The sequence below is a fragment of the Cherax quadricarinatus genome, chromosome 4 (assembly GCF_038502225.1).
Source record: "Cherax quadricarinatus isolate ZL_2023a chromosome 4, ASM3850222v1, whole genome shotgun sequence".
Taxonomy (NCBI): domain Eukaryota; kingdom Metazoa; phylum Arthropoda; class Malacostraca; order Decapoda; family Parastacidae; genus Cherax; species Cherax quadricarinatus.
In genome coordinates this window covers 70167458-70235639 of record NC_091295.1, presented here as the reverse complement: position 1 = coordinate 70235639, position 68182 = coordinate 70167458, and the positions used below count along the sequence as shown (strand labels likewise).

The 68182-nt window shown below is 40.4% G+C and overlaps 1 protein-coding gene and 1 pseudogene across 1 annotated transcript; one reads left to right on the top strand and one right to left on the bottom strand.

Moving 5' to 3' along the window:
* Positions 1-9175: 9175 nt before the first annotated feature.
* LOC138854416 (uncharacterized) lies at positions 9176-52605 on the top strand. The gene is made up of 6 exons (XM_070097513.1): positions 9176-9571; positions 10477-10586; positions 15111-15181; positions 21134-21224; positions 21886-22010; positions 46596-52605. The coding sequence occupies exon 6, from the start codon at positions 47381-47383 to the stop codon at positions 51350-51352; it is 3972 nt and encodes a 1323-aa protein (XP_069953614.1). The 5' UTR covers positions 9176-9571; positions 10477-10586; positions 15111-15181; positions 21134-21224; positions 21886-22010; positions 46596-47380; the 3' UTR covers positions 51353-52605.
* Positions 24691-26951, bottom strand: LOC138854417 (ATP synthase subunit a-like; annotated as a pseudogene).
* Positions 52606-68182: the final 15577 nt, after the last annotated feature.

Genomic DNA, 68182 nt, shown 5'->3' with positions numbered 1-68182 from the left:
CAAGGTATTTTTTTATGAGTGGGTTCGAACCCCACTCAAGGTATTTTTTTATGAGTGGGTTCGAACCCCACTCAAGGTATTTTTTTATGAGTGGGTTCGAACCCCACTCAAGGTATTTTTTTATGAGTGGGTTCGAACCCCACTCAAGGTATTTTTTTATGTGTGGGTTCGAACCCCACTCAAGGTATTTTTTTATGCGGGTCATTGCAAGATTGAGACCCGTGCCAGGACTACGGTCTTGGCCAACATTATACATACATACATATTGTTTGTAATGGCTTGATAACGCTCCTGAAGAGCGAAACGTTGCCACAATAAATGTCACATTAGTTGCACTTGTGTCCTTTTACTTTACATATTGTCGGTAATTCTACCAACTTTATTACAATAATAATGTGACTGACTGTGGGTTCGAACCCCACTCGTTTTTTTTTTTACTGACTGTGGGTTCGAACCCCCTTTTTTTTTTTTTTTCTGACTGTAGCGCTGTATAGCCCTTGTGGCTTAGCGCTTCTTTTTTATTATAATAATAATAATATGACTGACTGTGGGTTCGAACCCCACTCGTTTTTTTTTTTACTGACTGTGGGTTCGAACCCCACTCGTTTTATTTTTTTTGTACTGACTGTGGGTTCGAACCCCTCTTTTTTTTTTAGACTGTGGGTTCGAACCCCACTCGTTTCGAACCCCACTCAAGGTATTTTTTTATGAGTGGGTTCGAACCCCACTCAAGGTATTTTTTATGAGTGGGTTCGAACCCCACTCAAGGTATTTTTTTATGAGTGGGTTCGAACCCCACTCAAGGTATTTTTTTGATGAGTGGGTTCGAACCCCACTCAAGGTATTTTTTTATGAGTGGGTTCGAACCCCACTCAAGGTATTTTTTTATGAGTGGGTTCGAACCCCACTCAAGGTATTTTTTTATGACTTGGTTCGAACCCCACTCAAGGTATTTTTTTATGACTTGGTTCGAACCCCACTCAAGGTATTTTTTTATGACTTGGTTCGAATGACTTGGTTCGAACCCCACTCAAGGTATTTTTTATGACTTGGTTCGAACCCCACTCAAGGTATTTTTTTATGACTTGGTTCGAACCCCACTCAAGGTATTTTTTATGACTTGGTTCGAACCCCACTCAAGGTATTTTTTTATGACTTGGGTGCTTAGCAGGTACTCAGAAGGTACTCAGTAGGTGCTCTGCTCAGTAGGTGCTCAGCAGGTACTCAGAAGGTACTCAGTAGGTACTCAGTAGGTGCTCAGCAGGTACTCAGAAGGTACTCAGTAGGGACTCAGTAGGTGCTCAGCAGGTACTCAGAAGGTACTCAGTAGGGACTCAGTAGGTGCTCAGCAGGTACTCAGAAGGTACTCAGTAGGGACTCAGTAGGTGCTCAGCAGGTACTCAGAAGGTACTCAGTAGGGACTCAGTAGGTGCTCAGCAGGTACTCAGAAGGTACTCAGTAGGGACTCAGTAGGTGCTCAGCAGGTACCCAGTAGGTGCTCTGCTCAGTAGGTGCTCAGCAGGTACTCAGTAGGGACTCAGTAGGTGCTCAGCAGGTACTCAGAAGGTACTCAGTAGGGACTCAGTAGGTGCTCAGCAGGTACTCAGAAGGTACTCAGTAGGGACTCAGTAGGTGCTCAGCAGGTACTCAGAAGGTACTCAGTAGGGACTCAGTAGGTGCTCAGCAGGTACTCAGAAGGTACTCAGTAGGGACTCAGTAGGTGCTCAGCAGGTACTCAGAAGGTACTCAGTAGGGACTCAGTAGGTGCTCAGCAGGTACTCAGAAGGTACTCAGTAGGGACTCAGTAGGTGCTCAGCAGGTACTCAGAAGGTACTCAGTAGGGACTCAGTAGGTGCTCAGCAGGTACTCAGAAGGTACTCAGTAGGGACTCAGTAGGTGCTCAGCAGGTACTCAGAAGGTACTCAGTAGGGACTCAGTAGGTGCTCAGCAGGTACTCAGAAGGTACTCAGTAGGGACTCAGTAGGTGCTCAGCAGGTACTCAGAAGGTACTCAGTAGGGACTCAGTAGGTACTCAGCAGGTACTCAGAAGGTACTCAGTAGGGACTCAGTAGGTGCTCAGCAGGTACTCAGAAGGTACTCAGTAGGGACTCAGTAGGTGCTCAGCAGGTACTCAGAAGGTACTCAGTAGGGACTCAGTAGGTGCTCAGCAGGTACTCAGAAGGTACTCAGTAGGGACTCAGTAGGTGCTCAGCAGGTACTCAGAAGGTACTCAGTAGGGACTCAGTAGGTGCTCAGCAGGTACTCAGAAGGTACTCAGTAGGGACTCAGTAGGTGCTCAGCAGGTACTCAGAAGGTACTCAGTAGGGACTCAGTAGGTGCTCAGCAGGTACTCAGAAGGTACTCAGTAGGGACTCAGTAGGTGCTCAGCAGGTACTCAGAAGGTACTCAGTAAGTGCTCAGTAGGTACTCAGTAGGCACTCAGTAGGTGCTCAGCAGGTACTCAGAAGGTACTCAGTAGGGACTCAGTAGGTGCTCAGCAGGTACTCAGAAGGTACTCAGTAGGGACTCAGTAGGTGCTCAGCAGGTACTCAGAAGGTACTCAGTAGGGACTCAGTAGGTGCTCAGCAGGTACTCAGAAGGTACTCAGTAGGGACTCAGTAGGTGCTCAGCAGGTACTCAGAAGGTACTCAGTAGGGACTCAGTAGGTGCTCAGCAGGTACTCAGAAGGTACTCAGTAGGGACTCAGTAGGTGCTCAGCAGGTACTCAGAAGGTACTCAGTAGGGACTCAGTAGGTGCTCAGCAGGTACTCAGAAGGTACTCAGTAGGGACTCAGTAGGTGCTCAGCAGGTACTCAGAAGGTACTCAGTAGGGACTCAGTAGGTGCTCAGCAGGTACTCAGAAGGTACTCAGTAGGTACTCAATAAGAGATAAGATTTCGTTAGTATTTTTAAGCTATGTTATTGATGTTTAATTATTGTTGGTTCCAATATGTTGTCACTAGAATTTATTTTTAGCAGTAATATATGGTATAAAGTTAATTTTTGATGTGTGTTTATTTTACTAGTGTTAATATTTATTGTAGTAATTATTGTGAGTTGAAATAAGATTTATAGAGGCGAGTTAAACTGCTTTTGTACTTTTGTGAAGAACTTGTATTGAAACTCTGATGGTAAATTATTATGTAAACAAACTTTATAACCCATAACCCGGCCGGGTTTTAAACCCGCGGTCAGAGAGTCTCACAACTCCAGACCGTCGTCTTAGCCACTAGACCAGCTAGCTTAAACCCGCGGTCAGAGAGTCTCACAACTCCAGACCGTCGTGTTAGCCACTAGACCAGCTAGCTTAAACCCGCGGTCAGAGAGTCTCACAACTCCAGACCGTCGTGTTAGCCACTAGACCAGCTAGCTTAAACCCGCGGTCAGAGAGTCTCACAACTCCAGACCGTCGTGTTAGCCACTAGACCAGCTAGCTTAAACCCGCGGTCAGAGAGACTCACAACTCCAGACCGTCGTGTTAGCCACTAGACCAGCTAGCTTAAACCCGCGGTCAGAGAGTCTCACAACTCCAGACCGTCGTGTTAGCCACTAGACCAGCTAGCTTAAACCCGCGGTCAGAGAGTCTCACAACTCCAGACCGTCGTGTTAGCCACTAGACCAGCTAGCTTAAACCCGCGGTCAGAGAGTCTCACAACTCCAGACCGTCGTGTTAGCCACTAGACCAGCTAGCTTAAACCCGCGGTCAGAGAGTCTCACAACTCCAGACCGTCGTGTTAGCCACTAGACCAGCTAGCTTAAACCCGCGGTCAGAGAGACTCACAACTCCAGACCGTCGTGTTAGCCACTAGACCAGCTAGCTTAAACCCGCGGTCAGAGAGTCTCACAACTCCAGACCGTCGTGTTAGCCACTAGACCAGCTAGCTTAAACCCGCGGTCAGAGAGTCTCACAACTCCAGACCGTCGTGTTAGCCACTAGACCAGCTAGCTTAAACCCGCGGTCAGAGAGACTCACAACTCCAGACCGTCGTGTTAGCCACTAGACCAGCTAGCTTAAACCCGCGGTCAGAGAGACTCACAACTCCAGACCGTCGTGTTAGCCACTAGACCAGCTAGCTTAAACCCGCGGTCAGAGAGTCTCACAACTCCAGACCGTCGTGTTAGCCACTAGACCAGCTAGCTTAAACCCGCGGTCAGAGAGACTCACAACTCCAGACCGTCGTGTTAGCCACTAGACCAGCTAGCTTAAACCCGCGGTCAGAGAGTCTCACAACTCCAGACCGTCGTGTTAGCCACTAGACCAGCTAGCTTAAACCCGCGGTCAGAGAGTCTCACAACTCCAGACCGTCGTGTTAGCCACTAGACCAGCTAGCTTAAACCCGCGGTCAGAGAGTCTCACAACTCCAGACCGTCGTGTTAGCCACTAGACCAGCTAGCTTAAACCCGCGGTCAGAGAGTCTCACAACTCCAGACCGTCGTGTTAGCCACTAGACCAGCTAGCTTAAACCCGCGGTCAGAGAGGGCATCCTGGGTGTTAGTGGACTGGTGTGAGTGGTATCCTGGGTGTTAGTGGACTGGTGTGGGTGGCATCCTGGGTGTTAGTTGACTGGTGTGGGTGGCATCCTGGGTGTTAGTGGACTGGTGTGGGTGGCATCCTGGGTGTTAGTGAACTTGTGTGGGTGGCATCCTGGGTTAGTGGACTGGTGTGGGTGGTATCCTGGGTGTTAGTGGACTGGTGTGGGTGGCATCCTGGGTGTTAGTGGACTGGTGTGGGTGGCATCCTGGGTGTCAGTGGACTGGTGTGGGTGGCATCCTGGGTGTTAGTGGACTGGTGTGGGTGGCATCCTGGGTGTTAGTGGACTGGTGTGGGTGGCATCCTGGGTGTTAGTGGACTGGTGTGAGTGGCATCCTGGGTGTTAGTGGACTGGTGTGGGTGGCATCCTGGGTGTTAGTGGACTGGTGTGGGTGGCATCCTGGGTGTTAGTGGACTGGTGTGAGTGGCATCCTGGGTGTTAGTGGACTGGTGTGGGTGGCATCCTGGGTGTTAGTGGACTGGTGTGGGTGCCATCCTGGGTGTTAGTGGACTGGTGTGGGTGGCATCCTGGGTGTCAGTGGACTGGTGTGGGTGGCATCCTGGGTGTTAGTGGACTGGTGTGGGTGGCATCCTGGGGGACAAGATTGAGGACCACAATGGAAATAAGACAGACAGTCCTCGATGACCCACTGACTTTCTTGGGTTATCCTGAGTGGCTAACCCTCCGGGGTTAAAAATCTGAAGAAAATCTTATCTAATACATAGTAGCATATGTATAAAAATGTAGGATAACCCAAAAAAGTCGGACAGAGTAACTTACTTCCATTGGGGTCCTTTTATTATTATAACACAAATAATACCTGTATATTGTGTGATTAAAGTTAATTGTATAAATAGTGATGATTTAAGGTTTAAATAATTGTTTATGTATGACCCATATAACTACCTTATACCAGTCTATTTTAACCTAACTTGTGTTAAATAATTGTTGATGTATGACCCATATAACTACCTTATACCAGTCTATTTTAACCTAACTTGTGTTAAATAATTGTTTATGTATGACCCATATAACTACCTTATACCAGTCTATTTTAACCTAACTTGTGTTAAATAATTGTTGATGTATGACCCATATAACTACCTTATACCAGTCTATTTTAACCTAACTTGTGTTAAATAATTGTTTATGTATGACCCATATAACTACCTTATACCAGTCTATTTTAACCTAACTTGTGTTAAATAATTGTTGATGTATGACCCATATAACTACCTTATACCAGTCTATTTTAACCTAACTTGTGTTAAATAATTGTTGATGTATGACCCATATAACTACCTTATACCAGTCTATTTTAACCTAACTTGTGTTAAATAATTGTTGATGTATGACCCATATAACTACCTTATACCAGTCTATTTTAACCTAACTCTTGTTAAATAATTGTTGATGTATGACCCATATAACTACCTTATACCAGTCTATTTTAACCTAACTTGTGTTAAATAATTGTTTATGTATGACCCATATAACTACCTTATACCAGTCTATTTTAACCTAACTTGTGTTAAATAATTGTTGATGTATGACCCATATAACTACCTTATACCAGTCTATTTTAACCTAACTTGTGTTAAATAATTGTTTATGTATGACCCATATAACTACCTTATACCAGTCTATTTTAACCTAACTTGTGTTAAATAGTTGTTGATGTATGACCCATATAACTACCTTATACCAGTCTATTTTAACCTAACTTGTGTTAAATAATTGTTTATGTATGACCCATATAACTACCTTATACCAGTCTATTTTAACCTAACTTGTGTTAAATAATTGTTGATGTATGACCCATATAACTACCTTATACCAGTCTATTTTAACCTAACTTGTGTTAAATAATTGTTGATGTATGACCCATATAACTACCTTATACAGTGGACCCCCGCATAGCGAACTTAATCCGTGCAAGAGGGCTGGTCGTTATGCGAAATGTTCGCTATGCGAATTAATTTTCCCCATAAGAAATAATGGAAATAAAATTAATCCGTGCAAGACACCCAAAAGTATGAAAAAAAATTTTTTTTACCACAAAAAAATGTTAATTTTAGTACACACAAACTGAAAAAGGCATGCACAATTACATGACACTTACTTTTATTGAAGATCTGGTGATGATTGATGGGATGGGAGGAGGGGAGAGAGAGTGTTAGTGTTTAGAAGGGGAATCCCCTTCCATTAGGACTTGAGGTAGCAAGTCCTTTTCTGGGGTTACTTCCCTTCTTCTTTTAATGCCACTAGGACCAGCTTCAGAGTCACTGGACTTCTTTCGCACAACATATCTGTCCATAGTGGCCTGTACCTCTCGTTCCTTTATGATTTGTCTAAAGTGGTTCACAACAGTGTCATTGTAACAGTCACCAGCACGGCTTGCAATAGCTGTGTGAGGGTGATTTTCATCAAAAAAGGTTTGCACTTCAAGCCATTTTGCACACATTTCCTTAATCTTTGAAGTAGGCAATTCCTTCAATTTCTCTCTCCCCTCCTTTGAACCAGTTTCCTCAGGTCTGGCCTCTTGCTCTTGAAGTTGATCTATCAGCTCATCAGTGGTTAGTTCTTCATTGTCCTCCTCCACCAACTCTTCCACATCCTCCCCACTAACCTCCAACCCCAAGGACTTCCCCAATTCCACAATTGATTCCTCAACTGGTATACTACTCCTCTCAGGGTTAGCCTCAAACCCTTCAAAATCCCTTTTGTCTACACATTCTGGCCACAGTTTCTTCCAAGCAGAGTTCAAGGTTCTCTTAGTCACTCCCTCCCAAGCCTTACCTATAAGGTTTACACAACTGAGGATATTAAAGTGATCCTTCCAAAACTCTTTTAGAGTCAATCCAGTGTCTGTGGTCACTTCAAAGCACTTTTGAAACAGAGCTTTTGTGTACAGTTTCTTGAAGTTGGAAATGACCTGCTGGTCCATGGGCTGCAGGAGAGGAGTGGTATTAGGAGGCAAAAACTTCACCTTAATGAAGCTCATGTCCCCATAAAGTTGCTCTGCCACGTCTGTAGGATGACCAGGGGCATTGTCTAACACCAGGAGGCACTTAAGGTCTAATTTCTTTTCAGTTAGGTAATCTTTCACATTGGGGGCAAATGCATGGTGTAACCAGTTATAGAAAAATTCCCTAGTGACCCATGCCTTACTGTTTGCCCTCCACAGCACACACAAATTATCCTTGAGGACATTCTTTTGCCTGAACGCTCTGGGAGTTTCAGAGTGATACACTAATAAAGGCTTAACTTTGCAATCACCACTAGCATTGGCACACATCAACAAAGTAAGCCTGTCTTTCATAGGCTTATGTCCTGGGAGTGCCTTTTCCTCCTGAGTAATGTAGGTCCTGCTTGGCATTTTCTTCCAGAACAGGCCTGTTTCATCACAATTAAACACTTGTTCAGGTTCCAGTCCTTCAGTTTCTATGTACTCCTTGAATTCATGCACATATTTTTCAGCCGCTTTGTGGTCCGAACTGGCAGCCTCACCATGCCGTATCACACTATGTATGCCACTACGCTTCTTAAATCTCTCAAACCAACCTTTGCTGGCCTTAAATTCACTCACATCATCACTAGTTGCAGGCATTTTTTTAATTAAATCGTCATGCAACTTCCTAGCCTTTTCACATATGATCGCTTGAGAGACGCTATCTCCTGCTAGCTGTTTTTCATTTATCCACACCAATAAGAGTCTCTCAACATCTTCCATCACTTGCGATCTTTGTTTCGAAAACACAGTTAAACCTTTGGCAACAACAGCTTCCTTGATTGCCGTTTTCTTGCCCACAATAGAAGCGATGGTTGATTTTGGTTTCTTGTACAACCTGACCAGGTCGGTGATACGTACTCCACTTTCATACTTATCAATGATCTCTTTCTTCATTTCAATGGGTATTCTTACCCTTTGAGGTGTAGGGTTGGCACTAGAAGCTTTCTTGGGGCCCATGGTCACTTATTTTCCACAAACAGCACCGAAAACACTGTAATAATACGAAATATTCCGAGTGTATGCTTGAATGTTACCGCGGAGGCTGGCTGGTAAACAATGGGACGGGCGGCACATGTGAGGCTGGCTGAGGGCGCACATTGGACGCGTCTCGGACGAAGGTCGCTGAGCGGGTTTTTGTCCACTATGCGGGGCAAAATTTTAGCGAACAAAGCGTTCGCTATGCGGATTGTTCGCTATGCAAGGCGTTCGCTATGCGGGGGTCCACTGTACCAGTCTATTTTAACCTAACTTGTGTTAAATAATTGTTGATGTATGACCCATATAACTACCTTATACCAGTCTATTTTAACCTAACTTGTGTTAAATAATTGTTGATGTATGACCCATATAACTACCTTATACCAGTCTATTTTAACCTAACTTGTGTTAAATAATTGTTTATGTATGACCCATATAACTACCTTATACCAGTCTATTTTAACCTAACTTGTGTTAAATAATTGTTTATGTATGACCCATATAACTACCTTATACCAGTCTATTTTAACCTAACTTGTGTTAAATAATTGTTGATGTATGACCCATATAACTACCTTATACCAGTCTATTTTAACCTAACTTGTGTTAAATAATTGTTTATGTATGACCCATATGACTACCTTATACCAGTCTATTTTAACCTAACTCTTGTTAAATAATTGTTGATGTATGACCCATATAACTACCTTATACCAGTCTATTTTAACCTAACTCTTGTTAAATAATTGTTGATGTATGACCCATATAACTACCTTATACCAGTCTATTGTAACCTGACTCGTGTTAAATCTGTTTTCCTCTTAATATTTTACTAGATTTTTGTTAATTACTGGGAGCGCTTGAGGTTCCTGAACCTGTACTCCCTGGAACGCAGGCGGGAGAGATACATGATTATATACACCTGGAAAATCCTAGAGGGACTAGTACCGAACTTGCACACGAAAATCACTCACTACGAAAGCAAAAGACTTGGCAGACGATGCAACATCCCCCCAATGAAAAGCAGGGGTGTCACTAGCACGTTAAGGTGGTTAATACTCTGGCATTTCTTAAACCTCTGAAGCCAGTCTTTACAATACTTACGCTTCTTTTCAACCTTTAGTTTTGAGTGAAACATCTTAAGTTTTTCCATGAATAGTTTGTGAATTTTACAACTAGACATTATTTTCATTATTGAAGTTTTAAGAAGTTGCTTGGTATCCACCTCTCACTCTTTGTATACTGTGACATTTTCAAATGGATAATTAGATAAAAAAAAATTGTTTTAGCCAAACACTCTTGGGAATTATTAAAGATTTATATAAAAAATCCTACACTTTACATTGAAAATAAAGTTGGTGAATCATGTTAAATGTGCAAAAATTCCTCTCGAAGAAAATGGCAAGAAGAGTAGGGAAGACTGTTCAATTAGTGATTTTCACTATCACAAGCCTACTTGCAGTATACACCATAGTATATTACAATTTTTTTTTAATACCATGCTGTTATTTCATATGGAAAAAAAAATGCAGTATATTCAGAAACCAGTATTTAGATATCCCCAAAAGGGCATACCTGTAGTGATTGTTGAATTTTGTTTTCTTTGGAGATTTCCATGCAATAACTTGAGATTGCTTCTTCAAGAGGAAGTTTCAGATTATTTTGTGCTTTGTAGGTGACATGTTTATTTACCAGGATGAATAAATGTGTAGCATAAGTTGTTACATGCACACAAAAGCCCATAGTTGTGTAAACATTTCAGGCAGATTTAAAATTATACAATAATAAATTATAGACAATAATCCAGCACCATGGCAGCTGTAATGGAAGAAAACACAATAATTTGAGAATTAAATTAGGAATATTCTTATGTATATCAACATTGATAGCAGTAATGCAAGCTGCTGTGAAGAATACCCAAGACCTTAGAGAAATTTTCATTGAATTTCACAGAATAAAGAACCGTGTGAGAGCAGTGATGAAAATGCAAGCTATCAGATCAACCAGGATGTGATGGATATGTGGGGCAGCAGGCCTCCAGCACCAACAGCCTGGTTGACCAGGCAAGTACCAGTTTCAAGAGTTTATCTACTCAGAGAGTAGATAAACTCTTGAAACTCTTCAAAGGTAAAGGTATAAGGTATATCAACCACAAAATACATCTACTCCTTCAACCTCATGCACTTTTAAGCCCTTTTCTCACTGAAGAAATAGATTATTATATAACAGTAACTATAACAGTGATAATGAGGAAAGTGAAGGTGAATATGACAAGCTATGGTGTCAGTTCTAGTGATAATGAGGAAAGTGAAGGTGAATATGACAAGCTATGGTGTCAGTTCTAGTGATAATGGGATAAAATATTGTAGGGATATAAACAAGGTCTGGTCATGAACCAGGTCGCAGGGGCACTGACCCTCCAGGTACATGTACGTGTATGTGCAAACTCTTAGATTAATGAATACTGTATTTTCTGTGTACAGCCTTTCCTCACTTACCGACGTACGCATTTACTGACAGCTCGGAGTTACGATGGGCTGTCAGATGAGTCCTTATTGTATACTGTGTGGAAAAGGAAAAACAAGAGAAAAATGGAAGAAGTGCAAAACAAGTTCATTTTAAAGGGGTTAGATGTGTGTTTACAGTCTCGGTGTATCGTGGCAGCTTAAGAAGTGATTAAACTCAGTGAACAAGGTATGTCGATGGTAATCATAATAATAATAATCACTCTGGAGTGTTTTAACCCTTAAACTGTCCAAACTTAGATCTACATTCATACACATAGCGTTCTGAACGTAGATATACATTCGATTTTACATTCTTATGTAAATAAAATGTAGATCTACGTTCGGAGCGCTGTACGTATGAATGTAGATCTACGTTCGGAGCGCTGTACGTATGAATGTAGATCTACGTTCGGAGCGTTGTACGTATGAATGTAGATCTACGTTCGGAGCGCTGTACGTATGAATGTAGATCTACATTTGGACAGTTTAAGGGTTAAATATCAGCTACCAAACCTATATAAAATATGTATGACATTTAAAGCACTCCAGAATGATTATTATTTATTATTTTTATGATTATTATTAATTATTATTACCAATGACATACCTTGTTGACTGAGTTTAATCAATCAGGTGTTTCCACGAGTCTGTATTTTATGCCATACGAGAACTTGATGTGGCGTCTTAGCATCAAGCATCTCAATCTCCTTCCTACAGTCACTCAGTACACTAGCTTTCACTGTCTAGAAAACTACATATTTCATCTATAAATTTGTACTTTATTATACACCCCATAGTACAAGATAGACATGCAGCAGCACTTGGAAGAGGAAAATAGAAGTGCAAAAGAAGTTCACAGTAAAGGGGTTAACTGGTGTGTTTGTCTTTGTTTACATTCTTGGTGCCTCTCGTGGCAGCTTAATTAAGAAATGATTAAACTCAGTGAACAAGGTATGTCGATGGAGGGATATGTTGTGTATCTTTATACGTATATGCTTCTAAACTGTTGTGTTCTGAGCACCTCTGCAAAAACAGTGATAATGTGTGAGTGTTGTGAAAGTGTTGAATGATGATGAAAGTATTTTCTTTTTGGGGATTTTCTTTCTTTTTTTTGGGTCACCCTGCCTCGGTGGGAGATGGCCGACTTGTTGAAAAAAAAAAAAAAATTGCTCTGGAGTGGTTTAAACCTCAGCTACTAAACCTGTACAAAATACGTATGACAAACTGCTCCAGAGTAATTATCATTATTTTTATTATTATTATTTTATTATTATTATTATTATTATTATTATTATTATTATTATTATTATTATTATTACCATCGACATACTGACAAACTAACGTTATATGGAGAGGTATTGAAGGGTGGGTGGAGCTATTAGAGAAGGAGGAAGGTGTGACATAAGAACATAAGAACGAAGGAACACTGCAGAAGGCCTACTGGCCCATGTGAGGCAGGTCCAAGTCTCCTACCGGCTTAAGCCAATGCACCCAACCTAGTCAGGTCAGGTCACATTGACTTAAGGGAGGAACACGGCAACCGACCTGGTAGCACAAGCTATCAATAATTCATGGCTCATCATGGTGTGGAGATGTGACTCACGGCACTATAAAGTATTGTATAATTATACTATTACTATCAATAAAGGTTATCTACCTATCATATTTATTCCAGAATAATATTAGGTATAACATGATTAATGTAGAAGCATGATAAAGATGCTCAAATTAATAAAAATTGACATTATATAGAGAGGTGTTGAAGGGTGGGCAAAGGTATTTGAGAGAGGGAGAAGGCACTAGCAGTCCTGTCAGTAACTCATGGTTCACTATGATGTACTGAGGTGTGAGCTCACTTCACTATAAAATATTGTGTAATTATACAATTACTACTATCAATAAAGGTCATCTACCTATCACATTTATTCAAGAATAATATTAGGTTTATTTTATTTTTTTTATTATCACACTGGCCGATTCCCACCAAGGCAGGGTGGCCCGAAAAAGAAAAACTTTCACCATCATTCACTCCATCACTGTCTTGCCAGAGGGGTGCTTTACACTACAGTTTTTAAACTGCAACATTAACACCCCTCCTTCAGAGTGCAGACACTGTACTTCCCATCTCCAGGACTCAAGTCCGGCCTGCCGGTTTCCCTGAACCCCTTCATAAATGTTACTTTGCTCACACTCCAACAGCACGTCAAGTATTAAAAACCATTTGTCTCCATTCACTCCTATCAAACACGCTCATGCATGCCTGCTGGAAGTCCAAGCCCCTCGCACACAAAACCTCCTTTACCCCCTCCCTCCAACCTTTCCTAGGCCGACCCCTACCCCGCCTTCCTTCCACTACAGACTGATACACTCTTGAAGTCATTCTGTTTCACTCCATTCTCTCTACATGTCCGAACCACCTCAACAACCCTTCCTCAGCCCTCTGGACAACAGTTTTGGTAATCCCGCACCTCCTCCTAACTTCCAAACTACGAATTCTCTGCATTATATTCACACCACACATTGCCCTCAGACATGACATCTCCACTGCCTCCAGCCTTCTCCTTGCTGCAACATTCATCACCCATGCTTCACACCCATATAAGAGCGTTGGTAAAACTATACTCTCATACATTCCCTTCTTTGCCTCCAAGGACAAAGTTCTTTGTCTCCACAGACTCCTAAGTGCACCACTCACCCTTTTCCCCTCATCAATTCTATGATTCACCTCATCTTTCATTGACCCATCCGCTGACACGTCCACTCCCAAATATCTGAATACATTCACCTCCTCCATACTCACTCCCTCCAATCTGATATCCAATCTTTCATCACCTAATCCTTTTGTTATCCTCATAACCTTACTCTTTCCTGTATTCACTTTTAATTTTCTTCTTTTGCATACCCTACCAAATTCATCCACCAATCTCTGCAACTTCTCTTCAGAATCTCCCAAGAGCACAGTGTCATCAGCAAAGAGCAACTGTGACAACTTCCACTTTGTGTGTGATTCTTTATCTTTTAACTCCACGCCTCTTGCCAAGACCCTTGCATTTACTTCTCTTATAACCCCATCTATAAATATATTAAACAACCAAGGTGACATCACACATCCTTGTCTAAGGCCTACTTTTACTGGGAAATAATTTCCCTCTTTCCTACATACTCTAACTTGAGCCTCACTATCCTCGTAAAAACTCTTCACTGCTTTCAGTAACCTACCTCCTACACCATACACCTGCAACATCTGCCACATTGCCCCCTTATCCACCCTGTCATATGCCTTTTCCAAATCCATAAATGCCACAAAGACCTCTTTAGCCTTATCTAAATACTGTTCACTTACATGTTTCACTGTAAACACCTGGTCCACACACCCCCTACCTTTCCTAAAGCCTCCTTGTTCATCTGCTATTCTATTCTCCGTCTTACTCTTAATTCTTTCAATAATATTAGGTATAACATAAATAATGTAGAAGCATGATGAAGACACCCAAATTAATAAAAACTGACATTATATAGAGTGGTATTGAAGGGTGGAGAGCAGGGAGGGATAAAAAAAAAGTGGCCACGACCATTACAGAAAATGTTACATACTATATGCCTGAAGGGTAACTATAGAAGATCACTCTTATTCTATGCAAAGACTGAAAAAAGTGCAATTTTCTCCAAAAAAATTTTCCTAAGTAATCAGCTATGCACGCGTTTCCTGGAATATCCCAGAAGTAAGTCATTGACTTATTTCATGTTGTATTACCATTAATAATAAACAGATTGAAAGGAATTTCTCAGCAAACATTAAACTGAATGTTTTAATTTTGGGTGGTGACACTTTTGAAGTGGGTGATTCCTCAGTTAGCGATGAATTTATTTACCGATGGGTTTCTTAGGTCGCTAACTCTGTCGTTAAGTGAGGAGAGGCTGTATTTTGTGCATTCACATAATTTCATTTTCTGTGTATATTAATGTGTGTATTAATCAAAGACTAAACCAAAAGTATTTTTAATCCTTCAGTGTACACCCTTGGAACATATGCCTCTTCAGCTGATAGTGTTGCTATGAATTCAATTCTCTGTTCTGTAGGATTCTGCACGGAGATTCCAGAGTACCAGATGGATGCTGCATGTGGATTGGCAGGATCTGGACCTGCTTATGTAAGTATTATGAAGCTATGCACAGTGCCTTGGTATAATTATTGTTTAAATGTAATACAACCTCTCCTCACTTAACGATGGAGTTCCGTTCCTAAGACCACTTCGGTAAACGAATTTGTCACTAAGTGAGGAGTATACTATAATGGGAGTGAGTCTGTGTGAACCATATTTGATATTGTTTTAATGTCACATTTGCACCATTTATATCATTTCTGGTATATTTTATATGTTTATACAGTAGTGTACTGTACGTATATTGTAATAAACCGAATAGAGGAAATCAGATATTCATACTGGTCAGAGTGCCCGTCGTAAGTCCGAGTCGTTGGTAAATGAGTACTATGTCACTAAGTGAAGAGAGGCTGTTCAGTAAAGCATCACTACTTGCAAAAATACACTCCTGAGCACTTGTGATTAGATGGTAATCCACAAAAATGAAGTTTATATCCAGTATTTATTTTAAAATAAATGACTATAAATATTTTCCATGTGGAAGTGGAACAGTATTCTTCCTCTGTAAGCTATGTGTGTCATACGAGGTGACTAAAATGCCGGGAGCAAGGGACTAGTAACCCCTTCTCCTGTATACATGACTAAAGTAAAAAAAAAGAGACTTGTTTTTCTTTTTGGGTCACCCTGCCTGGGTGGGATATGGCTGGTTTGTTGAAAGAAGAACTACAAATATTGGGTACAAAGTACATGTACTATTGTTACTACAGTATATTTGTAATGTGGTAAAGATGTTCCTTTGATAAGAGTGCAGACTTTTGGAGACTGTATTATTTTTTTTTTTTTTTTCAACCGGGTCATCTCCAAAGAAGAAGAAACACTTTCACCATTGATGACATGCATAACCTGGAGAGGAAGGATTCTGTATGGAAGAATTCTGTATTATCTTTTTTTTTTTTTTTTTTTTTTAATAAACCAGCCGTATCCCACCAAGGCGGGATGGCCCAAAAAGAAAAACGAAAGTTTCACTTTTTAACCCTTTGAGGGTTTCGGACGTACTAGTACGTCTTACGCGCAGGGGTTTTCGACGTACTAGTACGCATAAATTCTAGCGCCGTCAAATCTCACGGGAAAAGGCTGGTAGGCCTCCATATGAAAGAATGGGTCTATGTGGTCAGTGTGCACGGTATAAAAAAAATCCTGCAGCACACAGTGCATAATGAGAAAAAAAAAGCTTTGACCGTTTTTTTGGAATAAAACAGCGACTTTGCACTGTATTTTCGTATGGTATTTATTGTTGTATTCTAGTTTTCTTGGTCTCATTTTATAGAATGGAAGGCATATCACAGAAATTGAGATGATTTTGACTGGTTTTACAATGAAAAGTACCTTGAAATTGAGCTCAAAATAGCAGAAATGTTCGATTTTTACCAAAGTTCAAAAGTAAACAAATCATGCCAAGCGTCCAATACACGTCAACTGGTGAGTCTAATATTCTTTTGCAAGTGCGCCAATATGATTTATACCATTTTTTACACTAATGCAGTAGTATGCATAACATTAAATCTTCTATTTTTTGTGAGAATAAAAATTCAAAGTGGAAAGCAAAAGAATGTAAGAGGGGCCTTGAGACGTGACTAATGAACAGAGGAAATGTCATTTTAGTGCCAGGAATGTATTTCTTGTTTGTTCTGGACCCTATTCAGAAATTGGCATTTTTTGAAATTTGTGTGAAATTGGCAAAATTGCTAAATTCTGACCACTGTATTGGATAGTTGAAAATGGTAAATGGGTGGTTTCTTGCACTTATTCAATAGAAAAAATGTAGTTCTAGCGAAATATTCATGTTTTTTGTCGACTAGTACAGAGGAATTGGCTGAAAATGGGGCTCAAATTGGGCAAAATCGCCGATGCGTAAACATCGCTGAGACCGCTAACTTCGCGAGAGCATAATTCCGTAAGTTTGCCATCAAATCTCATAATTTTGGTGTCATTATGATCGGGAAAAGATTCTCTATCTTTTCATAAGAATTTTTTTTTTTTTTTTTAAATTTGGCCGACCCTGAGAACGAGTTTCTGAGAGGGCCTGTCGACCCTCAAAGGGTTAAATTTAGTAATTTATACAAGAGAAGGGGTTAATAGCCCCTTGCCCCCAGCATTTTAGTCGCCTCTTACAACACGCATGGCTTATGGAGGAAGAATTCTGTTCCACTTCCCCATGGAGATAAGAGGAAATAAACAAGAATAAGAACTAGAAAGAAAATAGAAAACCCAGAGGGGTGTGTGTATATATATGCTTGTATATGTATGCATAGTGTGACCTAAGTGTAAGTAGAAGTAGCAAGACGTACCTGAAATCTTGCATGTTTATGAGACAGAAAAAAGGACACCAACAATCCTACCATCATGTAAAACAATTACAGGCTTTCATTTTACACTCACTTGGCAGGACGGTAGTACCTCCCTGGACGGTTGCTGTCTACCAACCTACTACCTAGTATTCTGTATTATCTATCTTCATATATCTTTTAATGGCTCAAGGAATCACTGTGTCCATGGCCTGGTCTTAGACCAGGCTTCATGAATTAAAAAAAAAGAGCAGGAAAAAAAAGAGGTATTAAGAAACCAGTAAGTTGAGTGATCCAATAATGTTGTGCTTTGTCAAATGAAAAAAGAGACATCAGCCATATAACTCTGTGGTACTGCAGTTGTAATCTGTCACCCTTCTTATGATTGTTTTTTTTTTTCTCCCATAATTATTTCTTTCATTTTTTTACTGTATTAAATGCATTTATCTTTAGTAAGTGATCATTTTGTGTAAGTGTGGTTAATTATTCTTTGCTTTAATTTGGTTGAGAAATGTGGGCTTTTACATGATTTTTGGAGATGTTCAGATTAATATTTATTTTTTAGTTATTCCTTTTCCTCTCCATCAAAAAAAAATACCTACTGACCTAGTGAGGGATTTAACTGGATGACTGTGTGTACAAATAAGGCTCAGTCCCCACATAATTCAAATAAAGTATTCAAGCAAACATTGTGTAAACAAACATTTGTAAATTACTGTATAGTCTGAAAAATTATATATGCACGTTTCAATATTTTTAAACCTGAGCAGACTAGGATCTTAATATTAACACCTTCAGCATTATCAGAGATTGGTTTTCTTGGCACATCCAGCATCACTAATATAACTTTAGTCAATATCCAGAGAGGAGATAGGGTGATGAAAAGATCCAAAATCTATTGAATAATATGGCTAAGGTATTAGATGCATATAAACAGTGACTGGCTGTGTAGGAGGTTCTTTACATAAGGTGATGTTATCCTGACACCAAACGGCTTCGAAAAGGCGATAAATGACATGCTTTTGCACCCTGCCCCAGGCCCAGACAGACTCGTGGAACTCTGTGTTCATCAAGAACTGCAAGATGCCCCTATCATGTGCTTTTAACATCCTGTGGAGAGGGAGCATGGACACTGGGGTCATCCCACAGTTACTTAAGCCTTAAACTGTCCAAACGTAGATCTATGTTCACATGCGTAGCCTTCTGACCTTTATTTTCTCCATTTGAAAGCATGTAAAAAACGTAGATCTACGTTCAGAGCGCTACACATGTCAACGTAGATCTATGTTTGGACAGTTTAAGGGTTAAAACAACAGACATAGCCCCACTCCGCAAAGGGAGCAGTAAAGCAATAGCAAAGAACTACAGACCGATAGCGCTAATGTCCCATATCATAAAAATCTTTGAAAGGGTTCTAAGAAGCAAGATCACCACCCATCTAGATACCCATCAGTTACACAACCCAGGGCAGCATGGGTTTAGAGCAGGTCGCTTCTGTCTGTCCCAACTACTGGACCACTACGACAAGGTCCTGGATGCTCTAGAAGACAAACAGAATGCAGATGTAATATACACAGACTTTGCAAAAGCCTTTGACAAGTGTGACCATGGTGTAATAGCGCACAAAATGCGTGATAAAGGAATAACAGGAAAAGTCGGTAGGTGGATCTATAATTTCCTAACAAATAGAACACAAAGAGTAGTAGTCAACAGAGTGAAGTCTGAGGCGGCTACGGTGAAAAGTTCTGTTCTACAAAGCACAGTACTTGTTCCTCATCCTCATATCAGACATAGACAGGGATATAAGCCACAGTGCAGTGTCTTCCTTTGCAGATGACACCCGAATCTGCATGACAGTGTCCTCCATTGAAGACACTGCAAGACTCCAGGTGAACATCAACAAAATCTTTAAATGGGCTGCAGAAAACATTATGAAGTTCAGTGATGAAAAATTCCAAATACTCCAATATGGAGAACATGAGGAAATTAAAATTTTATCGGAGTATAAAACAAATTCCAACCACACAATAGAGCAAAAAAATAATGTCAAAGACCTGAAGGTGATAATGTCAGAAGATCTCACCTTCAAGGACCATAACATTGTATCAATCGCATCTGCTAGAAAAATGACAGGATGCATAATGAGAACCTTCAAAACCAGGGATGCCAAGCCCATGATGACACTCTTCAGGTCGCTTGTTCTATCTAGGCTGGAATATTGCTGCACACTAACAGCACCTTTCAAGGCAGGTGAAATTGCTGACCTAGAAAATGTACAGAGAACCTTCACGGCACACATAACTGCGATAAACCACCTCAATTACTGGGAATGCTTGAAGTTCCTAAACCTGTACTCCCTGGAATGCAGGAGGGAGAGATACATGATTATATACACCTGGAAAATCCTAGAGGGACTAGTACCAAACTTGCACACAGAAATCACACTCTACAAAAGCAAAAGACTCGGCAGACGGTGCAACATACACCCAATGAAAAGCAGGTACGCCACTAGCACGATAAGAAACAACACAATAAGTGTCAAGGGCCCAAGACTGTTCAACTGCCTCCCAGCATACATCAGGGGATTACCAATAGACCCCTGGCTGTCTTCAAGCAGGCGCTGGACAGGCACATAAAGTCAGTACCTGACCAGCCGGTGGTTCGTACATTGGATTATGTGCGGCCAGCAGTAACAGCCTGGTTGATCAGGCCCTGATCTACCATGAGGCCTGGTCACAGACCGTGCCACGAGGGCGTTGACCCCCAGAACTCTCTCCAGGTATATCCCTCTACCCCCCAAAATTGCTTTGCTTGTAGGGAAATTATGCACTCTAACATGATTTGCCAGGCAAAGGTAATTGCATATTTTCCTTCTAAATTTACCTTGTGCTTTGCTGGTCTTCCTGTACTAAACAAACTTTGGTAAAATATTTCAGTTGTGTTTTATTGAAAATTGGTTACTGTTGATACATTACTTGGAACTTTATTATACATATATGTATGTAAAATCTTAATTTAACAGATTAATTAGATTTGGGGTGTCTGGTAAAGCCAGTTGTCTTGTTAAATCTGAATAATATATTTTTGCTGGGATTGTAAAAATAACAGACTTATGGATAAGATAAGATAAGATAAGATTTCGTTCGGATTTTTAACCCCCGGAGGGTTAGCCACCCAGGATAACCCAAGAAAGTCAGTGCGTCATCGAGGACTGTCTAACTTATTTCCATTGGGGTCCTTAATCTTGTCCCCCAGGATGCGACCCACACTAGTCGACTAACACCCAGGTACCTATTTGTTGCTAGGTGAACAGGACAACAGGTGTAAGGAAACGTGTCAAAATGTTTCCACTCGCCGGGAATCGAACCCGGGCCCTCCGTGTGTGAAGTGGGAGCTTTAGCCACCAGGCCACCGGGCCAAAATCAATTCACCCAGTGAAACATAACATTAATGGATAATTCTGGAAACAGTAGATTTTGTCTTCTGTATTTTTCCCATTACATTTGAAATAAATTATATCTGATGTCCAGTAAATTGAGGCTTAACTGTACATGCAAAATGCTCTATACGTATTTTAACAGATTTTGCTGCCACATGTGGTAAATGACAAGTGAGCTAACATACAAATAAGAAAATAGACATTTTTTTTTTCCAGATACGTATATGCTGCCATAGAAGCCATTCCAGATGGAAGAGTTAAGATTGGTGTTCCTCGGCAGCTTGCTCAGACTTTGGCTGCTCAGATGGTGGGGCTTGAGATTATGTATTTGTTATACAGCACTCTCTATATACTATATCATAAAAGATGCTACACAAACTTAATATTATCACCCCACAATATTTTTTAATAATTTAAAAATTAAGTTGAACATGTAATACATATGTGGTTGTTTGATCTGAAGGAGATCATTAATTGAAGCCAAGTTAGAAATTGATTGCTTCACTGTAGTTGATTATGGTGGAAAGTGTAAAATACTTCCCATCACTTCCATTGCTAATTATTCATTTTAAATTCTGGTAGTGTTGAGACAGTAAATATTATTAAGATATTTTTATTAGGATTAGTGGGAATATATGGGATGTGGGCGAGCAGAAGGAAAGGTCACCATTTGGGCTCTGGTGTGTGATTCAATATGTTTGAGTTTTCATTGGATTACTTATGGATGACTTTTTTCTTGTTCTAAATGGAATACGCCTTTCATGTTGCAAGGTCTCTGAATGTACTATTTTTTTTTTTAAGTAGTCTCATTGAACATAGTGTGGGTTCTTTACCTTGATATATTTGCCAGCTGAAACATTTTTAATCATGTTAAATGCAAGTTTCTTAATTTCAAGGAACTATGAAGCCATTGGCCTAATTTATATTAATAATTTAACTTATGTATATAAGCATCCACAACTTTTTAGGTAAAGGGAGCTGCAACAATGGTCCTCGAATATTGCAAGCTTCTAGTTCAGTTAAAAGATGAGGTCTGCTCACCAGGAGGCACAACAATTGCTGCTATGCATAATTTAGAGACAAATGGCTTCAGGTGAGAATTATTTTCAATAACAACACATGTAAATTCCTTATTTAAATAGTTTCTAGAAGGATAAAATTCTTAGTTTGAGTATTTTATTGTCCAGATTCCTCTAGTAACCTTATGCATTAAGTTATTTTAAATTAATAATGTAAATAGTGTAAATGGAGCCATTCCCATTCTGGGAAATACTTGATATATTTTCCACATTGGCCATTTCACACCAAGTAGGGTGACCCAAGGAAGGAAACTTGTTCAGTTTTAGTTATTCAGTAGTGTCTTACCCACCATATCACAACATAGAATATTTAACCAATTGTAAGCTTTTGAGTTTTAACCTCAGATGGCAGCACAAAGCTCTAGGCAACAGGGAAGAAAAGTGGTTCACACAACTCTTTAAATTTGAAATTGTAAATATTTTGTTCATCACTGGGGAATGAATACCGAGGGTTTTAGCTAACAATTGAGACGTCTGATAATCATTCATAACTAGTACCTCAGTGTATTGTTTATTGTTGCAGCCACAGTATTGTGACTGTTTATTCATGGCTAGTGTTGGGAACTGTTCCTGTTTTCCTGTAGACAATATCATTGGAAGTGCATTCTCAACATTGTTCCATATCTAATTTATCTTTTTAATAATGAAAGAAAAAAGAATGTACAGTACTTTGCACCCCTTTTTTTGTATCCCTCCCTCTCTTTTCCCTTCTCCCATTTTCTCTTTCCTTCATCCATTCTTTCTTCCCATCTCCCATAACCTTTCATTCTCTTGACCCCTCTTAAATTCTGTCAGTTTGTCCAGTTATATTAGACACATCACTTGACATGTGGTGAGAGGGTTGTGGTGAGTGAGTGTGTGGTGTGAGAGGGTTGTGGTGAGTGAGTGTGTAGTGTGAGATGGTTGTGGTGAGTGAGTGTGTGGTGTGAGAGGGTTGTGGTGAGTGAGTGTGTAGTGTGAGATGGTTGTGGTGAGTGAGTGTGTGGTGTGAGAGGGTTGTGGTGAGTGAGTGTGTAGTGTCAGAGGGTTGTGGTGAGTGCCTGAGTGTGGTGTGAGAGGGTTGTGGTGAGTGCCTGAGTGTAGTGTGAGAGGGTTGTCATAAGTGCTTGAGTGTGTGTGTGGTGTGAGAGGGTTGTGGTGAGTGCCTGAGTGTGTGTGTGATGTGAGAGGGTTGTGGTGAGTGCCTGAGTATGTGTGTGATGTGAGAGGGTTGTGGTGAGTGCCTGAGTGTGTAATGTGAGAGGGTTGTGGTAAGTCCTTGAGTGTGTGTGTGATGTGAGAGGGTTGTGGCGAGTGCCTGAGTGTGTGCGTGATGTGAGAGGGTTGTAGTGAGTGCCTGAGTGTGTGCATGATGTGAGAGGGTTGTAGTGAGTGCCTGAGTGTGTGTGTGGTGTGAGAGGGTTGTGGTGAGTGCCTGAGTGTGTGTGTGTGATGTGAGAGGGTTGTGGCGAGTGCCTGAGTGTGTGTGTGATGTGAGAGGGTTGTAGTGAGTGCCTGAGTGTGTGCGTGATGTGAGAGGGTTGTGGTGAGTGCCTGAGTGTGTGTGTGATGTGAGAGGGTTGTGGTGAGTGCCTGAGTGTGTGTGTGATGTGAGAGGGTTGTGGCAAGTGCCTGAGTGTGTGTGTGATGTGAGAGGGTTGTAGTGAGTGCCTGAGTGTGTGCGTGATGTGAGAGGGTTGTGGTGAGTGCCTGAGTGTGTGCATGATGTGAGAGGGTTGTGGTGAGTGCCTGAGTGTGTGCATGATGTGAGAGGGTTGTGGTGAGTGCCTGAGTGTGTGTGTGACGTGAGAGGGTTGTAGTGAGTGCCTGAGTGTGTGTGTGGTGTGAGAGGGTTGTGGTGAGTGCCTGAGTGTGTAATGTGAGAGGGTTGTGGTAAGTCCTTGAGTGTGTGTGTGATGTGAGAGGGTTGTGGTGAGTGCCTGAGTGTGTGCATGATGTGAGAGGGTTGTGTTGAGTGCCTGAGTGTGTGCATGATGTGAGAGGGTTGTGGTGAGTGCCTGAGTGTGTGCGTGATGTGAGAGGGTTGTGTTGAGTGCCTGAGTGTGTGCATGATGTGAGAGGGTTGTGGTGAGTGCCTGAGTGTGTGCGTGATGTGAGAGGGTTGTGGTGAGTGCCTGAGTGTGTGCATGATGTGAGAGGGTTGTGTTGAGTGCCTGAGTGTGTAATGTGAGAGGGTTGTGGTAATTGCATGAGCATTAAGCAGGGAGTGGTTATATACCCCCAGAAGGTATTCAACGAATACCTTCTGGGGGTCAGAATATACCAATTTCAATTGTTGGGGCAAGTCTTCTGTGAAAGAAAGCTCAGAAGAAGGAAAAGAAGAATAATACTTCGGAAACAATAAATAGAATTATTCCCCATCGGAGTCCTTTTATAACAACTTGGGTGTGAAGTCCTTGATATGTTCCTTCACGAGTTACATCTCGTCATCATTGAATTATGGTTAAAATAATAGGGATAAATCTAAAAAAAAGATCTGGGTTAAACTGATGAAATCACTTAATAAGACCTGATGTGTGTAAGAATGGTATATAATACCGACAAGATGAAATTAAGACACATGTGCAACATCTGGGTATCTTTATTGTAGACGTTTCGCCATCCAGTGGCTTTATCAATACAAATTCTAGGACATAACTTGAAGACAGTAGAACTATGTACACCTGACGTTACTATATAAGCGCTAGGCTCCTTTCTTCTGCTTCAGAATCTCCACGACTATGGTGCTCTTCGCACCTACTTCTAGGTTGAGGGACTGATTACCTCATCTTCTGTACATAGTTCTACTGTCTTCAAGTTATGTCCTAGAATTTGTATTGATAAAGCCACTGGATGGCGAAACGTCTACAATAAAGATACCCAGATGTTGCACATGTGTCTTAATTTCTTCAAGACCTGATGTCAGGAGTATAGCTCTAATGGATCCTGTTAGAGGTCACAGTCTTATGTCAACTAAATGAAAGTCGTGGTGTCTGTGTGATGACATCAATTTACTTCACTGGTGTAAAGAGTTCTGAGACCTGCAAATACATAAGACTGAATGATTGCAACAGCAGATTCTAATATAAGGAGAAGAATTTGAGCTAAGATGAGTAGAGCTAGTAACTTAGATGGTAAGGAAGGTTCCATTCTTCCAAGTAAAGTTAAAAGGAGATGCCTGGCAATTATATTTGTTGCTAGTCGAATTGCCAGTGTTCCTGGTCGAATGATGTTTCTAATTGTTTCGATGAGGACTATAAAAGGTATAAGTACACTTGGGGTTCCTTGAGTTACTAAATGTGCAAATATATGCTGAGTGTGTTTGGGAGTGTGTGTAAAGGTAGAAAGTTGAAAGTGAACATAGAAAAGAGTAATGTGATGAGGGTATCAAATGATTTAGATAAAGAAAAATTGGATATCAAATTGGGGGGGAGGAGTATGGAAGAAGTGAATGTTTTCAAATACTACTTGGGAGTTGACGTGTCAGCGGATGGATTTATGAAGGATGAGGTTAATCATAGAATTGATGAAGGAAAAAAGGTGAGTGGTGCATTGAGGTATATGTGGAGTCAAGAAATGTTATCTATGGAGGCAAAGAAGGGAATGTATGAAAGTATAGTAGTACCAACACTCTTATATGGGTGTGAAGCTTGGGTGGTAAATGCAGCAGCGAGGAGACGGTTGGAGGCAGTGGAGATGTCCTAAGGGCAATGTGTGGTGTAAATATTATGCAGAAAATTCGGAGTGTGGAAATTAGGAGAAGGTGTGGAGTTAATAAAAGTATTAGTCAGAGGGCTGAAGAGGGGTTGTTGAGGTGGTTTGGTCATTTAGAGAGAATGGATCAAAGTAGAATGACATGGAGAGCATTTAAATCTATAGGAGAAGGAAGGCGGGGTAGGGGTCATCCTCGAAAAGGTTGGAAGGAAGGGGTAAGGGAGGTTTTGTGGGTGAGGGGCTTGGACTTCCAGCAGGCATGCATGAGCGTGTTCGATAGGAGTGAATGGAGACGAATGGTATTTGGGATCTGATGATCTGTTAGAGTGTGAGCAGGGTAATATTTAGTGAAGAGATTCAGGGAAACAGGTTATTTTTATATACCCAGACTTGAGTCCTGGAAATGGGAAGTACAATGCCTGCACTCTAAAGGAGGGGTTTGGGGATATTAGCAGTTTGGAGGGATATGTTGTGTATCTTTATACATATATGCTTCTAAACTGTTGTGTTCTGAGCACCTCTGCAAAAACAGTGATTATGTGTGAGTGAGGTGAAAGGGTTGAATGATGATGAAAGTATTTTCTTTTTGAGGATTTTCTTTCTTTTTGGGTCACCCTGCCTCGGTGGGAGACGGCCGACTTGTTGAAAAAAAAAAAAATATGCTGAGTGTGATTAAGTCATCCAAACAGAATGAAGGACAGTCACAAGGGCAGGGCTAAGGTGAGGGTTATTGTTAAATGCCTAGATCTAGTAAAAACATAAGGAAGTAAGCTCAGGGAGTTATTAAAAAGGATAAAGCTAAATAATGAGACAAATAAGAATGATAGGCCCGGATTGGAAGGTCCTAAGATTGTCTTGAATACATTATAAAGGGTGGATACAATTTTGAATCACATATAAACCCATCGAGATGGTGCAGCTCAAAAGAGGGCTGGAATAAATAAAAATCCTAGGAATGTTGATAGTCAGTTTAGGTTGAGGGAGAGGATACTTGAAGATGGCTCAAAGATGGAAAATAATCTTGTTATCATTTTCAGGATTTCTCTAATGTTGTTGATTTATGGGAAAAGGTTTCTGTTTCGATTGGAAGTTTGGAAAAGAAGTTGATAACAAAAAATAGAGTATAGCCTAAGATAAATATTAGGAAGAGATTGAATCACAGTAGAGGGCCTATTTGAGGCATACAAAAATATCTGGAGGTATGATAATTTTAGCTTGACAAGCTAATGTTATTTTTTAACTTATTTTTGGTCTCTAGAAGTAGTAAAAACTACTTTTTTAGGCTTAATAGACCTATACTTTTATAAGTTATCTGGATTCAAGAAAAAATTTAAATAAGTATTATGAATTTCTAGAAATTCAGTTTAAGAAGGAATCCACTGAAATTCTTTCGATTAAGATAGGTATATACAGTGGACCCCCGCATAACGATGGCATCACATAGCGATTAATCCGCATACCGCTTACTTTACCTGGAGTTTACCTGGAGAGAGTTTCGGGGGTCAACGCCCCCGCGGCCCGGGGGCGTTGACCGCGCATACCGATTAAAAACCCGCTCACCGATTTTCGTCCGAGACGCGTCCAATGTGCGCCCTCAGCCAGCCTCACATGTGCCGCCCGTGCCATTGTTTACCAGCCAGCCTCCGCGGTAACATCCAAGCATACACTCGGAATATTTCGTATTATTACAGTGTTTTCGGTGCTGTTTCTGGAAAATAAGTGACCATGGGCCCCAAGAAAGCTTCTAGTGCCAACCGTACACCAATAAGGGTGAGAATTCCCATTGAAATGAAGAAAGAGATCATTGATAAGTATGAAAGTGGAGTGCGTATCGCCGACCTAGTCAAGTTGTACAAGAAACCCCAATCAACCATCGCTACTATTGTGGGCACCAGAAAGACAATCAAGGAAGCTGTTCTTGCCAAAGGTTTAACTGTGTTTTCGAAACAAAGATCGCAAGTGATGGAAGATGTTGAGAGACTCTTATTGGTGTGGATAAATGAAAAACAGCTAGCAGGAGATAGCGTCTCTCAAGCGATCATATGTGAAAAGGCTAGGAAGTTGCATGAGGATTTAATTAAAAAAATGCCTGCAACTAGTGATGATGTGAGTGAATTTAAGGCCAGCAAAGGTTGGTTTGAGAGATTTAAGAAGCGTAGTGGCATCCATAGTGTGATAAGGCATGGTGAGGCTGCCAGTTCGGACCACAAAGCGGCTGAAAAATATGTGCAGGAATTCAAGGAGTACATAGACAGTGAAGGACTGAAACCTGAACAAGTGTTTAATTGTGATGAAACAGGCCTGTTCTGGAAGAAAATGCCAAGCAGGACCTACATTACTCAGGAGGAAAAGGCACTCCCAGGACATAAGCCTATGAAAGACAGGCTTACTTTGTTGATGTGTTCCAATGCTAGTGGTGATTGCAAAGTGAAGCCTTTATTAGTGTATCACTCTGAAACTCCCAGAGCGTTCAGGCAAAAGAATGTCCTCAAGGATAATTTGTGTGTGCTGTGGAGGGCAAACAGTAAGGCATGGGTCACTAGGGACTTTTTCTCTAACTGGTTACACCATGCATTTGCCCCCAATGTGAAAGATTACCTAACTGAAAAGAAATTAGACCTTAAGTGCCTCCTGGTGTTAGACAATGCCCCTGGTCATCCTACAGACGTGGCAGAGCGACTTTATGGGGACATGAGCTTCATTAAGGTGAAGTTTTTGCCTCCTAATACCACTCCTCTCCTGCAGCCCATGGACCAGCAGGTTATTGCAAACTTCAAAAAACTGTACACAAAAGCTCTGTTTGAAAGGTGCTTTGTAGTGACCTCAGAAACTCAACTGACTCTAAGAGAGTTTTGGAGAGAGCACTTTAATATCCTCAATTGTGTAAACCTTATAGGTAAGGCTTGGGAGGGAGTGACTAAGAAGACCTTGAACTCTGCTTGGAAGAAACTGTGGCCAGAATGTGTAGACAAAAGGGATTTTGAAGGGTTTGAGGCTAACCCTGAGAGGATTATTCCAGTTGAGGAATCCATTGTGGCATTGGGAAAGTCCTTGGGGTTGGAGGTTAGTGGGGAGGATGTGGAAGAGTTGGTGGAGGAGGACAATGAAGAACTAACCACTGATGAGCTGATAGATCAACTTCAACAGCAAGAGGCCAGACCTGAGGAAACTGGTTCACAGGAGGGGAGAGAGAAATTGAAGAAGTTGCCTACTACAAAGATAAAGGAAATCTGTGCAAAGTGGCTTGAAGTGCAAACCTTCATGGATGAAAATCACCCTCACACAGCTATTGCAAGCCGTGCTGGTGATTATTACACTGACAATGTTGTGAAACACTTTAGGGAAGTCATAAAGGAACGAGAGGTACAGGCCACTATGGACAGATATGTTGTGCGAAAGAAGTCCAGTGACTCTGAAGCTGGTCCTAGTGGCATTAAAAGAAGAAGGGAAGTAACCCCAGAAAAGGACTTGCCACCTCAAGTCTTAATGGAAGGGGATTCCCCTTCTAAACACTAACACTCTCTCTCCCCTCCTCCCATCCCATCAATCATCACCAGATCTTCAATAAAAGTAAGTGTCATGTAAGTGTGCATGCCTTTTTCAGTTTGTGTGTATTAAAATTAACATTTCATGTGGTAAAAAAAATTTTTTTTCATACTTTTGGGTGTCTTGCACGGATTAATTTTATTTCCATTATTTCTTATGGGGAAAATTCATTCACATAGCGATTATTTCGCATAACAATTACCCCTCTTGCACGGATTAAAATCGTTAACCGGGGGTCCACTGTATCTGTGATTGGCCCCACAAATTTCTGAACACTTACCATAGAATAAACATGGTCGGTTTACTAAAAATCTAATTTGATTAAGTCGACCTGGGATGGCATCAGCTTTTACTCCTAGAGATGGAATTGTTCAGGAGTGGATCACATCCGCCGCTGAGATAATAAGGTGAACTTGAGTATTAACCCTTTGAGGGTCGACAGGCCCTCTCCGAAACTCGTTCTCAGGGTCGGCCAAATTTAAAAAAAAAAAATTATTTTTTCTTATGAAAAAATAGTTTTTTTTTCTAAACATTATAGGCTAAACAAAAAAAATTTTACCATCAATACTTACCGAGATATGGAGGCGTGAAGTCTGCCAAAATTCAACAACATCTGGTAACATCACTGACTGCCGTCACCCGGTATTTTTCTATTTACTTTTTTATGTACTATTTTCAATTATTTTTCAATTTTTCTTTTTCTGAGTAACTTTTATGGCCTCTGAGGCCAACATGATCAGTATTTTGTAAGTTATTTCTTTTTCAATACTACACAATAAGGGCGTAAACACTGTTGTCATTATTTTGTTTATAGAAAATATTTACACAAACAAACGATATGAAATGTTGTTTATTACTATTTTTCTATATTTTATATACACATATACAGTCACAGGACATGTTTCTAGAAGTTCTGCAGCCTGTGGAAGTCTTTGAAACATGGTGTCATGCACAGTGGTGTTTTACACTCCTCACACATAAAACGAGTGTCTCTGCGTTGTTGTGGGCGTTTTTTTGTATGTGAACAGACGTAACACCTCTTCTGAGCCTTTTTCTTGAAAGCAGTAGCAGGCAGTTTTACCAGGAAGTGATCACCATGCTTCAGACGAGCAGGTAGTTGTTGATAATTTGGTGGGCGGTCAATTGCAGGTGCTGTTCCTTGGTACTTGAATACTATTTGTCTGATGACAGACAAACAGAATTCGCCGTACTGTGGTTTGTTTCTGGTCCTCATCTTATACATATTATAAGCATTGAGCATGGAAATGTCCAGAAGATGGAAAAAGAGTTTTATGTACCACTTATAACTCTTGCAAACACAATCAGCAAACCCAATCTGCATGTCACATTTGTCCACTGAACGCATGTTGAAGGTGTAATCAATCACAGCTGCAGGTTTTAGAATGGGTTCATTGCTCTCTATACTGCCTGCCACTGTCTGCCATTGACATCTCGTTTGTCATGCCACCGAAATGCCATGATGTCATTGGCAGCAAACGCCTGCACCTCACCTATACGAGTGCCAGCGTCAAACCTGGGCATATGTTTCCGATTTGCACGCACTGTGCCACACACATCTGTCATGTTCACTCGCAAAAAATCACTGAGTGAGGGGCTTGTGTACCAGTTATCTGTATATAATATGTGCCCCTTACCAAGGTATGGTTCTATCATTGTTCTAACCACATCATCTGAGATGCCCAATAACTTCCTGGTATTTTGCAATGTATAACTTCCAGTGTACACAATAATATCCAATACCAGACCACTGTAACAATCACAAAGTACAAACAACTTTATACCAAAGCGTTTCCTCTTGCTTGGTATGTACTGCATGAAAGAAAGTCTTCCTTTGAACAGAATCAAAGACTCGTCAATTACAAGCTTCCTGAAGGGATAAAAATGTGTACTGAATTTCTCTTTCAGATACACAAACACATTCCTAATCTTATATAACCTGTCGTTTCTGTCAGGCCTGGTTTTGTCTGAGAAGTGAAGCATACGTAACATTAGCACAAATTGATTCACTGGCATTATATCACTGAAACCTGGGGTTGCAATCAGGTGGTCTGTTGACCAGTATGATTTCACTTTGTGCTTATACACATGTGGCATAAGCATTATTGTGGCAAAGAAAAGATACATCTCAGCCACAGTTGCCTCCTTCCACTGGTGTAGACGTGATTTTGGTGAAAGTAATGTGTTTGCCATGGTGTACTCGTAGTATGTGTTGCTTTCCATGACAATACTTTCCATCAGTGGTTCGTCAAAGAATAACTTGAAACATTCCAGTTCAGTGGCATTGTTCCCAAGTGTACAAGATGGCCGTATTCCACTTTGGCTGTCATCAAACTGGTGGGCATTTGGAACAAAATTGACAGCTTCCTGCCAATCCCAGGTGCGGTCTGCTGGTGGGTACTGGACAATGACAGGTGGTTGTGGTTGTGGAGGTTGTGGTTGTGGAGGCTGGTGTGGTGGGTGGGTGGGGGATGGTGGCCTTTGTTGTAGATTAGCTGAGGCAGCGGCGTGGGTGGCAGCGTGGGTGGCAGCATGGCCCACTGCTGGTGCCTCACCGCCGGCACCGCTACCACCATGCACATTTTCCATCCCAATTGCAACAGTATCATCGTCATTTTCACTGTCTGTTCCTGTTGTACAGCCATGGGATGTACTCCGAGATGCACTCCTTCCCCTTGGAATAGCATATGGCACACTACCAGAGCGCATATATTGTCGTATATACTGACGCTTCACTGGGGAATATTGCACTTCACTATCACTACTGGAACTAGTTTGAAGAGCTTGTAGTTCATATTCACTATCACTATCATCACCCATGCTCTCATCTGAGTCTGGGATTTGGGAAAATAGAAGTTTCCTCTTGGATTCTGGTACAACTGAACGTGAACAAGACGGCCCAGCACCAGAGGTGGAAGGCTGAGGATCGTCTGGGTTTTCCTTACTATTACCGATATTATGATCATTATTTTTGTTCAAAACCTCACCAAAACCTTGAAACTCATCTTCACTGGCACTTCCATCTGTATTAGAACTGTCACTGGGGAACAAAAGTGTCCCAATTCGCCAAGGAGTGAGGAGCTTCTTACCGCGAGGCATGGTGGATATTGTTTACTAAGATGGCGTTCCCAATGCACCACTGGGTCCCAGATTTTTTTTCTACCATGCACACCGACCACACAGACCCATTCTCTCACATGTAGGCCTACCAGCCTTTTCCCGCGAGATTTGCGGAGCTAGAATTTGTGCATACTAGTACGTCAAAAACCCCTGCGCGTAAGACATATTAGTACGTCCGAAACCCTCAAAGGGTTAAATGGAATTGGGACTCGATTGTCAACATCTAAAAGACGGAAGTTTGAATTTAAATCTCTATCAAAGATGTTATGTAAGAGTCAAATTCGATATTTAGGAAATCTGAGTACTCATAAGATCAATACCATTGATGACCAATAGTCTTAATTGTGATTCTTGAGTTATTAGTTTCGTCTAGAAGGTAAAATAGCCGGAGTGAGGGTATAGCAATGAAGATTAGGATAATGGCAGGTAGGATTGTTCAGATAATTTCGATTTCTTGATTTTCAAGTAAAAATCAGTTAATAAATGAGTTTAAAGCTGAATTAATTCAAATGTAGCCTACTAATATTAGTGGTGATGACAATGAGAATAAATATTGCATGATCGTGGAAGTACTATATTAATTGTTCTGTTAGCGGGGAGGCTCTATCTTGAAGTCCTAAACATCCTCATGTTGGCATTTCTAAAAGAAGGGAATCCTTCCTGGTAGGAGCTTAAATCCTATACATCTGTCTGTCATTTTAGATAATTAGAAATTAGAGGAATTTCTGCATATCTATGATCTGCGGGAGGATGAGGGTGTTGTCACTCAATTGATGAGGGTAGGAAGGCTGGTGAGGTAATATCACGTTTTGATACAAAAGCTTCTCAAATAATAATTATGAATCAAAGCACGGCTACTAAGGAAATGAGTGATCTGATTGATGAAACGATATTTCATGAAGTACAGTGGACCCCCGCTTTACGATTAGCTCCCAATGCGACTGATTATGTAAGTGTATTTATGTAAGTGCGTTTGTACGTGTATGTTTGGGGTCTGAAATGGACTAATCTAATTCACAATATTCCTTATGGGAACAAATTCGTTCAGTAATGGCACCTGAACATACTTCTGGAATGAAATAATATCGTAAACCGGGGGTCCACTGTATAGGCATCGGGGTAATCTGAGTATCATCGTGGTATACCATTTAGTCCTACAAAATGTTGTGGGAAAAAAGTTAAGCTGACTCCCAAAAATATAGTGAAAAAATGGGGTTTTAACCATGAAGGGTTCAGTGAAAATCCAGTAAATAAAGGAAATCAGTGAACAATTCCTCCAAAGATTCCAAATGCAGCTCCTATGGATAGGACATAGTGGAAGTGAGCTACAACATAGTAAGTGTCATGGAAAATAATGTTGATTGAGGAATTTGCTAAGATAACTCCTATCAAACTGCCCACTGTAAATAAGAAAATAAATCCCAGGGTTCATAGAAGAGAAGGTGTGTAGGAGAATTGAGAACCTTGAAGAGTTCTTAATCATCTGAAGATTTTAATTCCTGTTGGAATGGCAATAATTATGGATGCTGATGTGAAGTATGCTCGAGTATCAACATTTGTACCAACAGTGAATATGTGGTGTGCTCACACTAGGAAGCCTAGGATCCCAATTGCCGTTATGGCATAAATTATACCCAATGTTCCGAATGCTTCTTTTTTGCCTGATTCTTGTGTGACAATATGGAATACTATGCCGAAGGCTGGGAGAATTAGAATGTAGACTTCCGGGTGCCCCAAAAATCAAAATAGGTGCTGGTAAAGAATTGGATCACCTCCTCCAGCAGGGTCAAAGAAGGTAGTGTTTAAGTTTCGATCTATAAGGAGCATAGTGATTGCTCCTGCTAACACTGGGAGGGATAGAAGAAGAAGAAGAACAGCGGCAATAAAAACTGATCAAACAAACAAAGGTATTCGGTCTATGGTTATTCCTCTTGTTCATAAGTTGATTGCTGTAGTTATGAAGTTTACGGCTCCTAAAATTGAGAAAACACCAGCTAAGTGAAGAGAGAAGATTCCTAGGTCGACTGATGCCCCAGCATGGGCAATTGATGCTGCTAGAGGTGGGTAGACTGTTCATCCAGTTCCTACACCTCTTTCTACTATTCCTCTTGTTAGAAGAAGGGTGAGAGAGAATGGTAGAAGTCAGAATCTTATGTTATTTATTCGAGGGAAGGCTATATCAGGTGCTCCGAGTATAAGTGGAACTAATCAGTTTCTGAACCCTCCAATTATAATAGGTATAACTATAAAAAAGATTATTACAAAGGCATGGGCCGTAACAATCACATTATAGATTTGGCCATCTCCAATTAATCTCCCCGGCTGACCTAGTTCAGCTCGGATAATCAGTCTTAAGGAGGTACCTACTATGCCGGATCAGGCTCCAAAAACAAAGTATAATATACCAATATCTTGATGATTTGTTGAAAAAACTATCGTTGCGTTTAGGCTTTATAGTGGAAAAAAGCCGTCAAATTGCAAATTTGAAGATGTAGAAATTACTAAAGCTTAGAAAAAGATTAAATTTAATAGTGTGGGTAGTAGTGCTACATGAGCAGTTCTATCAAACTGTTGTTTTATCAGGCAGCACACTCATAATGAGGGCTAGAACAACTCATAATGAGGGCTAGAACAACTCATAATGAGGGCTAGAACAACTCATAATGAGGGCTAGAACAACTCATAATGAGGGCTAGAACAACTCATAATGAGGGCTAGAACAACTCATAATGAGGGCTAGAACAACTCATAATGAGGGCTAGAACAACTCATAATGAGGGCTAGAACAACTCATAATGAGGTCTAGAACAACTCATAATGAGGGCTAGAACAACTCATAATGAGGTCTAGAACAACTCATAATGAGGGCTAGAACAACTCATAATGAGGTCTAGAACAACTCATAATGAGGGCTAGAACAACTCATAATGAGGGCTAGAACAACTCATAATGAGGTCTAGAACAACTCATAATGAGGGCTAGAACAACTCATAATGAGGGCTAGAGCAACTCATAATGAGGGCTAGAACAACTCATAATGAGGGCTAGAACAACTCATAATGAAGGCTAGAACAACTCATAATGAGGGCTAGAACAACTCATAATGAGGTCTAGAACAACTCATAATGAGGGCTAGAACAACTCATAATGAGGTCTAGAACAACTCATAATGAGGGCTAGAACAACTCATAATGAGGTCTAGAACAACTCATAATGAGGGCTAGAACAACTCATAATGAGGTCTAGAACAACTCATAATGAGGTCTAGAACAACTCATAATGAGGGCTAGAACAACTCATAATGAGGGCTAGAACAACTCATAATGAGGGCTAGAACAACTCATAATGAGGTCTAGAACAACTCATAATGAGGGCTAGAACAACTCATAATGAGGGCTAGAACAACTCATAATGAGGTCTAGAACAACTCATAATGAGGGCTAGAACAACTCATAATGAGGGCTAGAACAACTCATAATGAGGGCTAGAACAACTCATAATGAGGGCTAGAACAACTCATAATGAGGGCTAGAACAACTCATAATGAGGGCTAGAACAACTCATAATGAGGTCTAGAACAACTCATAATGAGGGCTAGAACAACTCATAATGAGGGCTAGAACAACTCATAATGAGGGCTAGAACAACTCATAATGAGGGCTAGAACAACTCATAATGAGGGCTAGAACAACTCATAATGAGGGCTAGAACAAGTGGGGAAGTTGCAGGTTGTTAAGGTCGTGATTAAAAGTAGAGTTCTTAGAGGGTTGAATATGGAATTTGGTGGAACTCATTGATTTAAGTGACAGCCTTCAGTATCAAAGTTTGATTCTTGCTTGGATTTTTATTTTATAGTTAATGTACATGCATATTTTAGTGGGTAGGAGTAAAAAATTAAAGATAATTTATAATAGGACAAAGATTTTTGTTAATTCGCAGTATGGAAAATTAAATATTAAATTAAAGTTTGATTTAGTAAATTATAAGAGGTTTGGTTAAATTTTGTGCCAGCAATCGCGGTTAGACTTAAAAGCCAAGTGAAAATATTTTGGTTTAGGTTATTCTTAAATTTAGAGGTTCAACTGAAATTTATAACAATAAAAGGTGGAATTAATCTATTGGGGATAAATAGAAGTTGAATTTTAAAGGGAAAAAGGCCTGAAAATTAAGGTATAAACCAGGATTACATACCCTGTTATACTTAGAAGAAAAACATTAAAACTTGAATATTAGTAGTTATGGGCTTTAAATTCAAAGAATTTGGCGGTATTTTAGTCTTGTTAGAGGAACCTGATCTGTAAACCATACAACACGAAGGATCTTACTTATTCTTGTTTAACAGTTTGTATACCATCATGATTTGATAACCTTTGTTGAGGAAGTTATTGAGATTTAGGGAGTTAAAGTATATTAGATCAAGGTGCAGTTTATGGGTAAGAAGAAATGGGTTACAATAAAATTTATTTATACTTATTGGTGATTGAATAATTACTGTGAAGGAGGATTTAATTGTAAGATATAATTTAGTAAGTTAGTATGATGTGAGAACTAAAATATGTACATATCGCCCATCACTTCCATTTAAGGTGGAATAAGTCGTAACATAGTAGGTGTACTGGAAGGTGTACCTAGAATTAAAATTTACTTTGGCAGAAAATATGCGTTAAATTTAGAATTTAATTATATAGGAAATACTCTATAAGTAAAAGTATTAGGTGGTTAGTACTATGATTGTTATAGTTGTAAGGTATTTAATGTTGATGGTGTGTGTATCGGTTGGGGTGGCGTTTGTGACTCTTCTTGAACGGAAGATTTTAGGATATATTCAGATTCGGAAGGGGCCAAATAAATTAGGTGTTCTGGGGTTGCTTCAACCTTTTTCAGATGCTGTAAAGTTATTTTTGAAAGAGCAAAACTCGCCTTTAATGTCTAATTTTTTACCTTATTATTTATCACCAGTATAGTGGACCCTCGCCTAATGAACGCATCGCATAACCTTAAATTCGCCTAACAATACATTTTAACGCTAACATTTTGCCTTGGCTAACGCTAAAAAACTCGCCTAACGATATTCGTTCTCGGGTACTAATTAATATTGTTAGGTGAGGGTCCACTGTACAGTGGACCCCCGCATACCGTACGCATCGCATACCGTACAATCCGCATACCGGTCGCTTTGATCGCAAAAATTTTGCCTCGCATACCGCCCAAAAACCCGCTCACCGCCCTTCGTCCGAGACGCGTCCAATGTGCGGCCTGAGCCAGCCTCATATGTTCCGCCGGTGGCATTGTTTACCAGCCAGCCTCCGCGGTAACATCCAAGCATACAGTCAGAATATTTCGTATTATTACAGTGTTTTCGGTGCTTTATCTGGAAAATAAGTGACCATGGGCCCCAAGAAAGCTTCTAGTTCCAACCCTACAGCAATAAGGGTGAGAATTCCAATAGAGATGAAGAAAGAGATCATTGATAAGTATGAAAGTGGAGTGCGTGTCACCGACCTGGTCAGGTTGTACAAGAAACCCAAATCAACCATCTCTACTATTGTGGGCAACAGAAAGGCAATCAAGGAAGCTGTTCTTGCCAAAGGTTTAACTGTGTTTTCGAAACAGAGATCGCAAGTGATGGAAGATGTTGAGAGACTCTTATTGGTGTGGATAAATGAAAAACAGCTAGCAGGAGATAGCGTCTCTCAAGCGATCATAAGCGAAAAGGCTAGGAAGTTGCATGAGGATTTAATTAAAAAAATGCCTGCAACTAGTGATGATGTGAGTGAATTTAAGGCCAGCAAAGGTTGGTTTGAGAGATTTAAGAAGCGTAGTGGCATACATAGTGATACATAGTGTGATAAGGCATGGTGAGGCTGCCAGTTCGGACCACAAAGCAGCTGAAAAATATGTGCAGGAATTCAAGGAGTACATAGACAGTGAAGGACTGAAACCTGAACAAGTGTTTAATTGTGATGAAACAGGCCTGTTTTGGAAGAAAATGCCAAGCAGGACCTACATTACTCAGGAGGAAAAGGCACTCCCAGGACATAAGCCTATGAAAGACAGGCTTACTTTGTTGATGTGTTCCAATGCTACTGGTGATTGCAAAGTGAAGCCTTTATTAGTGTATCACTCTGAAACTCCCAGACCGTTCAGGCAAAAGAATGTCCTCAAGGAGAATTTGTGTGTGCTGTGGAGGGCAAACAGTAAGGCATGGGTCACTAGGGACTTTTTCTATGACTGGTTACACCATGCATTTGCCCCCAATGTGAAAGATTACCTAACTGAAAAGAAATTAGAACTTAAGTAACGGAGATAAAACACCTCAATTACTGGGAGCGCTTGAGGTTTCTAAACCTGTATTCCCTGGAACGCAGGAGGGAGAGATACATGATTATATACACCTGGAAAATCCTAGAGGGACTAGTACCGAACTTGCACACGAAAATCACTCACTACGAAAGCAAAAGACTTGGCAGACGATGCACCATCCCCCCAATGAAAAGCAGGGGTGTCACTAGCACGTTAAGAGACCATACAATAAGTGTCAGGGGCCCGAGACTGTTCAACTGCCTCCCAGCACACATAAGGGGGATTACCAACAGACCCCTGGCAGTCTTCAAGCTGGCACTGGACAAGCACCTAAAGTCAGTTCCTGATCAGCCGGGCTGTGGCTCGTACGTTGGTTTGCGTGCAGCCAGCAGCAACAGCCTGGTTGATCAGGCGCTGATCCACCAGGAGGCCTGGTCACAGACCGGGCCGCGGGGGCGTTCACCCCCGAAACTCTCTCGAGGTAAACTCCAGGTAAGTGCCTCCTGGTGTTAGACAATGCCCCTGGTCATCTTACAGACGTGGCAGAGCGACTTTATGGGGACATGAAATTCATTAAGGTGAAGTTTTTGCCTCCTAATACCACTCCTCTCCTGCAGCCCATGGACCAGCAGGTTATTGCAAACTTCAAAAAACTGTACACAAAAGCTATGTTTGAAAGGTGCTTTGTAGTGACCTCAGAAACTCAACTGACTCTAAGAGACTTTTGGAGAGATCACTTTAATATCCTCAATTGTGTAAACCTTATAGGTAAGGCTTGGGAGGGAGTGACTAAGAAGACCTTGAACTCTGCTTGGAAGAAACTGTGGCCAGAATGTGTAGACAAAAGGGATTTTGAAGGGTTTGAGGCTAACCCTGAGAGGATTATGCCAGTTGAGGAATCCATTGTGGCATTGGGAAAGTCCTTGGGGTTGGAGGTTAGTGGGGAGGATGTGGAAGAGTTGGTGGAGGAGGACAATGAAGAACTAACCACTGATGAGCTGATAGATCAACTTCAACAGCAAGAGGTCAGACCTGAGGAAACTGGTTCAGAGGAGGGGAGAGAGAAATTGAAGAAGTTGCCTACTACAAAGATTAAGGAAATCTGTGCAAAGTGGCTTGAAGTGCAAACCTTCATGGATGAAAATCACCCTCACACAGCTATTGCAAGCCGTGCTGGTGACTATTACACTGACAATGTTGTGAAACACTTTAGGGAAGTCATAAAGGAACGAGAGGTACAGGCCACTATGGACAGATATGTTGTGCAAAAGAAGTCCAGTGACTCTGAAGCTGGTCCTAGTGGCATTAAAAGAAGAAGGGAAGTAACCCCAGAAAAGGACTCGACACCTCAAGTCTTAATGGAAGGGGATTCCCCTTCTAAACACTAACACACTCTCTCTCCTCCTCCCATCCCATCAATCATCACCAGATCTTCAATAAAAGTAAGTGTCATGTAATTGTGCATGCCTTTTTCAGTTTGTGTGTATTAAAATTAACATTTCATGTGGTAAAAAAATTTTTTTTCATACTTTTGGGTGTCTTGCACGGATTAATTTGATTTCCATTATTTCTTATGGGGAAAATTCATTCGCATACCGAACATTTCGCATAACAACCAGCCCTCTTGCACGGATTAAGGTCGCTATGCGGGGGTCCACTGTATTTGGTTTGTTTATTGCTTTGATTTTGTGAAGGATCATTCCATATGAGTTAGGTTTAGTAAATTTTGATATAGGTGTATTATTTTTTTTGTGTTGTTTAACCCTTTGATTGTCACTATCCCCAATCCTGAGGTGTCTCCTGGTGAAGACTTTCTTATCAGTTAAAGGTAAGATTTAAAAGATTCTACTTGACAGCTTTGAAGGATGTTAGTTTGAGCTAACTTAAAATCGTAGATAACTAAAAGTACTGATGGGATAAAAAGACCAAATAAATTAACTGAAGATCACAAAGGAGCCGAAAAATTTTTGAGGTTTTTATAGGAGGTATTTCATTTTATTTGGGTATAGGAGATTGAAATAGAGGATAAAGTAAGTTGAATGTAAGAGTAAAGAGTTACTAGTGAGGAGTGGAGTAGGATTAGAAGCGGAAAGAAAGTGGACGTTAAAATTATCTCTTGAATAATGATTCATTTGGGAATGAAACCCGAGAATGGGGGCATCCCTCCCAAGGAGTAAAGGTTTATTATTGAGATAATTTTAGGGAGAGGTAATTGATTGGAGTTCATTAGGTGGGAAAAGAAGTATGTTTGGGTTGATGAGAAGAAGAGGGCCACTGAGGTTGAGATTAGAGCATATATCAAAAAGTAGATTATTCAGGAGGTTTCATTCATGGGTATAGCAAAAAGTATCCAGGATATTTGATTGATAGATCAGTAAGCTAGAATTTTTCGAAGAGAAGTTTGATTGATTCTGCCAAGAGCTCCCACAACAGCGGAGGATATTGCTCCAAAGAAAAGAAGCCTGTGTGTGTAAGGTCCTATGGATAGGTAGGAAATTAAAAATATAGGTGCAAGTTTTTGGATTGTTATGAGAATAATAACTTGGGTTCAATTAAGACCTATAACTTGAGGGAACCAAAAATGGAAGGGAGCTGCTCCTAATTTGAGGAGTAAAGCTAAGGAGATAAAGGAGAGTGAAAACCTAGGCACGAAGAATGTTAAGGTTGAGGGCTTGAATCAGAAAGTATTTTAAGGAGGCTTCAGATGGTAATTGATTTTCTTTTGATGAAATTAGAGGGATGAATGATATTAAGATTAAGTTCAAGACCAATTCAAGCGGAGAATCATAATGAGGAGGAGATAGAAAGGAGGGTTCCTGAAATAAGTGAAAGTATAAAAATGATTTTATAAGGTGAGAATAAAATTATAAAGAGAGATTACTCTCATAAATGAGGTATGAGCCCATTAGCTTAGATTTAGCTTATCTTTATATTGACATATGTAGAAGTGTAAAGGGCACAAAAAGTTTTGATCTTTCAAAGATTGGTGCGATTCCAATTTACATATAGTGTAAGAAGGGAGTACATGTTCAGAAAATGATAGTAAGGAGAGAAGTGTATAAGTATCTATAAAGATACTGCACCTATTTAGGTATTCTTAGTGAATTAAAAGAGAAAAAATAGCGTTGGTTTAGGAAATTTGAAAAAAAAAAAAAATTATAAGGAGGGAGGTTTTAGCAAATTAAAAAATTTCGTGCAATATATATGCAGAGCGCGTATGTAAAGTGGTGCATTGAGTATAACTGTGTGAGTGAGCTCATGTATACTATAACAGAATAATAACATTGAGCACTGTACATTACGATTAATACAATTATAAGTAGAACCCTTCATGAGAAGGGGATTCTACTTATATTTGTATTAACCCTTTGTTTACGCCGTATAAATACGTCTTACACGCCACTGTTTCTGACGTATTTTTTTTTATTTTATTTTATTATCACACTGGCCGATTCCCACCAAGGCAGGGTGGCCCGAAAAAGAAAAACTTTCACCATCACTCACTCCATCACTGTCTTGCCAGAAGGGTGCTTTACACTACAGTTTTTAAACTGCAACATTAACACCCCTCCTTCAGAGTGCAGGCACTGTACTTCCCATCTCCAGGACTCAAGTCCGGCCTGCCGGTTTCCCTGAACCCCTTCATAAATGTTACTTTGCTCACACTCCAACAGCACGTCAAGTATTAAAAACCATTTGTCTCCATTCGCTCCTATCAAACACGCTCACGCATACCTGCTGGAAGTCCAAGCCCCTCGCACACAAAACCTCCTTTACCCCCTCCCTCCAACCTTTCCTAGGCCGACCCCTACCCCGCCTTCCTTCCACTACAGACTGATACACTCTTGAAGTCATTCTGTTTCGCTCCATTCTCTCTACATGTCCGAACCACCTCAACAACCCTTCCTCAGCCCTCTGGACAACAGTTTTGGTAATCCCGCACCTCCTCCTAACTTCCAAACTACGAATTCTCTGCATTATATTCACACCACACATTGCCCTCAGACATGACATCTCCACTGCCTCCAGCCTTCTCCTCGCTGCAACATTCATCACCCATGCTTCACACCCATATAAGAGCGTTGGTAAAACTATACTCTCATACATTCCCCTCTTTGCCTCCAAGGACAAAGTTCTTTGTCTCCACAGACTCCTAAGTGCACCACTCACTCTTTTTCCCTCATCAATTCTATGATTCACCTCATCTTTCATAGACCCATCCGCTGACACGTCCACTCCCAAATATCTGAATACATTCACCTCCTCCATACTCTCTCCCTCCAATCTGATATTCAATCTTTCATCACCTAATCTTTTTGTTATCCGCATAATCTTTTGTTTATACGCATAAATTCTGGCTGCTTCAAATCAAGCGGGAAAGGCCTGGTAGGCCTACATGAGAGAGAATGGGTCTCAGTGGTGGGTGTGCACTCTGTGAAAAAATCTGGGACTCAGCGGTGCATTGTGGGAACGCCATCTTGGTAGTCCATTTTCACCATGCCTCACAGTAAGAAGTACTTCACTCCTCAGCGGATTGGAGGTCTTTTGTTCCCAAGTGATAGCTCTAACAGCGATGAAAACGTCAGTGACAGTGAATTCCAGGGTTTTGAAGTGAGTGTGACCGAAAAAAGTGCCCAGGATAATGTAATTAGTGATGAAAACCCAGATGACCCACAACCTTCCACCTCTGGTGCTGTGCCGGCTTGTTCACGTTCACGTTCACCTGTACCAGGACGAAAGAGGAAACTATTTGGTCGTGTACAACACCCAGATGTTAGCAGTGAATGTGATAGTGATAGTGATTTCAAGGCTATTGAAAGCAGTTCTAGTTGTGACAGTGAGGGTGAATACAGGAGGGCCCCGCTTTACGGCGTTCCGCTTTACGGCGTTCCGCTAATACGGACATTTCAAATTATGACCAAAACTCACTATACGGCTCCCCCCACCTGACTTTCTAATACGGTCACCGTGCCCCACCCTGTTTGTTTACATTCTCCATGAGCTCAGTAAGCACTAAGTCTCTCCATTTTGTCTGGAAACTCCAAAATTTCAAATGTTTTTAAAAGTTATTTCATATTTTATATATACTCTGATAATTATACTTATGTATACCTGTACCTAAATAAACACCCCACAGTAGAATAAATAAACATAAATGTGAGATGTGAGCAGACGACTTCCACAAGTGACGCCATAATAACAATAGTCACCGAGTCTCATTAAATGTCGTATATTACGGTAATATACACATTTTCATTAATCCATCCATGATATTTTTTTCAAAATTATATAATAAACACGATGCATAACATATAAATAAGATAAATACACCCCACAGTAGAATAAATAAACATAAATGTGAGCTGTGGTAGCAGACGACTTCCACAAGTGGTGATAATAACAATAGTCACCGAGTCTCATTAAATGTCGTATATTACGGTAATATACACATTTTCATTAATCCATCCATGATATTTTTTTCAAAATTATATAATAAACACGATACATAACATAAAAAGATGATAAATACACCCCACAATAGAATAAATAAACATAAATATAAGATGTGGGAGCCTGGTTTGTTTACATAACTCTGCGCCTGTCACCTCTCATGTACTCATTCTTTCTCTCTCTCATTTATTCGTTTTATCTCATTTACTTACTCCTGACCCTACATTAAGACTACAAATATTTTAAGGTAAGTAATGAGTGAACTGTATATACATTTTATCGCTCTGGGATGCTTAAATATCATAGAATAGTATGTGTGGGTGGGGTGGCCTGGTGAGGTAGCCTGGCTATTACAATAGATGCCACACTTGATTTCTTACAATAAATACTACTTGTCTCACCCTAGATTAAGACTATAAATATTTTAAGGTAAGTAATGAGTGCACTATGTGTGTATTGTACCTTTTTATTGTTTTTTGATGCCTGGTTCTATTGCTAACTTAATATATGTTAGTGTAAACTTGTTATCTAGTGTTTGTATGCATTTATAAGTGGAAAAAAAGGGTGTTCCACTTTACGGCGATTTCCGCTTTACGGCGGTAGCCTGGAACCTAACCTGCCGTATAAGTGGGGCCCTCCTGTATTCCCCAGTGAAGCGGCAGTATGTACGACGTAGCATGTGGTCTGGTAGTGTTTCATATGCTGTTCCAAGGGGAAGGAGAAACTCTGGGAGCACATCCCTTGGCCCTACACCACAACCTCATAGTGAAGATGACGATATTGTTACGATGGGTATGAATGATGTGAGCGAGGGAGCAGGCAGTGGTGGTGAGTGATGGTGGCACGACCCATGTGGCACCAGCAGCGGGCCATGCTACTACCCACGCTGCTGACTCCTACACAACCACAACCTGCACAACCACAACCACGTTACAATATCCAGAACCCACCAGCAGACCGCATCTGGGATTGGCAGGAAGGTGACGAGTTTGTTCCCAGTCCCCATGACTTTGATGAAACACAAAATGGAATAAAGCCATCATGTCCACTTGGGAACAATGCTATTGAACTGGAATGCTTTGAGTTATTCTTCGATGAACCCCTGATGGACATCATTGTCAGGGAAACCAACACATACTATGAATACACCATGGCAAATACAATTCTCTCACCAAGATCACGGCTACACCAGTGGAAGGACACAACTGTGGCAGAGATGTACCTGTTTTTTGCCACAATAATGCTTATGCCACATGTGTATAAGCACACTGTCACCACATACTCGGCAACAGAATGCCTGATTTCAACTCCAGGTTTTAGTGACATTATAGGTGTCACTCATTTCCTGATACTGTTACGTATGTTACACTTTTCAGACAAAACCAGGCCTGACAGAACCGACAGGTTATATAAGATCAGAAATGTGTTTATGTACATGAAACAAAAGTGCTGCATGTATTTTTATCCCTTCAGGAAGCTTGTTATTGACAAGTCCTTGATTTTATTCAAAGGAAGACTCTCATTCAAGCAATGTATACCAAGCAAGAGGAAACGCTTTGGTATAAAGTTATTTGTACTGTGTGATTGCAGAAGTGGTCTAGTTTTGAATATCATTGTGTACACTGGCAGTAATACTTTGAGAGATACCATGAAGTTATTGGGTATCTCTGGTGATGTGGTTAGAACAATGATGGAACCATATCTTGGTAAGGGGCATATGTTATTTACTGATAACTGGTACACAAGCCCCTTACTCAGTGATTTCTTGCTAGTGAACTTGACAGACGTGTGTGGCACAGTGCGTGGTAATCACAAACATATGCCAAGGTTCAACGCTGGCACTCGCAGAGGTGAGGTGCAAGCCTTTGCTGCCAATGACATCATGGCATTTCGGTGGCATGACAAACGTGATGTCACATTGTTGACATCAGTTCACCGAAACGAAATGGCACACAGTGATAGGCACAACAGAGAGACCAATGAACCCATTCTAAAGCCTGCAGCTGTCATGGACTACAACCTCAATATGCACTTAGTGGACAAATGTGACATACAGATTGGGTTTGCAGATTGTGTATGCAAGAGTTATAAGTGGTATATAATGTGAGGGAAAAGTAGGTGTAAGTGGGGTTAAGGTTGTTCGGGCAACCAGGAACCATTAGTTACGTCGCGTGCACCCCCCCTCCCCTCTGGCGGGCTGGGGCGAAACTAGTTCCTGGTGTCCGATTTGTTAGTTTCTACTCCTGGTAATATTGACCTTACCTGGTGTGGGTTGAAGTTTGGAGAGTCACTTCACCTCCACTCTTCTCCTAATCAGGTAGGGTGATCTACCAGGAGTATCACTGTTTGTTTCTTTATTTTGTTTGCTGGTTACCAGTAATGATTTTGGCATTTATCATTCTTTTCAATTCTTAAATGTTATATTATCATGACTATGGGTAACCAGTTTATTTTCTCTTATTTACCAGCTCTGTTCCTGGCGTGGTCTTCCAGGATAGACGCCAGTTAAAGGAGCAAGACGTGTGTTAATAATACTTATTAACATTATTCTACTACTACCGGCCCTTACCTATTCTACTTGTGCTCCATCCAAGTGGTAGGAGATTCCAGAACATCGGATTACCATCTGCCCAGGATAACCTACATAAATAACATCAGAGGAACTATCCAGGGCCATACCTACTCCTGCCCAACTCAAAGAACTGAAGGCCAATTTTTTTTATTATATTTAAATTTTAAGTAAAATTCTCAAAAATCATTATTCTCATTTTTCCTAAGTTATTTCTTTATTTATTTATTTTTCCATTAATTTCTTTTGTTCAGTTGGAAGGCGTTCCACTGACAATGGCGACCTTGCCAGGATCCGACTCTTGAAGCAACATCGTCCTGATGGTTCAACTGGTTGTGAGTATAACATTTAAGATAGAAAAGGGTGAGTTAGTTGAGGTGTCAAGTCATTACTGGTAGTCTGGTTGACTTACCGTTGTTTGGTTCTAAGGTTCGGTTTAGAAGTTTACCTATTTGTTGGACCTGGGGAACTTTGATAATAACCCCTCCTGTGTGAACCGTGTGTATTTTGCTTAGTGAAGGCTATTGAGCCCACAAGTGTATTCTTCCAGGGAGAAATATTTATTTCATTTTCTACTTTGGGAAGTTTAAAGTGTGCGGACTGTGTCCCTCTTTTGTAACAGACGTTACTGTTAATTTTAATTAAGTCAGTTTAAGTTGGGTGCGTAATATTTCTTTTTACAAGATGGATTCTTTAGATTTCTGGTTAAAAGCTGGAAAGGAAATGGGATTTACTGGACAAAGCCTTGATAATTACATTACTTCTAAAATGGCTATTGAAGAGAAAAAGGAACAGGAAAGACTAGCTCGAGAGGAGAAAAGACTAGCTCGAGAAGAGAAAAAGGAACAGGAAAGACTAGCTCGAGAAGAGAAAAAGGAACAGGAAAGACTAGCTCGGGAGGATAAAATCGAACAGGAAAGGATAGCTAGAGAAGACAGAGTTCAGGCAAGAGAGGTAGCCTTCAAAATGAAGGAAATTGAGTTAGAACAATCAAGGTTGGAATTAGAAGCCAAGAAGATAGAACTATCTAAGCAGAAAATAGATGAAGGGGTACTGGAATACCCTTCCCAAGAACCTAATATTAGGATGCCTCAAATACCACCTTTCTCAGAACAAGATGACATAGCGGCATATATTACTAGATTCGAGAGTACTGCTACTCTCTGTGACTGGCCAGTAGATTCTTGGGCTACTAGGCTTGGCTTACTACTGTCAGGTTCAGCATTAAACGTCTATTCCACTCTACCCTCTGATGTTATTTCTAGTTATAGCCTGCTGAAGAAAGCTATACTACAGGCTTTCAAAAAAACTACTCATCATTACAGGTCGGAGTTTAGACACATTAAAATAACTCCTCATCAAAATTACATGCAATTCTTAACAACACTTTTCAGATTATTTGATTCGTGGATTGACAGTGCTGAGGTTGACCACGATTTCGAATCTTTACGAGACCTGATGGTAAGAGATCAATTCCTTTCTTCTGTAAACTCTGACTTACGAATATTCATTAAAGAACAAAACGTTCATACGGCTGCAGAAATGGCACAAGCTGCTGATATATATGCGTGCGCTCATAATAACTACCCTAAAGAGCGTAGCAGATATAAGCCTGTTGTGCCTAAGCAATCTGAGGGATCCAAACCCTCCGTACCTAAGAATTCCACGGCCTTCACAGTAAAGTGTTTCAACTGTAATGAGTGGGGTCATAGAAGGCCCGACTGTCCTAGAAAAAAAGGTGAAAATGTCGGTAAATGTTTCACTGAATCAAACATAAACGCACCTTTTAGTGAAGGTACAGTCAATGGTATGAATGTGTCAACCATTCTTAGAGACACTGGATGTTCCTGTATTGTTATCTCAAGTAAGCTTTTCCCTAACCTAGATTCTTCACGTTATAAGTCCACTAAGTTAACTGACTATTTAGGAAGAAGCGATTCTTTTCCAACAGTCAGATGTTTTGTTAGGTGCAAATGGTTCTCAGGATGGGTAGATGCCGTAGTTGCCCCGATAACCTCGTGTTCTGTTTTGGTTGGGAACATACAAGGGGCTGCTTTCCCATCTGAGAAGGACTGTTTGGAATTTGGAGTTTCCAAGGAAGGGTTGGAACCTAATATCTCTGTTTCTTCACAGATAGTTCCAGATGAGATTCAGTTGGATAACCTAAATCAGAGAGCTGATGGTTACAGAACTCCGGTAACACCTTTAGTAAGTCAGTCACTTGACCTGGACAACGCAGACACCAGTGGAAAACTACGTGTGGCACAATCTATACAACAACTAGACTCGATTAACGTCCTTACCAGAGCTCAGTCTAAGGTAAAACCTATCCACCCATTAGTTCTTTCCAAAGGAAAGCCAATCGAGCTGTCTCGTATAGATTTAGAGGGTCTTCAAAAGACTTGTCCTTCCTTAGAGGAATCTCGGAAGTTAGCTTTAAATGGCAAGGTGACCCAGAGAAAGAAATTTTCTTACAAGTTTGAGTTCAAACACGATCTTTTGTACAAGACTATAGTGTCTGCGGACAAGCCCAATGACGTTGGTCGAAGCCTGTTAGTCATTCCGCAGGATTGCCGTGAAACTATTTTAAAGATTTCTCATGACTTGCCAGTCTCTGGCCATTTTTCACATAGGAAGACCTATAATAAAATCAAGGACCTATATTTCTGGCCTAGCATGTCCTCTGACATCTATAAGTACTGCAGATCATGTCACGTATGTCAACTTTCCACGCAGAAGGGTAGAACTAGGAGAGTTCCTATGGTAAAGATGCCAATTTTCTCAGTCCCTTTTGCAAGGGTTGCAGTAGATATAGTTGGTCCTATCACACCTCGCTCATCAGGAGGTCATAAATATATTTTAACTATGATTGACTACGCGTCCAGCTTCCCAGAGGCGGTACCCTTAAAATCCATTACGTCCATAGAAGTCGCAGAAGCCTTATTTTCTATTTTTTCACGTGTAGGTATACTTCGTGAAATTCTGTCGGATAAAGGGGCACAATTCACTTCAGAATTAATGGAACACGTTTATCAACTTGTGGGTGTTAAACCTCTTTTCACTACACCTTACCATCCGATGTGTAACGGAAGAGTGGAGCGACAACATGCCATCCTAAAGTCAATACTAAAAAAACTATGTATTCTTAAACCAACGGACTGGCATAGATTTTTACCATGTGCTCTTTTCGCAATGCGCGAGATTCCAAGTGATTCCCTTGGTTATTCCCCTTTTGAATTGCTTTATGGGAGACAAGCTCGTGGACCACTATCTATTTTGAATGAACTTTGGTCTAAAGATATCAAACCTGAGGTTCAAAACAGCTATCAGTTTCTTTTAGATCTAAGGGAAAGGTTGGAAGAAACCGCCGATTTGGTCGGTAAAAACCTAGAGATGTCTATGGAAACGTACAAGACCTATTTTGACCATAAAAGCTCCAAGCGTACGTTTAATGTTGGTGATGAAGTTTTAGTTCTCCTACCTGACAAATCCAACAAATTGCTAATTACCTGGCGCGGACCGTATAAAGTAGTGAAGGTCTGCAATAAGGTAGATTATATCTTGGATGTCAAGGGTAGAGAAAGAATGTATCACGTCAATATTTTGAAACGGTACCATCGAAGAGAAGTTAATCTTTGCGTAAATTCCTTTGACGAAGATACTTCTTCTTTCGGCTTGGGTACAAGTGGTGATTCGTACGAATGTAGAGTTTGTATTATAGATGACGAGTCTTTTACAGAATCGAAGGAGCTACTGGACATCTTAACGCATGATCCCTCACCAAAGAAGTCAAATGTCAACATTAACAACGACTTGTCGAATAAACAAAAGTCTCAAGTAAGTGCCTTAGTAAACACATTTTCTGACGTATTCACAGAGGTACCAGGACTTACCACCACTATTGTACACAAGATTGAATTGTCGGATCATGAACCAGTAAGGCGGAAAATCTACCCTGTTCCCGTTCACTTACGGAAAACTTTTGATAATGAGGTTGACAAACTATTTAACTTAAATATCATAGAACCTTCGAAATCAGCTTTCTGTTCACCAGTTGTTATGGTTAAGAAACCCGATAATTCTTACCGACTGGCACAAGATTTTCGTTATTTGAATACTATAACTAAATGGGATGCAGAACCCATGCCAGTAATTGATCATGACTTGTATAAATTCCATGACTGCAAATTCTTCTCGGAATTAGACATCTCACAAGCATACCATCAAGTGCCATTACACCCAGACTCTAAAGCATACACTGCTTTCCCTACTCATAGAGGTCTAATGCAATATCGCACAATGCCTTTCGGCTTGGTTACCACGTGTGCCACGTATATTAGGCTTATGAGAATAGTTCTTTCTGATCTAAAGAATGTATCAGTGTATTTTGATAATATTTATATCATGACAAATGTCTGGGAAGACCATCTAAATACACTAGCGCTTGTTTTGAAAAGACTAAGAACTCATGGCCTTACAGTTAAACCACAAAAGTGCTTTCTTGGCTATCATAAGGTACAATACCTTGGGTTCATTATCTCTGATAACAACTTTTCACCACTTCCAAATAAGACCAAAGCTGTTTTAGAAAGTACGTTCCCTGCTACCAAAAAGTTATTAAGTAAGAAGTTTCCTTGGATCTGTAAACTTCTATAGAAATTTCGTACCAAATCTAAGTAGCTTAACTTCAGTTCTTACAAACTATTTGAAAAAGGGTGTCAAGGAACCTCTTAGTTGTTCTGAGGAAGCCATCCAAAGCTTCGAAGAAATTAAGAGGTTATTTTCAAACCCCCCTGTCCTAAAATTGCCAGATATTAATAAAATATTTTGTCTCCGAACAGATGCCTCCCATTCTGGACTCGGGGCTGTACTACTTCAATATTATGAGGAGACACCTTTCCCAGTATCTTTCGCCAGTAAGAAGCTTCTGCCCAGAGAAGAAAGATATTCCACTGTGGAGAAAGAATGTTATGCTTTAGTATGGGGTATAAGTAGATTTAAATACTACCTATACGGTAAACCCTTTGTGCTTGAAACAGATCACAAGCCACTGATGTACTTGGAAAACTTTAAAGGGTCAAATAGCAGACTCTTGAGATGGGCTCTGGCTATTCAGCCCTATAAGTTTAAAGTCGTTTATATTTCTGGCTCGGAAAACCACTTCTCAGATTGGCTGAGCCGAGGTTGTACATAGTTCTTTTCCCTCTGTTCGTTGACTTATTGACTCCGTCCATAAGTTTTGGAAGGGGGTATTGTGAGGGAAAAGTAGGTGTAAGTGGGGTTAAGGTTGTTCGGGCAACCAGGAACCATTAGTTACGTCGCGTGCACCCCCCCTCCTCTCTGGCGGGCTGGGGCGAAACTAGTTCCTGGTGTCCGATTTGTTAGTTTCTACTCCTGGTAATATTGACCTTACCTGGTGTGGGTTGAAGTTTGGAGAGTCACTTCACCTCCACTCTTCTCCTAATCAGGTAGGGTGATCTACCAGGAGTATCACTGTTTGTTTCTTTATTTTGTTTGCTGGTTACCAGTAATGATTTTGGCATTTATCATTCTTTTCAATTCTTAAATGTTATATTATCATGACTATGGGTAACCAGTTTATTTTCTCTTATTTACCAGCTCTGTTCCTGGCGTGGTCTTCCAGGATAGACGCCAGATAAAGGAGCAAGACGTGTGTTAATAATACTTATTAACATTATTCTACTACTACCGGCCCTTACCTATTCTACTTGTGCTCCATCCAAGTGGTAGGAGATTCCAGAACATCGGATTACCATCTGCCCAGGATAACCTACATAAATAACATCAGAGGAACTATCCAGGGCCATACCTACTCCTGCCCAACTCAAAGAACTGAAGGCCAATTTTTTTTATTATATTTAAATTTTAAGTAAAATTCTCAAAAATCATTATTCTCATTTTTCCTAAGTTATTTCTTTATTTATTTATTTTTCCATTAATTTCTTTTGTTCAGTTGGAAGGCGTTCCACTGACATATAAAACTGTTTTTCCATCTTGTTGATATCTCCATGCTAAATGCTTATAACATATACAAGTTGAGGACCAACAAAACACCAAAATATGGTGAATTTTGTTTGTCAGTAATCAGACAAATAATTGCAAAGTACCAAGGAGCAACACCTGCAATAGACAAGCGCCCACGAAATTACCAACACACGCCATCTCGTTTCAGGCCTGGTAATCACTACCCCATACAACTGCCTCCTACTACTGCCAAGAAAAATGCTCAGAAGAGGTGTTATGTATGTATGCATACCACAAAACGCCCACCACAAACACCCAGAGACACTCGTTTTATGTGTGAGGAGTGTGAAGTGCCACTCTGCATATACCCATGTTTCAAAGAGTTCCACAAGCTGCAGCAGTTCTAGGAACATGTTCAGTGACTGTACATATGTATATATATTATGGAACAATAGTAATAAACATTGTTTTGTATTGTTTGTTTGTGTAAACAAATTGTATCCACAAACTAATAGTGATAAAGTTTGTTCAGTTATTGTGTTGTAAACAATGAGTGTATATTTGAACAATGCACCTTACATTCGTCTCACAGGCCACATAAGTTACTTGGAAAAGAAAAATATTGGAAAATACAAGAAACTTTTGAATTAGAGTAAATAAAAGAATACCAGGTGGGCGGCAGTTGCCACTGTTGCCGTACGCACCTCACTTTATGCCAACTACTATACCACTCACTTATTTATCCATACCTCACCTATGCTATTTGTGCTTGGGGATCAACTGCAGCAACACACCTAAAGCCAATAATAACCCAACAAAAAGCTGCAGTAAGAATAATCACTAAATCCCATCCCTGGCAACACACCCCACCACTCTTCATAGATCTAAACTTACTCCCTGTTCAGTACATCCACACTTACTACTGTGCAATCTACATCTACAGGACCTTAAATTCCAATATTAACCTTGACCTAAAATACTTTCTTGATAGTTGTGACAGAACCCACAGGCATAACACCAGACACAAACATCTCTGTGACATTCCCCGTGTCCTACTAAACCTTTACAAAAATTCAATGTATGTCAAAGGCCCTAAAATTTGGAACACCCTACCTGAGAACTCTAGAACTGCAGACACATTCATCACCTTCAAAACTACCATTAGAAAACATCTTATCTCCCTGATACACCCCGTCAACTAATTACACGAATACACCATACCCCGGCCGGGATTGAACCCGCGGTCATAGAGTCTCAAAACTCCAGCCCGTCGCGTTAGCCACTAGACCAGCTAGCCACAATAAGATTCATCCAACTAGGTATATTTCTACACCATAGGAAGGTTAGCACAGGCACCTCTGTGACCACAAATGCAAGTTTTTACAGACGAATCTCCAGCTAGCGTGGCCGTGACGAACTCTAGCTCAAGTCCCTTCACTGCCGTCAACATGACTTAAGAAATCGTAATGACACGATTGCAAATAAACCATACCCCCGGCCGGGATTGAACCCACGGTCATAGAGTCTCAAAACTCCAGCCCGTCGCGTTAGCCACTAGACCAGCTAGCCACAATAAGATTCATCCAACTAGGTATATTTCTACACCATAGGAAGGTTAGCACAGGCACCTCTGTGACCACAAATGCAAGTTTTTACAGACGAATCTCCAGCTAGCGTGGCCGTGACGAACTCTAGCTCAAGTCTCTTCACTGCCGTCAACATGACTTAAGAAATCGTAATGACACGATTGCAAATAAACCATACCCCCGGCCGGGATTGAACCCGCGGTCATAGAGTCTCAAAACTCCAGCCCGTCGCGTTAGCCACTAGACCAGCTAGCCACAATAAGATTCATCCAACTAGGTATATTTCTACACCATAGGAAGGTTAGCACAGGCACCTCTGTGACCACAAATGCACGAATACCACCTGGTGGTTCACACTTACACTCACTCACCCATTTGACCAAAAACAGAAATATTAATCTCAATCTTAAAATAATGAATCCTAACTAGTCATAAGTTGGCCTGTGATACTCCAATACTGAAACTATGTATTGTGCCAAAACAAAAGCATTCACATTGCTAAACTCACAAACTAGTATTTAGTCACTTAGCCATAATACCAACTTACCTCATAATTTGTAATATTTTAAAGTTAAGAATTATTCCAAGTCTGCCTGAAATACCTAGCCATGCTAGGCATTCTAGTGGTACACTCTGTAATTATTATTTTACTACATGTAAACCACACAATAACCAAATTCTGTAAACTCTGCATTGTAATCCTTATAGAGAATAAACTTTGAATTTGAATTTGAAAACTTTGCGGCTCTATATCTCAGTAAGTACACGTACTGATGGCAAAATTTTTTTTTTTTAGGCTTAAAACACTCAGAAAAATAATCCTAACATTTTCATAAGAAAAAATCATTTTTTTTCATATATTTTGCGACATAGAATGACAGTTTCAGAAAGGGGCCTGCGACAGTCAAAGGGTTAATCGTCTCCTTCTTGATTCCGTCCATTTCCAGGAAGATATTCCTAATAGATGGTAATGGAGGAAGATAAAATAAAGCTACTACTTCTTTATAGTAATTTTCTGATAGATACACTGAGAGTATTATATCTATTGATAGTATGTTATAGCAGTGAACTAACTGATAAGGTGGACCATTGACAAAGTCAATGTGACTTTGTCAATGGTCCAAGTCGGACCGAAACGTCGTCGTAAGAAAACATTCAGCGTAGGATGACTAAATTAATACATAGCATTAGAAATCTTCCTTATGAAGAAAGATTGAAGACTCTTAAGTTACATTCACTTGTTAGACGAAGAATGAGGGGAGACCTGATCGAAGTGTATAAGTGGAAGATAGGTATTAATAAAGGGGATATTAATAAGGTCTTGAGGATATCTCTCCAAGAGAGAACCCGCAGTAATGGATTTAAATTAGATAAGTTTAGATTTAGAAAGGACATAGGAAAGTATTGGTTTGGAAATAGGGTAGTAGATGAGTGGAACAGTCTACCTAGTTGGGTTATTGAGGCTGGGACTTTGGGTAGTTTCAAATTTAGGTTGGATAAGTACATGAGTGGGAGGGGTTGGATTTGAGTGGGACTTTCACATCAGAGCTTATTTCTTGGGTGGCATTGAAAATTGGGTTGGGCAAATGTTTTGTTAGTGGGATGAATTGTAAAGGACCTGCCTAGTATGGGCCAACAGGCCTCCTGCAGTGTTCCTCCTTTCTTATGTTCTTATGTTCTTATGTGCGGGTTATTTGTGTATCGTTCCAGTCACGGTATTGTGCCTTTTTTGTTATTGATAAGGTGGTTAGGTATATATGTATATATGTATTATGTATGTGCTTCAGGTATACAGTGGACCCCCCCCATAACGATCACCTCCGAATGCGACCAATTATGTAAGTGTATATTTATGTAAGTGCGTTTGTATGTGTATGTTTGGGGGTCTGAAATGGACTAATCTACTTCACAATATTCCTTATGGGAACAAATTCGGTCAGTACTGGCACCTGAACATACTTCTGGAGTGAAAAAATATCGTTAATCGGGGGTCCACTGTATAAGATGAGCTCTTATATAAATAATAGCTTACTAACTAGATACACTGAGAGTATTATATCTATTGATAGTTTGTTATAGCAGTGAACTAACTGATAAGGTGGTTAGGTATATCTATGGAGGCAAAGAAGGGAATGTATGAAAGTATAGTAGTACCAACACTCTTATATGGGTGTGAAGCTTGGGTTGTAAATGCAGCAGCGAGGAGATGGTTGGAGGCAGCGGAGATGTCCTGTCTAAGGGCAATGTGTGGTGTAAATATTATGCAGAAAATTCGGAGTGTGGAAATTAGGAGAAGGTATGGAGTTTATAAACGTATTAGTCAGAGGGCTGAAGAGGGGTTGTTGAGGTGGTTTGGTCATTTGGAGAGAATGGATCAAAGTAGAATCCATAGGAGAAGGAAGGTGGGGTAGGGGTCGTCCTTGAAAAGGTTGGAAGGAAGGGGTAAGGGAGGTTTTGTGGGCGAGGGGCTTGGACTTCCAGCAGGTGTGCATGAGCATGTTCGATAGAAGTGAATGGACACGAATGGTATTTGGGACCTGACGATCTGTTGGAGTGTGAGCAGGGTAATATTTAGCGAAGGGATTCAGGGAAACTGGTTACAGTGGTCCCTCGCTTTTCGTAGTTCTCGGGAATCATAGATTTCGGAAATCATAGGGATATTTTCGTATAAACATGGGCTCGCTAATCATAGGTTGACTCGCGAATAGTAGTTCGTCCGGGACACGTACGCACGGTGTGAGCTGGGGCGGCCTCCCTACCCAGCCAGTCTGGCATTGTTTACCATTGAGCGAAGGTCCCCTCACGTGCTCCTACGAAATATTTCATAATATTCCACTCGTTTTAGTGCTTGCAAGTACTAAATAAGCTACCATGGCTCCAAAGAAAGCTCCTAGTGCCAAGCCTATGGTAAAGAAGGTGAGAAATACGATTAATATGATTGTTAAATCAATTGTGGCACTGGGGAGTTCCGTGGGGTTGAATGTGAGTTTGGAGGATGTGGAAGAGTTGGTGGAAGACCACAACGAAGAGCTCCCCACTGAGGAGCTGCAAGAGCTTCAGCAGGAACAGCAACATATCACAGCTCAGAATCTTGCTGCAGAGGAGGAGGAAGAGAGATGGAAGAAGGTGCCTTCTTCAGAAATTAAAGAGATTTTTGCTATGTGGGGTAAGATGGAAAGCTTTATGGAGAAACATCACCCTGACAAGGTTGTTGCAAGCCATGTTGGCAACATGTACAGTGACAAAGTCTTGGGCCATTTTAGGGAAGTGTTAAAGAGATGCCAGAAACAGAACTCTCTCCACAGTTATTTTGCGAGGCAGGACTCCAGTGACTCTCAAGGTGGTCCTAGTGGCATTAAGAAACAGAGAAGACAAGCAACCCCAGAAAATCAATTGGTACCTGAGGTGTTGATGGAAGGGGATTCCCCTTCCAAACTGTAAACAGTCCAATCTCTCTCCTCCTCCAGTCTCCCATGCACTAAGAAGAATCTCTAATAAAGGTAAGTGTTATGCTGTTAATGTTTCATTCATCATTTCTCATTGTATTGTTTATGTACTACATCTATATTTCATGTAAAAAAAATTTTTGTTTTAATATTTCTGGGTGTCAGGAATGGATTAATTGTATTTACATTATTTCTTATGGGGAAAATTGATTCGCAAATCGTAGATTTCGATAATAGTAGCAACTCCAGGAACGGAATAACTACGAAAAACGAGGGACCACTGTATTTTTATATAGCCGGACTTGAGTCCTGGAAATGGGAAGTACAATGCCTGCACTCTAAAGGAGGGGTTTCAGGATATTAGCAGTTTGGAGGGATATGTTGTGTATCTTTATATGTATATGCTTCTAAACTGTTGGGTTCTGAGCACCTCTGCAAAAATAGTGATTATGTGTGAGTGTGGTGAAAGTGTTGAATGATGATGAATGTACATTATTTTCTTTTTGGGGATTTTCTTTCTTTTTGGGTCACCCTGCCTTGGTGGGAGATGGCCAACTTGTTGAAAAAAAAAAATGTATTATGTATGTGCTTCGGGTATATAAGATGAGCTCTGATATAAATAATAGCTTACTAACTAGATACACTGAGAGTATTACATCTATACTAGTGGATTATACGATTAACGAGATTATAAATGAATTCGGTAAATTTACATTTCTTTAAATATATATATATATATATATATATATATATATATATATATATATATATATATATATATATATATATATATATATATATATATAGACAATAAGGTGAATAAGTAAATTCGTAAAGTTAGAGGAGTAGTTTTCATGTTAAGTCGCAGTTTGTTTGTTTGGGTTGGAATTTTTTAAAATGTAAAAATTCAAAGTAAAGCTAAAGATTATCATTACACTTACCTTGTAAAGGTTATCACAGTGGCCGATTATTTTGGTTGCTTACAGTATATTGCTAGGTATTATGATTAAGAAAAATATTTTGGAGTTTTAGTAGGTAATTAAGGAAATGGAGATTTTTAGGCGATAGATAATAGTACTGTGAAGGAAAGTTGAAATATGTAAAGTGAAAAAAGGTAAAAGTATAGGTTAAATTAAGTACCTTGTGTATTAGGGATATTTTATATTAGATAGTTATGGTATTTTTCCCGAAATATGGATAGCTAAGCTGAGGGTTCAGTTTTTGTAGTAAAAAAATCTTGTCTTAGTAGTGAAATGTTAATCGGGCCTTAATATATCTGTTTTTTTTTTTTTTTTTTTTTTTTTTTTTGAAAAAAATTGAATTTTTTCTTTGCACTGAAGAGAGGCAAGGTTTAGGAATAAAGGGGGTAAGCTCTTTATTTAATGATTTTAGTTATAAAAATACATGTATATGAAAGGATTGCTTGACTAGGCTTAGGGGCAGCTATGTTTTTCAGAGGGTTATACCTGAGGTATTCTGTGGGGAATATTTATTGATTTTTTAAGTAAGTAAAAAAAAGTTTTTGTAAATTTAGTTTAGAAATTTAAAGTGAATGTATTAGTATACTGTTGTTTGTCTATAATGAATTTTGGAAAATTAAATGAAATTTATTAAGGAGAGGGACGAGAGTAGAGGAATTCGGCAAAAGTACAGTGGACCCCCGGTTAACGATTTTAATCCGTGCAAGAGGGCTCATCGTTATGCGAAATAATCGTTATGCGAATTAATTTTCCCCATAAGAAATAATGGAAATAAAATTAATCCGTGCAAGACGCCCAAAAGTATGAAAAAAAATTTTTTTTACCACATGAAATGTTAATTTTAATACACACAAACTGAAAAAGGCATGCACAATTACATGACACTTACTTTTATTGAAGATCTGGTGATGATTGATGGGATGGGAGGAGGGGAGAGCATTATCTTCTTACTGTTTAGAAGGGGAATCCCCTTCCATTAGGACTTGAGGTAGCAAGTCCTTTTCTGGGGTTACTTCCCTTCTTCTTTTAATGCCACTAGGACCAGCTTCAGAGTCACTGGACCTCTGTCGCACAACAAATCTGTCCATAGAGCTCTGTACCTCCCGTTTCTTCAAGACTTTCCTAAAATGGGCCATAACATTGTCATTGAAATAGTCACAAGCACAGCTTGCAACAGCTGTGTCAGGGTGATTTTCATCTATAAAGGTTTGCAGTTCAAACCACTCTGCACACATTTCCTTAATCTTTGAAGTAGGCACAATGGATTCCACAACTGGCATAGGCTTCTCAGGGTTAGCCCCAAACCCTTCAAAATCTTTCTTAATTTCCATACTAATTCTCACCCTTTTTACCACAGGGTTGGCACTAGAAGCTTTCTTGGGGCCCATGGTCACTTATTTTCCAGAAACACCACCGAAAACACTGTAATAATACGAAATATTCCGAGTGTATGCTTGGATGTTACCGCGGAGGCTGGCTGGTAAACAATGGGATGGCCGGCACATGTGAGGGCACATTGGACGCGTCTCGGACGAAAATCGGTATGCGGGTTTTTAATCGGTATGCGGGGCAAAAATTTTGCGATAAAAGTAATCGTTATGCGGAAAAATCGCTATGCGATGCCATCGTTATGCGGGGGTCCACTGTATTTATTTTCGCCTGTTTATCAAAAACATGTCTGTATGAGTTATATAGAGTCTGGCCTGCCCATTGGGAACTAAAAGGCCGCGGTATTATGACCGTGCGAAGGTAGCATAATCATTAGTCTTTCAATTGAAGGCTGAAATGAATGGTCGGACGAGAAGTAAGCTGTCTTTATCTCATGAATTGAATTTAACTTTTAAGTGAGAAGTTTGTACACAGAGTTAGTTAAGAGTGATTTGGAGTAGTAAAGTTTATTATTAGTGGAGTATTTAGTTGGGGCGACTAGAATATAAGTTATATAACTGTTTTTTGTTTTAATCAGAGATATTTATGTGATCCCTTTTTAGGATTAGAGAATAAATTACTTTAGGGATAACAGCGTAATTTTTTTTGAGAGTTCTTATCGACCAAAGGGTTTGCGACCTCGATGTTGAATTAAAATTTTCTTTGTGGTGTAGCAGTTACAAAAGAAGGTCTATTCGACCTTTAAATTTTTACATAATTTGAGTTCAGATCGGCGTGAGCCAGGTTGGTTTCCATCTTCTAGGGAGTATTAAGTTATTTTAGTATGAAAGGATTAAATAATTGTAGTTTTAAAGAAAAAATGTATATCAGAAAAAAAGCTGGGCTTTTTCTTTAATTTCCAAAATTAATATTTTTAAGTAAAGTACTTTCTGCGTTAGGATTTTGAAGACCATAGAGGTCTTGATGCGATATTGATGATTTTGACAATGACGATCAAAGTAAGGAGGAGATACAGTGGACCCCCGCATACCGTTGGCATCACGTAACGTTAAATCCGCATTCCGATACATTTTTTCACTAAGATTTTGCCTCGCATACCGCTAAAAAACCCGCTCAATGCTATTCGTCCGAGACGCGTCAAATGTACGGCCTGAGCCAGCCTCACATGTTCCGCCGGTGGCATTGTTTACCAGCCAGCCTCCGCGGTAACATCCAAGCATACAATCGGAACATTTCGTATTATTACAGGTCTCCCTCAACATTCGCGAGGGTTAGGGGATCAAGAGCCTCGCGAATGTTAAAAAACCATGAATGTTTGGTGCCCCAATATATTTTAGGGAAATATATTACAATACTGCTTCCTTAACTTGTTGAACCATGAATAATCATAAAATACATGAAAACGTTGTAAATTGTACTAAATATATACATGTTATGCTTTAATAATGTTCTTCTTCTTTCAACGTACCAGCCGTATCCCACCGAGGTGGGGTGGCCCAAAAGTAAAAACAAAAGTTTCTCCTTTGAAATTTAGTAATATATACAGGAGAAGGGGTTACTAGCCCCTTGCTCCCGGCATTTTAGTCGCCTCTTACGACACGCATGGCTTACGGAGGAAGAATTCTGTTCCACTTCCCCATGGATGTTATGTATGTTATTTAATAACATGTATGTTATTAAATACCACAGACTCCACCAATGCCTCCACCACTGCGAGTCCCTACTACCCTCCCTCCGACCCCCGCAACTGGCAGCCAGCCCTCCCACCACTCAGTGTGGTGAGTGTTTTGTTTGTTCATTATTTGCTATTAAACTACAGCATAAATAATGTAAACCCATTCATGACTGCATATTGGAATGGCTATTAGGAAAGGTATTAGACGGTGACATCATGTGTTTACTCTTGAACACAGCAAAGAATCGAACATTTCTGCTTTTGCTAATAATAACAATAGTAATAATAATAATAATAATAATAATAAATACAATATAATTGAAGAAGGAAATTGTACAAAAATACGAGGGAGTGGTTGACACATCGTCAGTGTGACTTTGTTTATGCTGGAGTGAACATTAGTCTCCCTGCTCTTCCAAACATTTCACAATAATTCATTGTGTTTGGTGCTTGTAGATTGAGTGTGACTGGAGTGGTAGAGGCAGTGGTTGAGGCAATGGTATTTAATAACATACATGTTAATAATAATTTTTTTTTTTCTTTTTTTTATTATCACACTGGCCGATTCCCACCAAGGCAGGGTGGCCCGAAAAAGAAAAACTTTCACCATCATTCACTCCATCACTGTCTTGCCAGAAGGGTGCTTTACACTACAGTTTTTAAACTGCAACATTAACACCCCTCCTTCAGAGTGCAGGCACTGTACTTCCCATCTCCAGGACTCAAGTCCGGCCTGCCGGTTTCCCTGAATCCCTTCATAAATGTTACTTTGCTCACACTCCAACAGCACGTCAAGTATTAAAAACCATTTGTCTCCATTCACTCCTATCAAACACGCTCACGCATGCCTGCTGGAAGTCCAAGCCCCTCGCACACAAAACCTCCTTTACCCCCTCCCTCCAACCCTTCCTAGGCTGACCCCTACCCCGCCTTCCTTCCACTACAGACTGATACACTCTTGAAGTTATTCTGTTTCGCTCCATTCTCTCTACATGTCCGAACCACCTCAACAACCCTTCCTCAGCCCTCTGGACAACAGTTTTGGTAATCCCGCACCTCCTCCTAACTTCCAAACTACGAATTCTCTGCATTATATTCACACCACACATTGCCCTCAGACATGACATCTCCACTGCCTCCAGCCTTCTCCTCGCTGCAACATTCATCACCCATGCTTCACACCCATATAAGAGCGTTGGTAAAACTATACTCTCATACATTCCCCTCTTTGCCTCCAAGGACAAAGTTCTCTGTCTCCACAGACTCCTAAGTGCACCACTCACTCTTTTTCCCTCATCAATTCTATGATTCACCTCATCTTTCATAGACCCATCCGCTGACACGTCCACTCCCAAATATCTGAATACGTTCACCTCCTCCATACTCTCTCCCTCCAATCTGATATTCAATCTTTCATCACCTAATCTTTTTGTTATCCTCATAACCTTACTCTTTCCTGTATTCACCTTTAATTTTCTTCTTTTGCACACCCTACCAAATTCATCCACCAATCTCTGCAGCTTCTCTTCAGAATCTCCCAAGAGCACAGTGTCATCAGCAAAGAGCAGTTGTGACAACTCCCACCCTGTGTGTGATTCTTTATCTTTTAACTCCACGCCTCTTGCCAAGACCCTCGCATTTACTTCTCTTACAACCCCATCTATAAATATATTAAACAACCACGGTGACATCACACATCCTTGTCTAAGGCCTACTTTTACTGGGAAAAAATTTCCCTCTTTTCTACATACTCTAACTTGAGCCTCACTATCCTCGTAAAAACTCTTCACTGCTTTCAGTAACCTACCTCCTACACCATACACTTGCAACATCTGCCACATTGCCCCCCTATCCACCCTGTCATACGCCTTTTCCAAATCCATAAATGCCACAAAGACCTCTTTAGCCTTATCTAAATACTGTTCACTTATATGTTTCACTGTAAACACCTGGTCCACACACCCCCTACCTTTCCTAAAGCCTCCTTGTTCATCTGCTATCCTATTCTCCGTCTTACTCTTAATTCTTTCAATTATAACTCTACCATACACTTTACCAGGTACATTCAACAGACTTATCCCCCTATAATTTTTGCACTCTCTTTTATCCCCTTTGCCTTTATACAAAGGAACTATGCATGCTCTCTGCCAATCCCTAGGTACCTTACCCTCTTCCATACATTTATTAAATAATTGCACCAACCACTCCAAAACTATATCCCCACCTGCTTTTAACATTTCTATCTTTATCCCATCAATCCCGGCTGCCTTACCCCCTTTCATTTTACCTACTGCCTCACGAACTTCCCCCACACTCACAACTGGCTCTTCCTCACTCCTACAAGATGTTATTCCTCCTTGCCCTATACACGAAATCACAGCTTCCCTATCTTCATCAATATTTAACAATTCCTCAAAATATTCCCTCCATCTTCCCAATACCTCTAACTCTCCATTTAATAACTCTCCTCTCCTATTTTTAACTGACAAATCCATTTGTTCTCTAGGCTTCCTTAACTTGTTAATCTCACTCCAAAACTTTTTCTTATTTTCAACAAAATTTGTTGATAACAGCTCACCCACTCTCTCATTTGCTCTCTTTTTACATTGCTTCACCACTCTCTTAACCTCTCTCTTTTTCTCCATATACTCTTCCCTCCTTGCATCACTTCTACTTTGTAAAAACTTCTCATATGCTAACTTTTTCTCCCTTACTACTCTCTTTACATCATCATTCCACCAATCGCTCCTCTTCCCTCCTGCACCCACTTTCCTGTAACCACAAACTTCTGCTGAACACTCTAACACTACATTTTTAAACCTACCCCATTCCTCTTCGACCCCATTGCCTATGCTCTCATTAGCCCATCTATCCTCCAATAGCTGTTTATATCTTACCCTAACTGCCTCCTCTTTTAGTTTATAAACCTTCACCTCTCTCTTCCCTGATGCTTCTATTCTCCTTGTATCCTATCTACCTTTTACTCTCAGTGTAGCTACAACTAGAAAGTGATCTGATATATCTGTGGCCCCTCTATAAACATGTACATCCTGAAGTCTACTCAACAGTCTTTTATCTACCAATACATAATCCAACAAACTACTGTCATTTCGCCCTACATCATATCGTGTATACTTATTTATCCTCTTTTTCTTAAAATATGTATTACCTATAACTAAACCCCTTTCTATACAAAGTTCAATCAAAGGGCTCCCATTATCATTTACACCTGGCACCCCAAACTTACCTACCACACCCTCTCTAAAAGTTTCTCCTACTTTAGCATTCAGGTCCCCTACCACTATTACTCTCTCACTTGGTTCAAAGGCTCCTATACATTCACTTAACATCTCCCAAAATCTCTCTCTCTCCTCTGCATTCCTCTCTTCTCCAGGTGCATACACGCTTATTATGACCCACTTCTCGCATCCAACCTTTACTTTAATCCACATAATTCTCGAATTTACACATTCATATTCTCTTTTCTCCTTCCATAACTGATCATTTAACATTACTGCTACCCCTTCCTTTGCTCTAACTCTCTCAGATACTCCAGATTTAATCCCATTTATTTCCCCCCACTGAAACTCTCCTACCCCCTTCAGCTTTGTTTCGCTTAGAGCCAGGACATCCAACTTCTTTTCATTCATAACATCAGCAATCATCTGTTTCTTGTCATCCGCACTACATCCACGCACATTTAAACAACCCAGTTTTATAAAGTTTTTCTTCTTCTCTTTTTTAGTAAATGTATACAGGAGAAGGGGTTACTAGCCCATTGCTCCCGGCATTTTAGTCGCCTCATACGACACGCATGGCTTACGGAGGAAAGATTCTTTTCCACTTCCCCATGGACAATAGAAGAAATAAAAAAGAACAAGAGCTATTTAGAATAAGGAGAAAAACCTAGATGTATGTATATATATATATGCATGTGCGTGTCTGTGAAGTGTGACCAAAGTGTAAGTAGGAGTAGCAAGATATCCCTGTTATCTAGCGTGTTTATGAGACAGAAAAAGAAAAACCAGCAATCCTACCATTATGCAAAACAGTTACAGGTTTTTGTTTCACAGTCATCTGGCAGGACGGTAGTACTTCCCTGGGTGGTTGCTGTCTACCAACCTACTACCTATGTTATTAAATACATACATGTTAATAATAATACATGTTATTAATAATAACATGTGCTATTATTATTTATAACATGTATGTTATTAAATACCACTGCCTCAACCGCTGAATTATTGTGAAATGTTTGGAAGAGCAGGGAGACTAATGTTCACTCCAGCATAAACAAAGTCACACTGACGATGTGTCAACCACTCCCTCGTATTTTTGTACAATTTCCTTCTTCAGTTATATCATATTTATTATTATTATTATTATTATTATTATTATTATTATTACTATTGTTATTATTAGCTGTAGCAGAAATGTTTAATTCTTTGCAGTGTTCAAGAGTAAACACATGATATCACCGTCTAATGCCTGTCCGAATAGCCATTCCAATATGCAGTCATGAATGGGTTTACAGTATTTATACTGTAGTTTAATAGCAAATAATGAACAAACAAAACACTCACCACACTGAGTGGTGGGAGGGCTGGCTGCCAGTTGCGGGGGTCGGAGGGAGGGTAGTAGGGACTCGCAGGTGGCGGGAAACTTAAATATGATTTGGCGGCTGGGAATTTGGCAGTTGGGAATTCACGAATGTGTGAAGCCCGTGAAAGTTGAAAACGTGAATGTTGAGGGAGACCTGTACAGTGTTTTTGGTGATTTTATCTGCAAAATAAGTGACCATGGGCCCCAAGAAAGCTTCTAGTGCCAACCCTACAGGAATAAGGGTGAGAATTACTATAGAGATGAAGAAAGAGATCATTGCTAAGTATGAAAGTGGAGTGCGTGTCTCCGAGCTGGCCAGGTTGTATAGTAAACCCTAATCAACCATCGCTACTATTGTGTCCAAGAAAACGGCAATCAAGGAAGCTGTTCTTGCCAAAGGTTCAACTGTGTTTTCGAAACAGAGATCGCAAGTGATAAAAGATGTTGAGAGACTCTTATTGGTGTGGATAAATGAAAAACAGATAGCAGGAGATAGCGTCTCTCAAGCGATCATAAATGAAAAGGCTAGGAAGTTGCATGAGGATTTAATTAAAAAAAATGCCTGCAACTAGTGATGATGTGAGTGAATTTAAGGCCAGCAAAGGTTGGTTTGAGAAATTTAAGAAGCGTAGTGGCATACATAGTGTGATAAGGCATGGTGAGGCTGCCAGTTCGGACCACAAAGCAGCTGAAAAATATGTGCATGAATTCAAGGAGTACATAGAAACTGAAGGACTGAAACCTGAACAAGTGTTTAATTGCGATGAAACAGGCCTGTTTTGGAAGAAAATGCCAAGCAGGACCTACATTACTCAGGAGAAAAAGGCACTCCCAGGACATAAGCCTATGAAAGACAGGCTTACTCTTCTCATGTGTTCCAATGCTAGTGGTGATTGCAAAGTGAAGCCTTTATTAGTGTATCACTCTGAAACTCCCAGAGCGTTCAGGCAAAAGAATATCCTCAAGGCTAATTTGTGTGTGCTGTGGAGGGCAAACAGTAAGGCATGGGTCACTACGGACTTTTTCTATGACTGGTTACACCATGCATTTGCCCCCAATGTGAAAAATTACCTAACTGAAAAGAAATTAGACCTTAAGTGCCTCCTGGTGTTAGACAATGCCCCTGGTCATCCTACAGACGTGGCAGAGCGACTTTGTGGGGACATGAGCTTCATTAAGGTGAAGTTTTTGCCTCCTAATACCACTCCTCTCCTGCAGCCCATGGACCAGCAGGTTATTGCAAACTTCAAAAAACTGTACACAAAAGCTCTGTTTGAAAGGTGCTTTGTAGTGACCTCAGAAACTCAGTTGACTCTAAGAGAGTTTTGGAGAGAGCACTTTAATATCCTCAATTGTGTAAACCTTATAGGTAAGGCTTGGGAGGGAGTGACTAAGAGGACCTTGAACTCTGCTTGGAAGAAGCTGTGGCCAGAATGTATAGACAAAAGGGATTTTGAAGGGTTTGAGGCTAACCCTGGGAATCCTATGCCAGTTGAGGAATCCATTGTGGCATTGGGAAAGTCCTTGGGGTTGGAGGTTAGTGGGGAGGATGTGGAAGAGTTGGTGGAGGAGGACAGTGAAGAACTAACCACTGATGAGCTGCTAGATCATCTTCATCAGCATGAGGCCAGACCTGAGGAAACTGCTTCGGAGGAGGGGAGAGAGAAATTGAAGAAGTTGCCTACTTCAAAGATTAAGGAAATGTGTGCAATGTGGCTTAAAGTGCAAACCTTTTTTGATGACAATCACCCTCACACAGCTATTGCAAGCCATGCTGGTGACTATTACACTGACAATGTTGTGAACCACTTTAGGAAAGTCAT

What these genes read in the sequence shown, in the direction of transcription:
- LOC138854416 (XM_070097513.1), top strand. Translation starts at nt 47,381, where the DNA reads ATGGATTCTTTAGATTTCTGGTTAAAAGCTGGAAAGGAAATGGGATTT.